The sequence below is a fragment of the Leucoraja erinacea genome, chromosome 11 (genome assembly GCF_028641065.1).
Source record: "Leucoraja erinacea ecotype New England chromosome 11, Leri_hhj_1, whole genome shotgun sequence".
In the NCBI taxonomy this organism is placed as follows: Eukaryota; Metazoa; Chordata; class Chondrichthyes; order Rajiformes; family Rajidae; genus Leucoraja; species Leucoraja erinaceus.
The window spans coordinates 30,408,220-30,480,308 of NC_073387.1; the positions used below are offsets into that span (position 1 = coordinate 30,408,220).

The 72,089-nt window shown below is 42.9% G+C and overlaps 1 protein-coding gene and 1 long non-coding RNA gene across 4 annotated transcripts; one reads left to right on the forward strand and one right to left on the reverse strand.

The window, feature by feature from the left end:
* Positions 1-1,296: 1,296 nt before the first annotated feature.
* Positions 1,297-53,972, reverse strand: LOC129701639 (uncharacterized). Of its 3 annotated transcripts, XR_008724226.1 has the most exons (5): positions 53,034-53,972; positions 15,173-15,407; positions 9,913-10,033; positions 3,242-3,417; positions 1,297-1,852 (listed from the first exon to the last, which is right to left on the reverse strand). It is a non-coding gene; the product is annotated as an uncharacterized LOC129701639 (long non-coding RNA). The 3 variants fall into 3 exon arrangements; XR_008724228.1 differs by lacking the exon at positions 15,173-15,407; XR_008724227.1 differs by lacking the exons at positions 9,913-10,033; positions 15,173-15,407.
* An 8,446-nt stretch (positions 53,973-62,418) lies between these two features.
* On the forward strand, positions 62,419-68,915 carry nkx2.5 (NK2 homeobox 5). The gene is made up of 3 exons (XM_055642961.1): positions 62,419-62,566; positions 65,053-65,420; positions 67,183-68,915. The coding sequence occupies exons 2-3, from the start codon at positions 65,099-65,101 to the stop codon at positions 67,791-67,793; spliced, it is 933 nt and encodes a 310-aa protein (XP_055498936.1). The 5' UTR covers positions 62,419-62,566; positions 65,053-65,098; the 3' UTR covers positions 67,794-68,915.
* The last annotated feature ends 3,174 nt before the right edge of the window (positions 68,916-72,089 follow it).

Below are 72,089 nucleotides of genomic sequence, written 5' to 3' on the forward strand. Positions count from 1 at the left end.
GCAGTGGGTTTGTAGTAGATGTTGGTCAGTAGTCTGTTACCTGCGATGGAGATAGTGAGGTCTAGAAACAGTAGGGATATGTCGGAAATGGTCCAGGTGAATTTGAGTGCCAGATGGAAATTAGTGGTGAAATGGATGAAGTCAGTGAGTTTTGCAGGGGTGCAGGAGGTAGCACCAATGCAGTCGTCAATGTAGCGGAGATAGAGTTCGGAGATAGGTGTTAATTCAGGCGAAGTTGGAGAGGCCAGGACACTAAAATTGAGCAAGGTCTTCTGGGCTGCTAGGCCATTGGTCAATTTAAATGTGCCTTCTGCAGAAATAGGACAAGCTGCAGAATGGTGCCAGTTTGTCTAGAGCTGCAGAAAGAAAATGGAACATCTGCAGATCCTGACAATTAGGTGCAAATTGCATGGAATGGATTGGATGAATGCAAACCAGACATATACGTTGTAAATAATGTTGCAAAGCTTTACTTTGCTAGATGTTGATTGGATTAAGTATTGAGCCTTGTCTGGGTTTCTTGAATATCAAGGCACATGTTGCAATGTTTGCTTCTTTTCAGAAGCTCCGTTTGAATACATTGTATTAGTCACTGTATTATTGGGTTGGGGAAATGCCAATCATGTACTCGGTTAATCGATATCGGTTATTGTACTGTAAAGAGGCCACCCCCATGTGGATCGACCCCTCAAAGTTCAGGGACCTATAAAAGGCCGCTCCCATGAGGTCCTGTGTTGATCTGGGAGAACGCTTGGGACTGCATGACCTTCTGCTTGAACGAGGCTAAAGAGGGCTTTGCCAGGCATATACGAGGTTCGAATCCACGGTGGTTAGGTATAGTAGTGGGAACTTGTCAAATAAAGATTAGTTGCGCAAGTGCTTGACTCACTGATTTTTGACTGAAACTAGATTAGGGGAAGCTTAGAATGAGGGCCACGGTATGCCTTCAAACAAGGTCATTTGCAGGCCCATGGTATGCCTTCGAACAAGGATTGTTCAGCGTACCCTACAAAGAGGCAGGCATAGCTGGGACCCATGTGCGTGCCCATAACTATGCCTTGGATTTGGAGGAAATGGGAGGAAACATAGGAAGAGTTGTTGAGGGTAAGGACCAGCTCCGCTAGGTGCAGGAGAGTATCGGTAGATGGAGATTGATTGGTTCTGCAGTCGATGAAGAAACGGAGGGCTTTAAGACCCTCCTGATGGGGGATGGAGGTGTAGAGTGACTGGACATCCATGGTGAAGATGAGGGAATGGGGGCCTGGAAAATGGAAGTCATGGAGGAGACAAAGAATCTTAAGATCAACTTCGCATTTATTGTGCAAAAATAACGATTTAATTTAACACAACCATTTAACACAATTTAACATAAGCATCAACTACAGTGGAATCAACATTGCAAAAACAACGATTCAATAACAACCAACACAATTCAACATTAACATCCAGTACAGTGTAATCAACACTCCCCACTGACAACGGCCCGATGTTCAGACTCTCTCGTCGGGATGATCGAAACTCTGGCGTCGAGACGGATTGCAACACAACAAGAAAAGTTTCCCCCTATTCCCCGCACCCTCTCCCACATAAAACATACGCAGAAACACCAAAACATACCTTTAACACACACTGAAAACAACAAAAACAGAGAAGAGCCATGACAGGCTGCTTGCAAGACGGCCATTACGGACTCACCCCTGTCCGTCTGTTTGTTTTTCTTATAGCAGTCAGTGTGACACCTGGCGTCTTTTTTCGGCTGTTTTGCCACGCCTCCTGCACATCAAATGTTAAATGTTCTACGTCCACCTTTTCCCCTGATCATGGGATTACAGTTTCAACTGCGGGCCAGATGCTTGCGAAAAAAAATAGTGACATAAAGAGTTGGAAAACAAGGGAAATAGAGATAAATATAAGTAATATATCATCATGAGAATGTATTACATCAACCCTTCCCCCATTGACAAAGACTCTCAAACCTGTGCATTAAATATTCTACTGAACAAGACTTTTTCTAACAAAGCAACCTTTATCTCAGCTCAGGCATTGAGAATTCACTGATATCTGTTAACATGGCAACCACAATTTTCTATCTAAGTGACATAAACACCTTTGCTAGAACTTTGAACAATACAATCATTCAGCTTTACCAAAAATGACAAAAGAGCCATACAGAATGAAACAGGATTTTTGAACACACTTTGATAAGTAACGTTTTTCATAACACACATTTCCACAGCATAACTTCTATATTAATAATATGAAAAATAAATAAATTGTAATTTTATTCTTAACACAACTGTAGATAAAGTTCCTCTACTTCTACAAGTTAACTTTAAAGGCTATGCCTGACTCCAGCAGAGTGGCGCCACCTTGCTGCAATCTTTCTACCACCTTATTGCAGTTTCTCAGAATGGCCATATTACAATAGACATTATTATTTGTCAACATTTAGCACAAATCCCTCTAAATCTTTCCTATCCTTGTCCAAATATTGATTAATTGTTATTATTGTATCTGCCTCAATCACAACCTGCCTGTATCTCCTCTGGTAGCTTGTTTCATAGACCCCGACCTCCCCCCCCCCCCCCCCCCCCCCCCCCACTCCCCTTTGTGTGTGGAAAGGCTGTCCTCTCACAATAAAGCTATAGTTCCTGATTCCTCGGGTCTGGGAAACAGATTCTATGCATTATTTCCCCTCATAATTTTGTACACCTCCATAAAATTATCCACTAGCCTCCTGCACATCAAAGAATAAAGCACTAGCCTGCCAATCCCACCCTAGGTCTGAGTCATGGCAACATCCTCATACATCTTCTCTGCACTTTTTCCAGCAAAATGACATATTTCCAAAGCTGGGTGATCAAATCTGAACACAATACTCCAGGTGCAGCCGCACCATCAACGTGTACAACTGTAATGGCACGTCTTAACTTCTACACTCAGTTGCCTTACTGATGAAAACCAATTTAGCAAAAACCTCTTCACTGCCCAATGATACCATTTTCAGGGAACTGTGTATTTTTACTCCTAGATCCTTCTGTTCTACAACATTCCCCAAGGCCCTACCATGTACTGTGAGAGTCCTGCCCTGATTTGACTTACCAAAATGGCAACACCTCACATTGATCTGAAGTAAACACCAGGAACCACTCCTCAGACCACTTGCCCAGCTGATCAAGATCCCGTTGTAATTCTTCACTGTCTATAATGCCACCCATTTTAGTGTCATCTGCAAACCTACCAAATATGTTATGTACATTCTCATCCAGATCATTGATATAAATGACGAACAGCAATAATCCTTGAGGTGCACCACTAGTCACAGGCCTCTAGTCGTAAACACAATCTTCCACCATTATCTTCTGCTTCGTACCACAGCATTAGCCACCCAGTGTTTTAGTGTGAAGTTTGAATCTTCTTTTGTAACACATGCAAGAAAATAAAAGTGGATTATATGCAACAAGCAAAGTTTATCTATTTATTATCCATCTCAAAACTATTTATTTATCTTCTCACCTTTTGACATCTCCTCCTCTCTCTTCAGGCCCCACCTTGATTATCATCGAAATACGCAGCGTGTCAGGTAGATAAAACGACATAATAATACAATAATAATAATAATAATAATAATAAATTTAATTATTGGGCGCCTTTCAAACATCTCAAGGACACCTTACATAGGTTAACAGGAATATAAACATATAATCAGAATAAAATAAATAATAAAGACATCACAGAAACACAAATTAAAAACAGAATTCAGTCCAAAAACAAAAATCAAAAACACAATGTGAAGAGAGAGCAGCGGCAGCTAAAGCGCGCCAGCGTCCACTCTCCCTTCACGGCAGCCATCTTGGACAAAGACTAACAGGATTACCTTACAGACAAAAAATCATCCCCCCACAATGGACACCACTGTGGGGGAAGGCACAATGTCCAGTCCCCATCCCAAGTTCACCCCAAAGTCAGGCCTATTGAGGCCACCGCAATTGCCTCTACGGAGGCCCGGTGTTCCTGGCCGTTCTCAACGAGTGGTCTTGCCCCGGCGTCTGGAGATTCCTCTCAGCGGCTGGGCCACCTGGAACGGCCGCTATCTAGCTGGAGACCGCGGCTTCCGAAGCCGAGAAGGCCGCGCCGGTTTGGAGCTCCCAGGCTCCTGATGTTGAAATCGGCGCCGCCCGCTCCGCTCCGCAGACCCGCAGCCCGGAGGTGTTGAACACGGCGGTCTCAGCTCACCAGAGCTCCAGCGCGTCGATCCAGCGCGGCGACCCAGGCAAGACATCGCCCGCTCCGCTCCGCGATAGCACTCCAGCGCTGTGCCGCCACCGAGGCCGAGGTGCTGGGCGGTCCCCGCCAGGAAACGGCGCTCCAAGCCCGCTGGTAGGCCACGAGGACGGGTCGATGGGCAGCCTGGAGAAAAAGCTGCCTCACCGATCAGGTAGAGACCTAGAAGTAAAATTGACCCCTACCCCCCCACATTAAAAAGTCCATATCTCCAACGGACAAAAAACAGGGCTCACTACAAACTTTTAAAAAAGCGAATTAAAACAGATGGCTGCTGGCTAGCAGCCGTTCCCCAAGATGGCTCATTATTAATCATTATTAATAACCAATATTATATAGGCAGGACTACACATTGTTCAATTTGTTCTCATAGTTTCTGTCAATGATGAGATAGGAGTTGTTTAATAGTCTATCTGAAGGAAAAGATGTTAGAGAGGGGTGATTTTGCTCATGTTTTGACAGATTTAACACATCATTATTTTATATGGCTAAAGCAAACAATGACAATAACAGGCCAGGTTTAGTGGTGTTGGTTGCTGGTGTGCTGGCTGGCTAAATTAATGTTTCAAACTCCTTCAATAGAATGCAGTGTGGTTGAAAGACTGCACCCCACCACATAAACAGTTTGACAAGTCTTTCATGCCCTTTTTGTTCAGTAAATAGACACATCTTCTGTATTCCATACAAATGAGGTTCAGTGCAGACTAAATTTACAGTGGAGGCAGAAACCCAGAAGCTCAATAATCAGATTTTCGATCTTAGACTGATTTTTGAAAATGTACCTTGCTGACCTAATGCTAGAAAATACACAATTTACGAGGTTCTATGAGAGGATCCTTCTATGTTAGGGTCATCTTTTATATCAGCTCCGGCCAATGAAGCAAGGCATCAGCTTTCTACCATGTATGAGCCTCAAGCAGAGATGTTCTAAAGTGTAGGCCTTACAAGCGGAAATAGAAACAAACATCTTCCTGCCGTGGATGGGGGCGATCCTGGAGGATCTATTTCAGATAGAAAATTGTGGGTGGAAAAGGGGGTAATCAGTGGTGAAGCCAGAACTGAGGATGGAAATGCAGAAGCAGAGAGATTCGCAAGGATGGAGCAGATTAGACTAGACTCAAAGAGGATGTGTATAATGATTGGGAGGGACAAGGGTGTTGAGTCTGAAGGAATGATCATTGGGAATAAAGCTGGGTTAAGGTAAAGATCATAAAGGTGCTGGGAGGGAGAGGGGATCATGAGGAATCCAATGTGCAATAAGGTTGGGGTCTAGGGCAAACACACCGGATGATGCGTAAAGAAGAAGCCTGATATGGGCAGACCTGATGATTCAGATATCTCAGGTAGGGTTAACCAACCCAAAGCAGGCTTCAACTTTCCGCTGGTTGTGATCTTTGATGTTCAAAGCCTGTGGCAATCGAGGGGTTCATGTTCTCATTTAAAATTTGCATGAGACATCATCTGACCATTGTGTGCCATATGGCAGCACAGCGCCATGTGCATGAAGATAATAAGCACGAAAGACCCAAAACAAAAATCTGGATGCATACTGCAGGCACACAATATATTCAATGCGAATGATATAACAATGAAGATCTTGATAACATTCACTCAAGTGCCACAAAAGACTGTTGTACCACACTATCTAAACTCCATGCCGTTATCTCAAAGCTAGCTATTTTCTGCAAAAATGCAGCTACATCAATTGGTCAATAGGTGGAAACACTGAGTTAAAGATAAAGACAGGAAGCAATGCAACAGCACAAAAGCAACATTGTAAAGAAGCAAGAACATTTTAATTGGATTTGATGAAATGTCATCAATCAATTTCAGTCTCCATGGGTGCTACTTGAACTGCTGGGTATTTCAAGCATTGCCATTGTAACTATACAATAAATACTTTTCATTTCCAACTATAGATCAGACCAAGGGAGCATTTAATTAGGCTTAAGGCAAAACCAATTGGTCTGAAAATTATATCAGATACTAGACTAAGTGGGGCCCGTTGGGTCCCAGCATCACACAGGAGGGCTGGTCATCCAACGCCATATTCCACCTCTCCACCAATTCTAATATTGGTGGCCAGTTGGGGGGGGGGGGGGGGGGCTTTCTGGAGCGCTAGTATGGGTGTTGTGGGCTGAAGCGACTGGTTTCCAGAGGGCTAGTATGCAAATTGTGCGCCAAATGGATTCTTGGGCTGGCGTCTCAGTCAATCAAGCCTATTGTGCTGGCAACTCACTCACTCACGGCTGGTGGGCTGGTAGTTGACTCACGGCTAATCCTTGAAATTCTATTTCAAGCAGGGTATAAGGCCACCAAATTCAAGTGCAGTTTCTTACCACTTCTAGCAGGGTGCAAGGCCACCAAATTCAAGTGCAGTTTCATTCCATTTGAAGTAGGGTGCAAAGCCACTAAAGACAGCGAGTCGTGACCTCTCCCTCCTCCATCTTGCAGAGACTGAGCCACACCCACATATCCAGGTTTTATAACCCCTCCCCCACGGAAAAGGTGTGACTTTCATGGAGTGATTGACAGGAGAGAGATTCTCAACATTTTTAAAAAAAACTACTAACACTTTTATTTTTCATTGATGGGAAGAATTCTCTGCACCTGCTCAGCGAGGGGGGCTGAGTAAGATGGCCAAAAATCGCAGCCGTAAGTGGTAGCGTTTTATCTAAAATCGATACACAGTGCAAACAGGAAGTAAGTGCATTTGCAGTCCTACCTTTTAACTTCAAGCCAAAGCACCCACGCCACCATAGGCAGTAAGTAGTGCATTTCAACTTCATGCCACCATTTGCAGTAAGTGGTGCCTTTCAACTTCAAGCCGATGCACCCAAGCCACCATTTGCAGTAAGTAATGCCTTTTAACTTCAAGCCATTGCATCGAAGCCACCATTTGCAGTAAGTAGTGCCTTTCAACTTCAAACCACACCCAAGCCACACTCAAGCCACCATTAGCAGTAAGAGGTGCCTTTCAACTTCGTCAAATCTCCCAAGCCACCATTTGCAGTAAGTAGTGCCTTTCAACTTCAAGCCAAAGCAACCAAGCCACCATTTGCAGTAATAGTGCCTTTCAACTTCATGCTACCATTAGCAGTAAATAGTGCCTTTCAACTTCAAGCCAATGCACCCAAGCCACCATTTGCAGTAAGTAGTGCCTGTCAACCTCATGCCACCATTTGCAGTAAGTAGTGCCTTTCAACTTCAAGCCAAAGCACCCAAGCCACCATTTGCAGTAAGTAATGCCTTTTCTCCTTCAAGCCAAAGCTCCCAAGCCACCATTTGCAGTAAGTAGTGCCTTTCAACTTCATGCCACCATTTGCAGTGCATTTCAACTTAATGCCAAAGCACCCAAGCTACAATTTGCAGTAAGTAGTGCCTTTCAACTTAAAGCCAAAGCACCCAAGCCACCATAGGCAGTAAGTAGTGCATTTCAACTTCATGCCACCATTTTGCAGTAAGTGGTGCCTTTCAACTTCAAGCCGATGCACCCAAGCCACCATTTGCAGTAAGTAGTGCCTTTCAACTTCAAGCCACAATTTGCAGTAAGTAGTGCCTTTCAACTTCAAGCCAAAGCACCCACAACAACATTTGCAGTAAGTAATGCATTTCAACTTCAAGCCATTGCACCCAAACCCAAGCCACCATCTGCAGTAAGTAGTGCCTTTCAACATCAAGCCACACCCAAGCCACATCCAAGCCATCATTTGCAGTAAGTAGTGCCTTTCAACTTCAAGCCAAAGCAACCAAGCCACCATTTGCAGTAAGTAGTGCCTTTCAACTTCATGCCACCATTTGCAGTAAGTGGTGTCATTCAACTTCAAGCCACACCCAAGCAACCATTTGCAGTAAGTAGAGCCTTTCAACTTCGAGCCATTGCACCCAAGCCACCATCTGCAGTAAGTAGTGCCTTTCAACTTCACGCCACCATTTGCAGTAAGTAATGCCTTTCAACTTCAAGCCAAAGCACCCAAGCCACCATTTGCAGTAAGTACTGCCTTTCAACTGCAAGCCAAAGCACCCAAGCCACCATTTGCAGTAAGTAGTGCCTTTCAACTTCATGCCACCATTTGCAGTAAGTAGTGCCTTTCAACTTCATGCCACCATTTGCAGTAAGTAGTGCCTTTCAACTTCAAGCCAATGCACCCATGCCCCCCATTTGCAGTAGGTAATGCCTTTCAACTTCAAGCCACACCCAAGCCATCATTTGCGGTAAGTAGTGCCTTACAACTTCAAGCCAAAGCTCCCAAGCCACCATTTGCAGTAAGTAGTGCCTTTCAACTTCAAGCCCAAGCAACCAAGCCACCATTTGCAGTAAGTAGTGCCATTCAACTTCAAGCCAAAGCAACCAAGCCACCATTTGCAGTAAGTAGTGCCTTTCAACTTCAAGCCAAAGCACCCAAGCCACCATTTGCAGTAAGTAGTGCCTTTCAACTTCATGCCACCATTTGCAGTAAGTAATGCCTTTCAACTTCAAGCCATTGCACCCAAGCCACCATTTGCAGTAAGTACTGCCTTTCAACTGCAAGCCAAAGCACCCAAGCCACCATTTGCAGTAAGTAGTGCCTTTCAACTTCAAGCAACAATTTGCAGTAAGTAGTGCCTTTCAACTTCAAGCCAATCTGCAGTCCGTAGTTCCTATCAACTTCAAGCCAATACACCCACGCCCCCATTTGCAGGTAGTGCCTTTCAACTTCAAGCCACACCCAAGCCATCATTTGCAGTAAGTAGTGCCTTACAACTTCAAGTCAAAGCTCCCAAGCCACCATTTGTAGTAAGTAGTGCCTTTCAACTTCAAGCCAAAGCAACCAAGCCACCATTTGCAGTAAGTAGTGCCATTCAACTTCAAGCCAAAGCAACCAAGCCACCATTTGCAGTAATAGTGCCTTTCAACTTCAAGCCAAAGCTCCCAAGCCACCATTTGCAGTAAGTAGTGCTTTCAACTTCAAGCCAAAGCACCCAAGCCACCATTTGCAGTAAGTAGTGCCTTTCAACTTCATGCCACCATTTGCAGTAAGTAATGCCTTTCAACTTCAAGCCATTGCACCCAAGCCACCATTTGCAGTAAGTACTGCCTTTCAACGTCAAATCAAAGCACCCAAGCCACAATTTGCAGTAAGTAGTGCCTTTCAACTTCAAGCCAATGCACCCCCCCCCCCCATTTGCAGTAAGCAGTGCCTTTCAACTTCAAGCCACACCCAAGCCATCATTTGCAGGAAGTAGTGCCTTTCAACTTCAAGCCAAAGCAACCAAGCCACCATTTGCAGTAAGTAGTGCCATTCAACTTCAAGCAAAAGCAACCAAGCCACTATTTGCAGTAATAGTGCCTTTCAACTTCAAGCCAAAGCTCCCAAGCCACCATTTGCAGTAAGTAGTGCCTTTCTACTTCACGCCACCATTTGCAGTAAGTGGTGTATTTGAACTTCAAGCCACACCCAAGCCAGGGGGGGGGGCTTTCTGGAGCGCTAGTATGAACCATCTTAGAACCAATAGACATTTGCTTTGCAAGCTTTAGAACCAATAGACATTTTTTGCAAGCTTTAGAATCAATAGACATTTTTGCAAGCTTTAGAACCAATAGTCATTTTTTTTTTTGCAAGCTTTAGAACCACTAAGGGCACTTACATTTGAGTAGACATGTGTTCAGTGTTATTCACAGCTCAGAGAAACGTGACCCTCTGCCTTCCTCCATCTTGAAGAGACTGTGTGGCACACCACTTTCTGGCTTTATAGTCCCTCCCCCCTGCTGCAGCAGAGAGAATGGGGAATTTTGTAAAAAACATTAATATTTCTGTCATTTTTAATCAACGGGAAAAATCCTCGGCACACATGCGGCGGAGGGGGTCTCTCAGCAAGGTGGCCAAAAATGACAGCCGTAGGTTGCGATGTTCTCTCGGACATCGCAGCACAGATGGCCAAAACCGGTCAAGAACAGACTTTTAGTACAGATGCACAACCTTTTATCCGACGAACCAAATAACGAAAACCTCCGAATAGCGACATTTTTTCAGTCCTTGAATAAAGGTCCTTGAAAACGTTTATCGAGGGTGGCCCGCAGAGGTGACAGCGGAACCTCCGGTCGGTCCTCGAAGAAAGGGGAACTAAATCCCCATTCATAAAAGAGAAGGTGAGGGTATATTGCGCGGGAGGGTTAATAATTGACAATATGCTGCTGCCTGCCCGCTGAGTTATAAAGTTCCCATGGTAGACTCACGATACACAGTGTATCGTGAGTCTTGCGTGGGAACTTTTTTAACTCAGCGTGCAGGCAGCAGTAGATTGTCGCTCCCTTCAGTTTCACCCCACCTACACCCACCCCTCTGCTTCCCGGCCATGTGTGTGACCCCTTCCCTCCCCTCTCCAGCTCCCCGCGCATTGCACCGGCGCGGGGGTTTTGCACTGTCTTCACGCCGGAGCCAGTGCCAGTCACCGGAGACGTCAGGACCAACGGGACACCGACCCCCAGGCCCACTGCAAGCACAGAGAACCCAGAGACCCACAGCCAGCAGCAGCCCAGCCCCGTTCCAATTCCAGAGGAACACGCTCTCCGCTGTCCCCGTAGGGGCAGCAGGTGATGGCTCGGGCTGTGACGTCTCCGGCCACCCCCCTGTACAGGAGCTGAGACTGGGAACTGTGGGGTTGTTTGCAGTTGCAGAGGGAGGGGGCAAGGGCGGTACAGTTCCCAGTCTCAGCTCCAGTCCAGAGGGGTCACCGGAGACGTCAGGACCAACGGGACACTGACTGCAAGCACGGAGATCCCGGAGACTCACAGCCAGCAGCAACTCTAGCCCAGCCCCGCTCCAACTCCAGAGGAACCCGGGTTGCGGATGAGGGGGTGCAGCTCGGGCTGTGGGTGAACTGCCACTTGTCGCTGTAGCGGCGCATCGGGGAGCGGGTTCCTGTTGGTCCTGACGTCTCCGGCCACCCCCCTGGACAGGAGCTGAGAGACGTCAGGACCACCAGAAGCCGCTCCCCGATGCGCCGCTACAGCGACAAGTGGCAGTTCGCCCACAGCCCGAGCTGCGCCCCCACATCGGGACACCGACCCCCAGGCCCACTGCAAGCACGGAGATCCCAGAGACTCACAGCCAGCAACAACTCTAGCCCAGCCCCGCTCCAACTCCAGAGGAACCCGGGTTGCGGATGAGGGGGCGCAGCTCGGGCTGTGGGTGAACTGCCACTTGTCGCCGTAGCGGCCCATCGGGGAGCGGATTCCTCTGGAGTTGGAGGGGGAGTGGGGTATTGTGCTGTTTGATGGCCCCCTGCTATCCCAGGGACAGGGAGACAGGACGTTCACCGAGGGCGGCCCGCAGAGGTGACAGCGGAACCTCCGGTCGGTCCTCGAAGAAAGGGGAACTAAATCCCCATTCATAAAAGAGAAGCCGAGGGTACATTGCGCGGGAGAGTAGGAATCCAAAGACAAAGTTGAATTAGCGTTCACCGAGGGCGGCCGGCAGAGGTGACAGCGGAACCTCCGGTCGGTCCTCGAAAAAAGGGGAACTAAATCCCCTTCATAAAAGAGAAGTGGAGGGTATATTGCCCGGGAGGGTATATCGCCTACCTGGAAGAAACCGGACATTTTTTCCAGGATGCCGTCTGCACACCAAAGCTCACCAGTTTATGTTTAAAGTTTTACTTAACGTTTATCTCATCTTTATTATTTATTCGGGGGATTCAAGAATCCCCGAGCTAGGCCGCCTATGTATCGTGAGTCTACCGTGGGAACTCTTTAACTCAGGGAGGCAGCAGCAGATTGTCGCTCCCTTCAGTTTCCCAGCGACAGTCACCTGCCACGGGAGAGAGATCATGCACTGTTGTAGGTCTCCTTTGCACGTCGGTGTTTCTGTCTTTCTCCACTCATTGTTGGCCCCATCTGTCACCACCCCCATCTACACCCCTCTGCTTCCCGGCCATGTGTGTGACCCCTTCCCTCCCCTCTCCAGCTCCCCGCTCATTGCACCGGCGCGGGGGCTTTGTACTGTCTTCACGTCGGCGATGGCAGCAGATCGGTGCGAGTCACCGGAGACGTCAGGACCAATTGGACGTCGAGCACCAGGCCCACCGCAAGCACGGAGAACCCAGAGACCCACAGCCAACAGCAGCCCAGCCCAGCCCCGCTCCAACTACTTAGGAACCTGGGTTGCGGATGACGGGGCGCAGCTCGGGGCGTCGTAGGGGCCCATCGGGGAGCGGGTTCCTGTTGGTCCTGACGTCTCCGGCCACCTGCTATCCTCCGGGAACTGTACCGCCCTTGCAGGAGAGTGGGGTTGTTTGCAGTTGCAGAGGGAGGGGGCTAGGGCGGTACAGTTCCCAGTCTCAGCTCCTGTCCATGGGGGTGGCCGGTGACGTCAGGACCAACAGGAACCCCCAGGCCCACTGCAAGGACGGAGATCCCAGAGACCCACAGCCAGCAGCAACTCCAGCCCAGCCCCGCTCCAACTCCAGAGGAACACGTAGGGGCAGAACCTGATGGTGTGCAAGGTAAGTCTTGGGGTGGCGGATGAGGAGGCGCAGCTCGGGCTGTGGGTAAACTGCCACTTGTCGCCGTAGCGGCCCATCGGGGAGCGGATTCCTCTGGAGTTGGAGGGGGAGGGGGGTATTGTGCTGTTTGATCGCCCCCTGCTATCCCAGGGACAGGGAGACACAGCGGCTTTTTAGACTGGTGGGCAATCACTTCCAAAGTTCTGCCCACACAGTCAGTACACCTCTCCTACACTGCATTTCATACAAACATTTATTCTGCAAGAAAAAACTACATTGAAGACTCAAACTCGCGACGAGTAACTGCCGGGATCAAGGCGCAAACTCGCGACCTTAGATCGCCTAAGGGCATGTAGCCCCGCTAGGGTGACATGAGTGCGGGAGGTGATTCAACGCTGCGGGCACATTTACAAATTGAGGAATTCATTCAACACACTGCATTTCATACAAACATTTATTCTGCAAAAAAAAACCTACATTGAAGACTCAAACTCGCGACCGAGTAACTGCCGGGATCAAGGCGCAAACTCGCGACCTTGCGGATATGAGCCGAGCACTCTACCACTGAGCCAGCCATTAAAATCTACGCTAAAAAATTTCCATTCCGAAGACCGACAAATTCTGAATTACGAAAAGTGTCTGGTCCCAAGGCTGTCGGATAAAAGGTTGTGCACCTGTAATATATAGATATAAACCAGAATTATGTTTATAGTGCATATCGGTTTTAAACAAAGCAGTTCTACTTCATTATATGTAGGAAGGAACTGCAGATGACGGTTTACACTGAAGATAGACACAAAATAGAGCAGTAGCTTTACTCAACAGCCAAAAGTCTGTAGCCTCTTTTTACTCTAGTACTTATTTTCACATGTTTAAATTTATTATCTGCTGTATATCGTGTTTTTACCATGTGTGAGCAAAGCACCAAGTCAAACTCCTTGTATGTATACATACTTGGCCAATAAATTTATTCTGATTCTGATTCTGATTCTGAAAGTGTTGGAGTATCTCAGTGGAACAGGCAGCATCTCTGGATAGAAGGAATAGGTGACGTTTTGGGTCGAGACCCTTCTTCAGACTTCATTATAGCCATTAAAATAATTACGGACATAAAATGCTCAAACCGTGAATATTAACTCAACAAAACTGGACTCTCTAGCGGTCAGCTCCAGTTACACAAAATTACGTTTTAGCTGAGCTGACTTTGTGTGAATCCAAAAGTATCTTTGTCTTGCGGATTTGCCAGGAAAGCCTATAAATGTGTGGTTTGGGGAATAATTCAGCTGCAGAACACAATGTTTAGGAAAGAACTGCAGATGCTGGTTTAAATCGAAGGTAGACACAAAATGCTGGAGTAATTCAGCGGGACAGACAGTATCTCTGGAGAGAAGTTCCACCTGCAGAACACAATGTTCCCTCCTGTTGTTAGAAGTAAAATAATGGAACCGGTTTGGTAATGAGATTTAAGAATGAATGTGGTGTATACACTCGGTGACCTTTTGCATCCTTCCGAATGTGAATATTGAAAATGCGTTGCATTGCATGCTTTAATACATCTGATAACATATTAAAGCTTGCACATATCACACCACTTACAATTTCTATTCCAGTGCAAGAACGTGGCAGGAATGAGCAAACTGCTAGGTCTCAAAAACGGTAATGCAAAAAATGTTAAGATCATCTCTTTTGGTGTTGTTAGTTCATGCTTAGCCAAGACCCCTAGAGACTTCATCAACCATTCCTCAAAACATTACTTTATAATTTTAAACATCCCAAAAGTGAAAGGCTTTCAGAGACTTCTTGGTCTGCTCTGGTTGCCTGCACCATGATCAACTCAGCCCACTGAGTTTCCAGTACATTTTTAAAAATTACAATTGCGCTCACACGGAACAAAACGCATGTTAAATATGAATCACTGGGATTTACTATAACAAGAAAATAAATCAATATTTCTTGCAAATGAACATTGAATAAATATGTTGGACGGTGTACACAATTCTCTACAATTTCTTGCGGTCTTGGGGGTGGAGCTGCTCCCAAACCAGGCTGTGATGCATCCCGATAATTCAGTTAATGCCAGGAATATTCAGAAACAGCTGAGTGCACTGGGAACAACAGGGGTCATGGACCAAAGAACATCCCAGCTGGCGTACTGAAAACATGCATTTAAGAATTAGTTGAGTATCTAATCAATACAGTTTCAATACAATGATCTATCTATCTATCTATCTATCTATCTATCTATCTATCTATCTATCTATCTATCTATCTATCTATCTATCTATCTATCTATCTATCTATCTTCTAAACTATTACTAAAACTCTCATCGTGTCCTCTTCTGGTTTGCATTGTTTGTAAATTTGTGCAAAAACGGTATTCTATATCATTAGGATTGTTTGCCACCTTACTCGCTGTTCTCCTCTTCTCCAAGCGTACCAAGTTTTGTTCCGATTGGTGGAATATTACAAAAGTTATGAAGGTCTAAAAAATTGTGAGATCAGCAGATTGGTCTTCTCTCCTGTCAGTCACCATGAAGGTAACGCCGCTTCCGGCACCTGCTGTCAATCACTGGGATGAGGAGAATAAATCCCCGGAGGTGTGGCTGAGCCCAGAGTCCGTGAGTGAGTGAGTCCAGAAGCTGTGAGTGAGAGAGTCCAGAAGCCATGAGTGAGTGAGCCCAGCCCCCCAGCCACCCAGCCCGAGAGCCGCCCAGCACGAGAGTCCCCCACACAACCTCCTCACCACCACACAACCCCTCTCCCCACACAACCCCTACCCCGCACACAACCCCTCCCCCCCACAAACCCTGCCCTCCCCCACGATCCCTCCCCCTCACAACCATTCCCTTCACAACCCCCGCCCCCCCCACAACCCCTCCCCCCAAAACCCCCTCCCCCAGCAATCCCCCCTACAACCCCTTTCCCCCACAACCCCTCCCCACCCCAACCCCTTCCCACTTACCCTCTCCCCCTACACCATCCTCTCCCCTCTCCTACACTTCCCCGCCCACACACACACACCCTTCCCTCTCACCCCACACCCTCCATGCCACACACCCCTCCATCCATCCCCTCCTCATCCCCCTCCCTTCCCCTCCTCTCCTCCCACACATGAAGTGGAGGGGGAGGGAGTGCTGGGGGATGAGGGGAAATGAGCCGCGCCTACACAGTTAGGGGCTATGGGTGAGTGGTGAAATATTGCGTTGGGGGAATGGGTTGCGTTGGAGGACCAGGCCTCCCGTGTGACAGGGACCCAACGGGTCCCACTTAGTCTAGTGAAGATTAAAGGCTGGAAACACTGCAGCAAATGGGACTAGGGCTATATCTAACTTTCTTGAATCGGCCTCCAATGCTGTGGCAGAGAATTCCACAGATTCACGACTTGCTAGGTGAAAATGTTTTTCCTCATCTCAGTCCTAAATGGCCTACCCCTTATTCTTAAACTCTGACCCCTGGTTCTGAACTCCCCCAACATCGGGAACATTTTTCCTGCATCTAGCCTGTCGAATCCCTTAAGAATTTTATTTGGTTCTACTGTATAAAATCTCCTCTCATCCTTCGAAATTCTGGTGAATATAAGCCCAGTCAATCCATTATTTCATCATCTGTCAGTCCCACCATCCCGAGAATTAACCTGGTGAATCTACACTGCATTCCCTCAATAGCAAATTGATTCACCAGGGTCCTGTACAACTGCAGTAGGACCTCCTTGCTCCTATAATCAAATCCTTTCAACATGCCATTTGCTTTCTTCACTGCCTGCTGCACCTGCATGCTTACTTTATTGTGGATGCATCTTACTTTATTGTGGATGCATCTATAAGGATATAGAGTCATAGAGTGATACAGTGTGGAAACAGGCCCTTCAGCCCAATTTGCCCAGACCTGCCAAGAATGTCCCAGCTACACTAGTCCCACTTGCCTGCACTTGGTCCATATCCCTCCAAACCTGTCCTATCCATGTACCTGTCTAACTGTTTTTTAAACGATGGGATAGTCCCAGCCTCAACTACTTCTTCTGGAGCTTGTTCCATACACCCACCACCCTTTCTGTGAAAAAGTTACCCCTCGGATTCCTATTACATCTTTTCCCCTTCACCTTGAACCTATGTCTTCTGCTCCTCGATTCCCCTACTCTGAGCAAGATACTCTGTGCATCTACCCAATCTATTCCACTCATGATTTTGTACACCTCTATAAGATCACCTCTCATCCTCCTGAGCTCCAAGGAATAGAGATCCAACCCACTCAACCTCTCCATTTAGCTCACACCCTCTAGTCCTGAGTACATCTTCGTAAATCTTTTCTGAACCCTTACAAGCTTGACAATATTATCCAGTGCTGAACACAATATTCTAAATGCGGTCTCATCAACATCTTATACAACTGCAACATGACCTTCCAACTTCTTTATTCAATACTCTGACTGATGAAGGGCAAAGTGGCAAAAGTCTTTTTGACCACCTTATCCACCTGTGGCTTGACCTTCAAGGAACCATGCACTTGTACTCCTAGATCCCTGTGCTCTACAACACTACCCAGAGGCCTACCATTTACTGTGTAGGTCCTGCCCTTGTTCGATGTCCTAAAATGCAACACCTCTCACCTCTCTGTATTAAATTCCATCAACCATTCCTCCGCCCACCTGACCAATCGATCCAGATCCTGCTGCAATCTTTCGCAAGCAGAGATACAGCACGGAAACAGGCCATTCGGCCCATCAAGTCCACGCCAACCAGCGATCCCTGTACACTAACACTATCCTACACTCTAGTGATAATTTGCAACTTTTACCGAAACCAAATAACTTACAAATCTGTATTTGGAGTATTGGAATAAACCGGAGCACCCGGAGAAAACCCACGGCATCGCGGGGAGAATGTGCAAACACCGTACAGACAGCACCCGTAGTCAGGATTGGACCGGGGTCTCTGGTGCTGTAAGGCAGCAACTCTACTGTTTGAATAATATCAATGATATGCGATAGAAATCCAAATCTTTTTCATTACCAGTACAGTGATAGAAATAGACACCCGATAAGACTCAACCCTTGATTTATGTTGTTTCAGGATATTTTTCTTGTTTTTATGCTCCATGTTATAATTTGTAAATTCAAGAAAAGTATAGTCTAAAAATTACATCATAATTACAGAGTAATGCAAATCTGACGCGTTAAAGTACAGACATATGACGTGACATCTCAGCATGCAACTCATCAGCTTCATGCATAGCTGCATTGCTCAGTGACGTTCATTGACCCCTCAGTCAGCAATTGCCTAACATGCCTCTAAAGATCTGTATCAATCTCTGTGTTCTCATCTGCATTTTGAAGCACATTAAATGGTTAACGGGCAGCACCGCACAAAGCCCAAAGCATTATGCATTACAGAAAGGCCTTATATACATAAAATCGTGCAAAGCCTTTTAGCTGTAGGTTGTCAATAACAACAGTCGAGAGGTAGCATGAGGAATGGGAGGGAAGGGCATTGAGTTGTTTTGGCATTTCAGAAATCATGACCATTGGATGAATAATCAAGCTCGCATTTACATTGTGCAAGGGCATATTTCACATGTGCTAAGGCAGACAACTTCTCTATGTCACTTGCAACAAGAGATCATAACTTTCATTCTGCAGGAATGCCCAATAGATGAAATCAGATACTTAAACCAAAATTCTAAAAAATACACACTGGTTCCCCACTTAATATTAACCCACAGTGTGCTGATTCATTGTAGCGCTTCTAGTCGTCCAGTCCCATTCCCCCACACAGAGACATCAGCCCATGCAGTGTCCTGCTGTGCCTGGAAGCTGAGTGTCAGGTACCTACTCTCCACTGCTGCTTCCCCAGCAATGAGTCCATGGCTCAGAGTGGAGAGCTGTTGTTGGGTGGGTAGGGGTGTGTAGTGAAGCTTGTGGCAGCGTCCTGGCTCACACACTGAGTACGGGCATTGTCAGGGACCAGCTGCTTGGATTGACATACCTGCTCTCTCATCACCTGTTGTTGGGTGTGATGGAGCCACCTAATTCCCCATCTCCTTGTTTCTCAATGATAATAAGATCAACAGTGGTTCCTGCTATTGAAGTTACGAGCCTAGCGAAATCTCCGGGCTTAGGAAAGCTGTGCAACCAAAGTGGAGACACCAGTTTCCTATACGTCCAAGAGGAGGTGATGAATCTGGCCATTGGATCCAGGCAGCCTGTCAGCACATAGAGCAGTGGCTGCACTCACCATGGGTGCAGGTGTAGTCAGGGTGCACCCTGAGCATCGGCCGTGGCACAGAGTGACAGTGAGACCCAACCCGGACTGTCCAACACCCCCAGGCCCTCATAGGCAGTCTCTCCTCAGCATGCTGCAGTCAGATTCATTCCTGGGCTCATGCCAGCCTCCTGGCACAGTAGAACACTGCAGCAGTAAGGCCAGGGCTTTACAACGGCTTCCAACACCTAGATTCCTGGCACAGTATCAGGGAAGAGCAAAGAGAGCAGAGAGCATCCTAGCAGAGAAGTTAGGTCATTAATGCATCTCCCTCTTCAGAATGCTAAAATTACCATTCTAGTGCTGATTCCAGGAGCACTATCCTTGCACTCTGCATTGCCAACCATGGTACAGATATAATTGCATTAATTTCCATTTAACCTGATCCATGTTCAGATATGCTAATCCACGCTACGTTTATGTACGTTATTTAAGAATATCCGAAGCCTTGAGAATAACTGCATTTAAATTAACATTTAAAGGTATTATTGTGATTCACAATACTAAAGGTACCTTAAGTTGAAAGGTTTGTTTTACCTAGGTACAAGAGGGTTACTGTGAGGCTTAGTAATAGCGATAACCCATAACAACTATGCATACAAAACAACACCACCATTCTTTAGTGCTCAGCTGTAATCACTTAGCTATGGGGAAGGAGCATCTATCGATCACAATAGCTCCCCCAGCTCCTTCATTTGAGCATGCATGAAAGTTATTTAAAAGCAGTAGCACATATGTTCAAAGGATTGTGTACATGAACAATGGACAAAAGACAATAGACAATAGGTGCAGGAGTAGGCCATTTGGCCCTTTGAGCCAGCACCGTCATACAATGTGATCATGGCTGATCATCCCCAATCAGTACGCCATTCCTGCCTTCTCCCCATATCCCCTAACTCTGCTATTTTTAAGAGCCCTATCTTGAAAGCACCCAGAGAACTTGCCTCCACCGCCCTCTGAGGCAGAGAATTCCACAGATTCACCATTCTCTGTGAGAAAAAGTGTTTCCTCTTCTCCGTTCTAAATGGCTTACTCCTTATTCTTAAACTGTGGTTCTGGACTCCCCCAACATCGGGAACATTTTTCCTGCCTCTAGCGTGTCCAAGCCCTTAACAATCTTATATGTTTCAATGAGATCGCCTCTCATCCTTCAAAACTCCAGAGTGTACAAGCCCAGCCGCTCCATTCTCTCAGGATATGACAGTCCCGCCATCCCGGGAATTCCTTGTAAACCTTTGCTGCACTCCCCCAATAGCAAGAATGTCCTTCCTCAAATTAGGGGACCAAAACTGCACACAATACTCCAGGTGTGGTCTCACTGGGGCTCTGAACAACTGCAGAAGGACCTCTTTACTCCTATATTCGATTCCTCCTGTTATAAAGGCCAACATGCCGTTCGCTTTCTTCACTGCCTGCTGTACCTGCATGCTTACTTTCATAGACTGATGTACAAGGACCCCCAGATCCCGTTGTACTTCCCCTTTTCCCAACATGACGCCATTTAGATGGTAATCTGCCTTCCTGTTTTTGCTACCAAAGTGGATAACCTCACATTTATCCGCATTAAACATCCTATGTGGGACCTTATCAAATGCTTTCTGAAAGTCCAGGTACAATCTAGGTCACAACCACATCAAATAATTGCAAGCATATAAACTTAATCCATAGGGCATTTCCCTGAGGTGAGGAGAGAATTGGAACTGAATGACAATAATTTCAATAACTTAATTGTATAAAATTGCCTCCACTGCAGTAAGATTCAAGGTGCTTCAGATTGTCAGCATATATAAATAAATTGTTCTTACTGAAGCAAAAACATTCCTTTTAACCTACATGGAATATTTATTTGCAGTCAAGCTTTGTACGAAACTGGGCTCTGCTGCCACATTTACTAAGAAAACACTTCAAAAACATTAGGTTCCAACATTAATCATTAAATAAATATTTGGCAAACTGTTCACGTTTATTTGGCAAACACCAAAACATGAGGTACATACTGAAATGTGTTAGTACCTTGTGAAATAGCAGTGGTTTCCCTTGCATGGAATATCACTGTGATTGAAAATGAGTCAAATCTATCTCCTTGCTCTCTCCCCAAGTGTCAAGGACAATTATCTTCAAATACCTATATCAAATATTCCCCAGATTAAAAATATCAATAAATGTTAAAATAAATTGAAAATATTTAATCACACGGCAGGAGGGACAAAGAGCATCTTTTCAGAAGATTAACATGAACATGTATGCAAAGATAAAGGGACATGGAGCATACATGGAATAGTTTATATATTGCATAACATCTAATTTCCAATGTTGTTCAATGTAATTTAATGTTATTTAATTGGGGGTACGGAGGTACAGCTGGTACGGAGGTACAGCAGTCTTGTAACACCAGTGAGCAGGGTTCAATCCTGACCTTGGGTGCTGTCTGTGAGGAGTTTGCACACTCTTTCTGTGACAACATGGTACTGGTTTCCTCCCAGATCCCAAAGATGTGTGGATTGGCAGCTTAATTTGGACTGCCAGTGTGCTAGTGAATGGTACAATCTGGGGGATGTTGATGATAATGTGGGGAAAATAAAATTGAAGTAATTTAAGATTAGCACAAATGAGTGGTTGATGGTCAGCATAGACTTGGTGGGCCAGTTGGCATGGTTCCCTGTTATATTATTTTATAACTCTATGACAGAAAATAAGTAACCACACTGCACTCTGCTTTCTAAAAAAACTGTCTGCAGGGTTGTTCATGGAAGCTAGAAAGAAATCCAGACAGAATTTGTTTTGTAATTTGTAATTGTAGTTTCCTGTTCAGAGTTGTATCAAATAATAATAATAATAATAATAATAATAATAATAACTTTATTTATAGAGCACTTTAAAACAACCACTGTTGCCACAAAGTGCTGTACATGACTAATCATGGACAAACAATTATTACACGACAATAAAAACATTAAAAGAGAGAGTAAATGTCTGATAGTTTGAGTAGGACGTCGACATTAACAGCAGCAAGGATTCCTCTCAGTGAAGCTATCTTTATAAATTGTTCAATACCTTGAAGAAATGCTGGTGTCATGAAGAATCATTCTACTGCATAATGGAGTTACAATTTGAACTATTTTCAACCGACAGATCACAGAACAGATCATTAGCGTAGATAACACCAATCCACTATATATGTGTGCGCACGGTGATTCACAGAAAGCAGACAAGGATGCACAGAGCGCCCAAAATTTAGTTTAGTTTAGTTTAGTTTAGAGAAACAGTGCGGAAATCGGCCCTTCGGCCCACCGAGTCCGCACCGACCAGCGATCCCCACACATTAATACTATCCTAGACGCAATAGGGATAATTTTGCAAATTGTCGATCACTTCAATCGGATCTTCCAAAACAACTTCTCTATCCCTGAGAAGGCAATGCAAAATTTCGAACTGGCATGGAAAATTATTTCTTGTAAATTATTGATTGGCCAGAGTGTTTAAAATATTTTCCTTCAAAAGATAGGCAAATTGATCTACCCAGTCATCAGTATTAGGCAATGTATGGGAAATCTGAAATTTGCTTCTCAGGAAAATCCTTACCTGATAATCAAAAACTGCAGAATGTTTAAAATAGAGAATAATACATATACTGTAAATGTTGAATATGGTCAGTTGGTCAAGCAGCATCTATGTTAAAAGAAACAGCGTTAACACTTCAGATCAAATATTCTTCCTCAGAAATACTAAATTGAAATCTAGAAATCTTTCTCACTTGCGATAAAGAATCTTTCACCTGAAACATTAACTCTCTATATCTTTCCACAGAGGCCAGCAAACAAGCATTTTCTCTTTCAATTTCATTTTTCATGTATTTAGACTCAACGGAATCACACAAAAGTAAAAATAAAAATAGGAAATTCTGATAAAACCAAACATCTCAGATTATGTTCAGAAACATTGCAGATTGTTTCGTGTTTCACTTACTGAAGATTCTTCAAACTATTGCAGTTTGATGAATCTTCTCTTTATATATGCTGCTTATTGGTTATTTGTTACATTTTAATTGGTATTTGCCATAATTCCATACTTTATAAGAATGCTGATCGCATTGGAATCTGTTGGTTCTTCAGAAAGCTCTTTCGATTTGATGACTACCCTGGTCTTCTGGAAGCTGATGTTTTCAAAATCAGCACTTACATGTATTTATTTTCTTACTATTGTTATCAAGATGTTTTTAATCCGTCTTGGATAGTCATTCTCTTGAATACAAACTTTGTCATTTGCTGTTTACATTTACATAATGCCAATTTATGGGAAATAGTTTTGTAAAGAAAATATATGACATTTCCATTCAGTGAAAATTTTATTATACATCCAAAAGTATTTCTGCTTTTTTGTCAATTTGCTGCATGCCAAATAAAATGGGCACTTCTAGTGACTAAATCAACAGTCATGCGTATTAATTGCTAACATTTCCATGTAATTGCGGTGTTGATATCATAAGGACAATTCAGTCTTATTTCTTCTTCCTTCTCTCTCTCTCTCTCTCTCTCTCTCTCTCTCTCTCTCTCTCTCTCTCTCTATATATATATATATATATATATATATATATATATATATATATATACACACACTTCCTTATCTATGTATCGCCCGCTCCCCTGACATCAGTCTGAAGAAGGGTCTCGACCAGAAAAGTCACCCATTTCTCTCCAGAGATGCTGCCTGTCCCGCAGAGTTATTCCAGCATTTTGTGTCTATCTTATGAACTACACTGTGCACTTGTGCAAAAAGGGGCCATTCAGCACGAATATCGTCCCACTCCCCTTAGATTATCCTCATCAACAGGATGGCATTAGAACTGTAGAATGCTGTTAGGACAGCAGAAGGACTGCAGACTTCCTGTGGTTCCTGAAAGTCTTAAAATCACAACCCTTTTACAAAGTTTGATGCCAGTGTTACCCTAAGCCAGGACAAATGTGAATTCTATTCCCTGCATATCCAATTGGTGTGTGAGCCCAGGCATCAAATGAAGCAGTTCAATACCTGGTAAGTTAGTAACAATAATGATGCCTTCAGTCTGTGGTAACTCATTGTCCTGGCTGCAGATAAGCATTGCATCAACAAAAAATGAGGGTCTTCTAAAGTCACCACTGATGCACAAACCACCATTACTGTTTGTGTGTAGCTTGCATAGAAAGTAACTGATGCTGCTTTGCTTTGACGAAGCAGATCAATAACATATGGGACTGACGCCCCCACTGTCGAAGCAGTCCTGAAACATTCAGCAGTGTGGATGTTAACATTTGTGGTGATCTGCTGAATAACACATAATGTCACCACCATTGGGTGACAATCCTGCCACTGTGGGTTGTGTGTGGGTGATGGGCAGATGGAACAAGGTGGGGAAGGGAAAGAAGTTGGGTGACAGGGGGCTGAATGGATTGGGAAAAAAAGGTGGGTGAGAGAACGTGAGTGGATCAGAGTGGAGAGAAAGAAGTTAAGACAAATTTGAAAATTCAATATTGATACCAATGAGTTGTAGACTACCCAGGCAGAATATGAGGTAATGTTCTTCTGGTTGGCACTTGACCTCACCCTGGCAGCAGAGAAAGCCGAGGACAGACAGGTTGTTGTGGTATTGAGAAGGAAAGTTAAAATGACATGCAACTGGGAGCTCAGGATGATGTTTTGACAGAGTGGGGATGCACAGCAAAGTAGTCGCTGAGCCTAGGTTTGGTCTCACCGATGTAGAGGAGGCCAGTTGCACACAAGTAAAAACAAATGGTGAACATGAAAATATCACACCATCTGCAATGTAATTAAAGTATACCATTCAACAGCACATCATGATGCCTATTCCCTCTTATAAAATCTACATCCCTGTGCAAATTAATTGAATCATGGGCTGATTTTTTTTTCATTCTCTTCAGGGCCTGTCCCACTTACGTGATTTTTTCGTCGAATTGCGTTTTGACACCTTTAAACATATTACCAAAATAACATTTGCTGCAGTTATGTCCTTTGGCCATCTCTTGTCAGTTAGTGTAATGTTTAACCTGTCAGATGGGTATAGTCGGTTTTAACCATATAATAACCATATAACAATTACAGCACGGAAACAGGCCATCTCGGCCCTACAAGTCCATGCCGAACAATTTTTTTTTCCCCTTAGTCCCACCTGCCTGCACTCGTACCATAACCCTCCATTCCCTTCTCATCCATATGCCTATCCAATTTATTTTTAAATGATACCAATGATACCAATGATACCAATGAACATGCCTCCACCACTTCCACTGGGAGCTCATTCCACACCGCCACCACTCTCTGCGTAAAGAAGTTCCCCCTCATATTACCCCTAAACTTCTGTCCCTTAATTCTGAAGTCATGTCCTCTTGTTTGAATCTTCCCTATTCTCAAAGGGAAAAGCTTGTCCACATCAACTCTGTCTATCCCTCTCATCATTTTAAAGACCTCTATCAGGTTCCCCCTTAACCTTCTGCGCTCCAGAGAATAAAGACCTAACTTATTCAACCTATCTCTGTTTTGACAGCTATTATCATATATCCTTGCAACCTGTATATTTTGTTATGGATAAATTATGTGGGAAGCCAGAGTGTTTCTGTACCAATAGCAATAACGACCCAAGCTATGGCCAAGTCATGGTAATTTTCGGTCCTTCACAGAAAATATGCTTGCATCAATCTGTAGTGTGCATGGGTAAGTATATATATTACCACGGTCCAGGATTTTTTTTTAGTGCTAGCATCAGGAAGTGGCGGCGCTGCCCTAGCAGCTGCGGCTCGCCTGCAGTCCGTTTGTCTTTTCTTTTTTTGTTTTCTTTTTGTCCTTTTGTTTTAGTTGTGTATGTGTGTGGGGGGGGGGAGAAACTTGGCTTAGTCTCTTCCTTCTGGGGATGCGGCTTTTTCTTGTCATATTCCCCGTCTCCGTCTCCGTCTGCGCTGAGGCCTAATCGCGGAGCTGGCAGCCTCCAACTCGGTCCAACCTCGAGGCTCCGGAGGCAGAGCCAGCCAGGACTTACCAACGCGAGGCTGGCTGACATCAGGGCTGTGGCGGCGTTGCGACGGTGGCGACCCGACTTCGGAGGCTCGGACGTGGGCCCAGTGAACGACATCGTCGGGAGCTTGCAGGTCCCAGGTTGGTAACCTGTTTTCCGGAGCTCCCGCAACAACAGCTTCATCCGCTGGACTAGAGGGTGGCAGCTTCGGTAGCTTCGACCTCCCCGGGCCGCGGAGTTTGAACCGGCCCGTTCGTGCAGCTCGGATTCAGCCACGGGACTTACTTAACATCACCCGGCGGGGTCACAACATCGGAAGCCTGGATCGTCTCAATGCAGAGGGAGAACAAGGAGGGAAGAGACAAGGACTTTTAAGAATTTTACCTTCAATCACAGTGAGGAGGGCCTGGTGGACTCACTGTGGTGGATGTTAAATCTGTGCTTATTGTGTGTTTTGGTATTTTATTCTATATTATGACTGCAAGACACGACATTTCGTTCACATTGAAAAGTCTGAATGACAATAAAGGATACTTGATACTTGATACTCGATACTTGATTTATTGACACAGATTGATCATACACTGAATAATCCAACCACATTTTTGTTTGGAAGTGGAAAGAACTACCAGAAATTGCATTAATTGCAATGTGTAAAAGAAGTTGAGATATTGTATTATAATTTTGCTGCATGTCATTGTGGTATATATCATGTCTTGATCGGTGAATATGTTCAGTTTGTGAGTTATTTGAAGCAGAAATAATATGTAAATGTAGACAAAAGTGCTGGAGAAACTCAGCGGATGCGGCAGCATCTATGGAGCGAAGGAAATAGGCAACGTTTTGGGCCAAAACCCTTCTTCAGACTAATGGGTTTCGGCCTGAAACGTTGCCTATTTCCTTCGCTCCATAGATGCTGCTGCACCCGCTGATTTTCTCCAGCACTTATGTCTACCTTCGATTTTCCAGCATCTGCAATTCCTTCTTGAACATAATATGTGAATGCTTCATTGAGCATAATTCCGACTGGTAACTACGCACTTTCTCCGAGCACATTATCGCACACGTCATGCAAACCATCTTAAATGACCGCCTAAACTGTCATTTGGCAACCTAAAAAGCTGTCAAAGTTGCCCGGCTGGCAACAGAGAAAAAAAGTTAGTGAGAGCCCTGTTATGTCTGAGAAGTTTGTATGTTCTCCCCATGACTGCGTGGGTTTTCTCCGGATGCTCCAGTTTCCTCCAACACTCCAAAGATGTACATGTTTGTAGGCTAATTGGCTTGGTAAAGTTGTAAATTGTTCCTAGTGTGTGTAGGATAGTGTTAGTGTGCGGGGATCGCTGGTCGGCACAGACTCAGTGGGCCGAAGGGCCTGTTTCTGCGCTGTATCTCTGAACTTAAAAAGCATGTTCTTTTTTCAAACAAACTCCAATAAATTAATCAAAAATGATTTACCTTCCAAAGTTGGTTTTCTTCCCAATGACAAATCTTACACTAATTGACCAATAGTTTCCTGTTATGAAGTGAATTACGACACAGGGAGTTGTCAGCTCATAGCTTCAACGATTCTCTCTGTAATACTTGCCTGGTCTTCTTCTTGCGTATGGTGTGCACAGCCTAAAGTTGTAGGTCAACTTGTCTATTTGATCTTGTTTGTGCACATCGGGTTGATTGTATTAGTCGAAACAGGGTGGATCACGTGAAGGTTGCAATCTCCCACCCCACTTGCCTAGTAATAATAATTTTCTTTCCCATGCACTTTCCAAATCCGAATTTACAGCTATTTCTGGGATATTATATATATCCTCTACAGTGAACACTGATTCAAATATCTGTTTAATTCATTTGCCATCTCCTTATTTTTCATTATTACTGCTGTGTAAAATTCAGTGGTCAATTGTTATTTACCACGCTATTATTTTATAGAGATGCATTATCTAGTAAAAACATAATTGATTGTTGCTCTAATACAGTCATCCAAACGTACCCGAATGAATCAGTATGAATAAGCCATATAGTGGTGAATTTATGCTCCAGTAATGGTGCAAATGAATGTTAAGTCAACTGTAATAAGTAACCAATTTTTTCCCATTCACTTACCTCTGAATTAATGTGCAGATATTGCTTTTGGGCATACCTAATATTACGTACAATAGTAGTTCTAAATCCAATTCATTTTACATCCAATATCAATTTTGTCTTTTGCCAAAGTGTAGCTTGACAGAAAAACATTAATCGTGACCAAAATGAACACAATTGGCAGGTTTGTATTCAGATACCTGGTGCTATCTTCATGAGAAGTCAAGTATTACTACATAACACACTGGACTGCACCATTAATATTTCACTCAGGATTCCAAATTTGCTCTTTTTTTCCTGCTTTCCAACACCCTCGAATTACAAAACTATGTGTTGATAATGCATTTCTTCAGGGAAAAAAAAGCATAGAAAAACATATTTCTAAAACCTCACGCTCACTACTGAGTGGGAATAGATGTAGCCGCAGAGTTCAATTCACAACTCAGTGTTATGAGAGGTGACCATTGTGTGGAGGCTGTAGCATGTGGGCAGCAAGAGGGAAAACTCAGGAAGGAGTCTAAACTGAAGTATCCTTGGTTCTTTCTGACACCCATTGCTTGTGATTTTTGGAAAGATGGGGACCAAGATTTGTGCCTGCCCAGTATTTGTGGGCAGGTATCAGTCCATGCAGGCATCTAGCCATTTAAATTAATAGAGTACAAATACAAAACTAAAAGTGGGGACCTTACCTAGAATTACGGACAAAATAAAAAATAAAAAGAGCTTTGATTGGCAATTGGACCAAATTTCTATGAAGGGGCAATCATTTAGAACTTCAGTCAAAATGGTGTCTCTCTTCCTGTCAATCCCCAGTCATAGTCCCCAATCCCCAGGCATGTCATAGCCATAGAGTGATACAATGTGGAAACAGGCCCTTGACCCAACCTGCCCACACCAGCCAACATGTCCCAGCTACACCATTCCCACCTGCCTGCGTTTGGTTCATATCCCTCCAAACCTGTCCTATCCATGTACCTGTCTAATGGTTTCTTAACCGTTGGGATAGTCCCTGCCTCAGCCACCTCCTCTGGCAGCTCGTTCCATACACCCACCTATCTTTGTGTGAAAAAGTTACCCTTCAAATTCCTATTAAATCTTTTCCACTTCACCTTAATCCTATGTCCTCTGGTCCTCGGTCCACCGACTCTGGGCAAGAGACTCTATGCATCTCCCCAATCTATTTTCTCAGTCTTCAATATCTACACAAAAAACATCATACAAGAATAAACAACATTGAAAAGCCCGGAGTGGGGGTGGTGGAGTAATGAATTATTCAACTGAACCAATAAATACTTTTCTGGAACTCTTCAGTTCAATCAAATTCACTGGTCATTGCCCTGAAGGTGGTCATGGCCAGGGATGAAACGGGTAATGTGAAGGGCAAAGAATGATGTTTATAATTTTGAACACACTCTAAACGGACAAATAGTGAAAACAATTGCGCAAGAAAAAGATTAATACAAATGTCAAAGTTTTGTGGGTCAGTGTTATGTTGGAAATATATTAATGATTGACTACTATTATTGAATGAACCCATGTCAAAGCAATCAGGGTACAAACTTGGACAAGCTGTGGGATCCATTCATGTACTGTCGTGACAGCTGCCATAGCATAATGACTAGAGCCAGGATGTTCAGGCACTAAAAATCTCTGAAATAGGCAGGCAAAAAGGCAAAATAAATTTACAAAAAAGGCACAAAAAAGGCATTTATCGACAAAAAAGGCACGAAAAAGGCATTTATCGACAAAAAAGGTATAAAAAGGCATTTATTTCCACCACCAAAATTTGGTTAAAATTGATAATTATAAAGGTATACTACATGAAATGACCAAAGTTTCCTGGTTTCACCTAATTACTAACATTTTTTTCAATTATCTGGTGTTGATTCAATTATCTGGTGTCTGTCAGACAGCATATGCTTCAGATATGAAAAACTTCTACATGCAGCTTTTTTCATGTACGGAGCTGCATCAGTCACAAACAGAAGTACATTCTCGTGTTTTATACCTTCTGGCCAAAGTACAGCAAGTGAAGATGTAAACAACTGAGCAATAGTTGAGCTGTTTGACTTCTCCAATACCTCCGATGTCAACAAATACTCCTTTGATGGTTGACCTGCTTCCAGTGTACCGATGACCACATTGGCAACATATCTCCCCACAGCATCGGTTGTCTCGTCTATTGAGATCCATATTTTGTTGCGTGCAACTTCATCTCCAATTTTCTGCACAACAATGTTGAAGTTGCTGTCAACATAATTTTTCCGTCTTGATGACTCGCTTGGTATATGTTCCTCTGTGTATTTCTCTAAAAAACCTCTGAGAGATTTGTTTTCCAATTTCCACAATGGAATTCCAGCTTTGCACATCACTCGAAAACTCAGATTTGCGACTGGAGCCAGCAGTAAATGTTGTGAGGAGACAAGCTTGCATATTTCCTACCTTCAGTTCCTCTGCCGCCGACGTGTTTAGCTGTCTGTACATGCTGAGAGATGAAATATTTCTTCTCATGATTCTCTGCTTTCTCACATGCTTTGCAAAACAGCACACAGTTGTCTGTAGTGAATATATCACTCCCATACACTCTCACCAAATCGTTCAGTTTTTTACAAGGCGTTGACTTGACTTTAGGCATTTTGAAGTTTGCAGGGATAGATACCACAGGAACTTGGATGTAGACCTCTACAGGCAAGCCAAGTACAAGCTGAGAAGAGGAATCAGAGCTGCCAAGGAAAGGTACTCTGAGAAGTTGAGGAGCAAGTTCTCAGCAAATGACTCTTCAGTGTGGAAGGGCTTGCAAGTAATCACAAGCTACAAGAGGAAAAACCCCCGTTCCTTGGACAATCGTCAACTGACCAACGACCTGAACAAGTTCTACTGCAGTTTCGATCAAAGATCTTATAGCGAAGCAAGATAGGCTACTCCTGCTAAATGCAATGGACTGACGTGTAGTACGCTATGGAGGGGATCATGGGCATTTTCCACGCCCATTTTAGCAACCTGAGCCTACCTAACCCAACCCGACTCGCACTGTAATCAATGTTGCGGGGCAACAGTTTGTGTGGGTCAGATTCATAAATCTGTCAGTTCAAACTTCTTGTCAAGAATAAAATTTGATTCTGGTAATTGTCTTTTTTAATGTTTTTTAAATCATTTCTTTTTAAATGGCTCACAAACAGTGTTTGAGTTGATTTTGTAGTAACCGGAACCGACCCGACTCGCAGGGTGATTGACAGGGGGGGACTTTTTGTGCGTGATTATAGGGTTAGATTCATAATTCTGTTAGTTCATAATTCTGTTGATTCTTGTTAAGGAATAAAATGTTTATAAACACACATACATGAAAATTATATAAATGTATATAACACACACAATTATATTTCTTCTAATCCAATAATGAACTTTATTTCAGACTAGACAAGGGACATTAAATAAGAAACATTGTAAATAAGAAACATTGTCTTGGGGCACTCTCTCTGCCCGCTGCCCCGCACTCTCTCTCCCCGCTGCCCCGGGCCCCGCACTCTCTCGCTGCCCCGGGCCCCGCACTCCTTCTCCCCCGCTGCCCCGCTCTCTCTCTCTCCCCGCTGCCCCTCTCTCCCCCGCACTCTCTCTCCCCGCTGCCCCGGGCCCCGCACTCTCTCTCCCCGCTGCCCGGACCCCGCACTCTCTCTCCCCGCACTGCTCCCCCGGGGCCCCCCGCACTCTCTCTCCCCGCTGCCCTCCCCGCTGCCCCCCCGCACTCCTCTCCGCCCCGCCCCGCACTCTCTCTCCCCTGCCCCTGCCCCGCACTCTCTCTCCCCGCTGCCCCGGGCCCCGCACTCTCTCTCCCCGCACTCTCTCTCCCCACTCCTGCCCCCCGGGCCCCGCACTCTCTCTCCCCGCTGCCCCGCACTCCTCTCTCCCCGCTGCCCCGGGCCCCGCACTCTCTCTCCCCGCTACCCCCGGCCCCGCACTCACTCTCTCTCTCTGCTGCCCCGGGCCCCGCACTCCTTCTCCTCGCTGCGGATCCAATCTTTGGCTGGAAGCAAGAAGGCGGGAGCAAGAAAGCGGAACAAGATGGCGGAGTCAGGTTGCTAAAATGTGTTCTATAATCACCCGTGAATCCGCCCATGAGCGTACCTCACTTTTGCGTGAGAGTAATCCATCTTGCTTCGCTATAAGATCTTTGGTTTCGATAAACAGAAACTTAACCCTGGTACCGCCACATGCCCTCCCCAACCAACACTTCACACCTACTCAGAGCCTGACTCCAATTTGAAAAGACTAGATCCTTCCCCACCTACATCTCCCCAATCACCGCTTCACACTTACTTAAAGCATGACTCCAGTCTGCAAAGACTGGACCCTTTCCCATGCACCCCTTTCCAATCACCACTTACAGCTGGGTTTCGCCCCGGTAGTGTAAATTTTCTTGGAAGTTAAGTTAAATGATCAAAAAAAGGCTGATTTAAGCACTCAATCGTGAAAAAGGCACTATCTTCCTGAAATCATCAAAAAAAGCATGAAAAGGCACATGGCATTTATGGCAAAATCCTGGCTCTAATAATGGCCATAATGGCAGAGCTGTCATAACACAGTGCTAGCAGCTTTTTAGTCATAAGACTGCTCAGTAAAATCAAAGCACATGACCATTATAGTAACTCACACAAAACTGAGCGCAGAATTCACAATGTGTGATTAACCTGCACCTATAGGATTCAGTATGGGTAATTCCACAAAATCCATGCTACCAGTTCATTATAATGACTTCAATATGCAGTCAGTGGCAAACAAGCAATTGCTTGCCTTACTGAATCAGCTGGGTCACACAATTTCTAGAGTATCAGCACCACAAGGTAGCGCCGTATATGGCAGCCACGCCAACAACCTGTCTCGTCATTTCTTCTTTTGCTGTTTTGGCCGTGTTTACTTGTATGTTTTTATTGTACCTTTAGTTTTTGTATCATGTGGGTGGTGGGGGGGGGGGAGTTGGGAGAAACACTTTTTATTGTCTTTCCTCGATGGAGATGCTATTTTTTTCATCGTATCTCCATTTGCGCTGCGGCATTAACATCGTGGAGCTGGCGGTCCCTTTGTTAGGGATCGACTGCGGGAGCTCCAACCGCAGGAGCTTCGACCGGCCTGATCGCGGGCGCCTCAATCGCCCCGATGCATGAGCTTCGATCGCCGATTGTGCGAGCTTTGATCGCCCCAACTGCGGAAGTTTTGATTGCCCTGACTGCGGGAGAAAAGGAGGAAAGAAGGTATAAGTTATTTGAGGAAATGTGAGGTCGCCGAAAAAACAAGATGGATGTGATGCCTGCACTGGTGAGGACTCGGAGGGTGTGCCGTGAGTGCAGTGATCTCTGTGTTTGCGGCGACATCGCTCCATGAGGACATCCCAGAGTCTAGTGCAAGTGTGGACGGCTTTCTGACTGTTCGGGCGGACAGGGACTGCAGAGAGAGTGACAGAGAGTCGGTACAACTCTGGTCACTTCACGGTGAAGGAGCGTGTGTGTGGCCCGGACATTGAACTGATGGCTGTGGGTCTCCACTTATGCTGTGTGCCCTGGGGATTCTCACACACCGCTGTGGTGGCTGTTTATATTTATATTTAATTTTTATGTGGTTATGTATCTTGTTGCTTTTTTGTATGACTGTTGGTAAATCAAATTCGTCGTATGTTTACACATTTGGCTAATAAATTAATTACAATTACAACAAGCAAGCCTGAGCAGATTAAAATGAGTCCTCGCTGTTTAAAAGGGATGTGAATTGCAAATCCAACAGATGGTGAGTTTCTTTGGTGAGGAACTTGCCATGTCATGCAACACACAACATAGGAACTGATGTTTCCCAGACACTGCACTGCAATGTTTGGTGGGAAATGGAGTGACTGGAGGAAACCTGGTAACTAGAGTTTAATGTGGAGAAGTGTGAGATCATGCACATTGGTAAGAGGAATGAAAGTCAAGTCAAGTCAAGAGAGTTTATTGTCATGTGTCCCACCATGATAGGACAATGAAATTCTTGCTTGTTGCAGCACAACAGAGTATTGTAAGCATAGATACAGAACAGTTCACTGTGTCTATACAGCATAAACCATATATATACACACATAAGTAAACAGATAAAGTGCAATAGGCTGTTATAGTTCAGAGATTGTTTGATGACGAGTTTAATAGCCTGATGCTGTGCGGAAGAAGCGGTTCCTGAACCTGGATGTACCAGACTTCAGGCTCCTGTACCGTCTACCTGATGGCAGCGGAGAGATGAGTGTGTGGCCAGGATGGTGTGGGTCCTTGATGATGTTGGCAGCCTGATGTGCTGATGTGCTTTCTTTATAATTGCATCAGTGTGCTGGGACCAGGAAAGATCTTCGGAAATATGCATGCCCAGGAATTTGAAGTTCTTGACCCTTTCCACCATCGTCCCGTTGATATAAATGGGATTGTGGGTCCGGAGCGGTGGAGGAGCGCTGCTGCTGCTGACGCTGTTGCTGCTGCTGCTGCTGCTGCTGCTGCTGCTGCCGGAGAGTCGGAGGCTCTCTACAGGTCTGTGGACGACGGCGCCGGGAGCCCATGGCTCCCTCGGGGGAGACCGCTTTTCGGGGCTTCTGCGGCGGCGACTTCTCCCGCCCGAGTTGCGGGGTCCAAGAGCTCCTGGAGCGGGGCCTGACACAACTGCCCCGCGCGGCTGGAATGGCCGCGGACTCTGCGAGCGCACACCGGGGGCTCCAACATCAAGACTCGGTGTGCGACCTCGCACCACCCGGCGTGGCTTTAATGGCCGCGGGACAATCGCCATCGCCAGCCGGGGGCTATGACTTTGACTCTGACATCGGGGGGGGGGGGGGGAGAGTGCAGTGGAGAGATAAGTTTTTTTGGCCTTCCATCACAGTTATGTGATGGATGTTTATGTTAAATGTAATTATGTTGTGTCTGGGGTCTATTTGTGTGTAATGTATGGCTGCAGAAACGGCATTTCGTTTGGACCTCCAGGGGTCCAAATGACAATTAAACTGACTCTTGACTCTTATACTACCCCTTCCAAAGTCCACAATCAGTTCCTTGGTTTTGCTGGTACTGAGAGCCAGGTTATTGTGCTGGCACCATTTGGTCAATCGGTCAATCTGGCTTCTATACTCTGACTCGTCATCATCAGGTTCATCGAACTTGATGATGGAGTTCGCACTATGTCCAGCTACACAGTCATGAGTATAGAGTGAGTACAGCAGGGGGCTGAGCACGCAGCCTTGGGGTGCTCCCATGCTGATTGATATCGAGGATGACACATTTCCACCAATACGGACAGACTGTGGTCTTTGGATGAGGAAGTCGAGGATCCTATTGCAGAGGGATGCGCAGAGACACAGATCTGAGTGTTTGGTGACCAGCTTTGGGGGGACGACGGTGTCAAACGCCGAGCTGTAGTCAATGAATAACAGCCTGACATATGAGTTTCTGTTGTCCAAGTGGTCCAGAACGGAGTGGAGAGCCAGTGAGATCGCATCCACAGTTGATCTGTTGTGGCGGCAAGAGAACTGCAGTGGGTCAAGGTTCTTGTCGAGGTAGGTTGATATGCACCATCATCACCCTCTCAAAGCATTTCATCACAACAGACGTTAGGCAGATTATTATGTAAGTGGAGAAAGAGTGCCAAGGCGTGAGGTTCCGAACCTCTTGGTGTGTTGGTGCAAATCGCAAAATGTTAGCAGGCTGGTCCAATAAGTAGTTATGTAGGCTAACATCATGTTGGCATTTATTGCAAAAGGGTTGGAGTTAAAGAATGGGGTGATTTTGTTGCAGTTGTACAGGGCAGTGGTGAAGCTATGCCAGCAATACTGCACACAGCTTTGGTCCCCTTACCTAAACAAAGATATAGTAGCATTGGAGGCAGTGCAAAGGAGATGTGCCAGTCTAATTCCTGGAATGAGTGCAACGCCCTCTCTAGAAATGTGAACCAGTTTGGCTCTGTATTATTTGGAGTGCAGAAGAATGAGGGGTGGCTTTATTTAAACACATGGCATCCCAAGGGAGATTGATAGCGTAGATATTGAAATGTTTTCATTTCTGAGAGAGTCTTGAACAAGGATAAAGAACATAAAACAATACAGCATGGCAACAGGCTCTTCGGCCCACAATGTCCATGCCTGACGGTGCAAAATTGAATTAATCTCCTCTGCCTGCATCTGATCTATATGCCACCATTCCCTGCATATCCATGTGCCTAACTAAAAGCCTCGTAACTACCACTATCGTATCTGCCTTCCCACTGCTACCCTTGGCTATACATTCCGGGCATCAACCACTCTCTGTGTAAAAGACGGCCAGCACATCTTGGTGAAACTTTACCCCTTAGACCTATGCCCTTTGGCCTTTGAAGTTTTCACCTTGGAAAAAAGGTTCTGACTGTCTACACTAACTATGGCTCATGTAACCTTATATACTTCTATCAGGTCTCCCTCAGCCTCCACTGTTCCAGCGAAAAACAATCCAAACTCTCCTTGCAGTTAATACATTCTAATTCAGGTAAGCGTTCTGGTAAAGCTCTTCTGAATCTTCTCCATAACCGCCACATCCTTTGTGTAATGAGGTGACCAGAAGGAGATATAATGACAACATAAGGGCTGGTTATTTAAAACTAATGTGCATGGAAGTGTCTTCTCTTTGAGGGGTGCTTAATCTCTGGAAGGGTGGTGAAAACTAGATCATTAGATATATTTAAGGTGGAGTTGAAAATGTTTGAAAGACTGAGGAATTAGTGTTATGGGGATAAGATACAGAAGAAAAGATGAGGCCAGCATAGATTGGCTATGATCATATTGATTTGCGGAGCGGGCTTGACAGTCCAGGTGACCCACATCTGCTCCTGTGTGTTTTTGTGTGTCAGAGCTTGGGAAATGTTCTAAATCAGCAGGAACAAGGAGACTCCGAATCCCTTCACTGCTCATGAGCATGTATTTGGTACAATTATACCAATTGTATCCTTGTTCCTGCAGAGGTCAGTGCCCCAAGGACTCCTCAGCATTTACAAACACATTTCCAAATGAAGTGCTCAACACTTACTAACACGAGCAGGGGAAGGCACATGGCATCCTTTACCTGCTGAAGAAGCATCATGCCCACCAATGGACTGGCATTTACCCAATACCTGGGCACATGTGGACTAAACTGCTGATCAACAAGTTTCAGATGTTGTTAGTATGCACCTCTTCATCACCATTTATTTTTCAGATATTTTTCATCAACTTTATTTTTCCAGGCAACCAAGAACTACAACATAGTCAGATGGCGTTTGAATGGTAAGGATAAAGATACACATCAACTGATGAGATTCACAACCCAACAGCTCAGATTCTGACCTGTACTGTGGCAGGGAGCTGAGTCAATGGGAAAGTGCACATCAGACATGGCAGAGGGAATCAAAGTGTTTCAGCTCCTCAAAAGGCAAGGTTGCTCACAGGAAATCCTACAGGGGATTCGGGTGTTTTGGGGATTTATTGCTCCTTGCTACACTATAAACTAGTCTGAAAATAAACTAGTCTGAACCTGAATCTGAATTTGAATGGGTGTGCATGGTGAAATGATTAGTGCATTATCAGAAACTGGGAGTCAATGTGCAGGGGGACAGAGTGGTACCAAGCCAACCTTGTTGCTGGAGAGTGAATGAAAATTAAAGAACTACAGGTACTGAGAATCCAAAACAAAATTCACTGGGTGAGTCAGCATCTGTGGAAGGAGAATCAGTTGGCATTTTGATTCTGGGATCCTTCATCAGAAATGGGAAAGTCAAGTTTGTAGTAGAGAAGGTGCAGAGGGATGTGTAGAACAATGGGATATCACTGAAGGTTAAAGAGGGCAGTCACGTTGAGTTATTTTGGCAGTGTGATGCACAATAAATGTCAAAACTGCAAAATGTGCCTAGCATGCCAAACTGTACAAAAAGAATAAGAAAACCTGAGCCCAAAGAAATGGCCAAATCTGGTACAAACATAAGAACAAAGGAACTTCCAAAGTCAGACAACTCAGTATAGAATATATAAGACTACAACAAGCCCAGACAGAAAATGAGGTTATGTCCTTGGTCTTGCATTGGTCTTGCATCTTAACAATGTTCTGGGACACAGCAGATGGGATGGCAATTAAAGTGAGAGGTAATAGCCAATTCAGGATCACCACCCCACCAACCACCATCTCACCTCCCCTTCAGTTCTACTGGCATATGAATAGCATGATTAAGATGGATACATTTACAATTGAGTCAGATCTGCTAAAAGATGTACTGGGCTGTGTCCAGATTGGAAGTTCATATTTGGTTTCAATTTATACCCAGTTAGATCTCTAGAAGAATCATAGCAGTACAATTACTTGGCTTCATTGACTGAGAGTTAAATTTTGGATGATGTTCTAATTATTATAGCAACCATGTCAAACAGAGTGCATTTTATCTGAATTTGACAATTATAAATTGAAAGCCATTTCCACTGAAGCTGCAGCTATTCAGTGAGAAAGACCCAAAGACACTGGTTAAAGGATGCAGACGAGACTATTGTGCAGCTTCTCAAAACATTGCAATGTATGATCGCATTTGTCAGCCAAGAAGGCTTGCCACAATTTCATTGAAAATACAGCTGCAGTACCGCTTCCAGTGTTGGTTCCTTTACTTAGAGATGAATATGTCATGGATGAGGTGAAATGGAAGTATATTGGAATGACAAGATAGGTACAAGATTCAAGATTCAAGATAGATTTAATTGTCACATGTGCCTGATGGCACAGTGAAATGAATTACCATACAGCCATACAATAAAAATCAACAGGACACAACACACTATAGGGTTTAACATAAAACATCCCCACACAGCAGAATCAATGTTTCCCACTGTGTGGGAAGGCACCAAAGTCAGTCTTCTTCCTCCACTGTTCCCCGTGGTCAGGGCCTCCCCAAGCCCTCCGCAGTTGCCGCTACGGGCGGCCCGATGTTCAGGACCGCTCGCCGGGGTGTTAAAAGTCCGACGTCGGGGCTGCGGGACGTCCTCAGCGGCGTGGACACAGAGTCGGCCCCCTCCTAACGGAGTCGGCGGCTTCCAAAGTCTGCAGGCCGCGCCGGGTGGAGACTGCTGCTGGAGACCCTCTGCAAGGCACCCCAGGACTCCACGATGGCCGTCAGCGCCGCCCGCGTTGGAAGCTCTCCATACCAGAGCTCCTCGATGTTGGAGCAGCGGCCCAACGCTCCGGAGCTCCAACGGCGACCCAGGTAGGTATCGCCCACTCCGCGGTGACTCCAGCGCTGCGCCGCCGCTGTAGCAGCCCTGGTCCGGTTCCCGGTCCCCGGCAGGAAAGGCCGCTCCGATCCAGCTGGTAGGCCGCGAGGTGGGGGGGCGAGGACGCGACTCGGAGAAATAGTCGCGTCCCCGCCAGGAAGAGGCTGAGAAACGGTTTCACCCTTACCCTGCCCCCCTCCCCCACATAAAAAAGTTAAAGTTTCCCCCAATACAAAACTTTGGACTAACTAAAAATAATAAAAAAAAGACAGAAATAACAGACAGGCTGTAGGCAGAGGCTGCTGCCAGTGCAGCGCCCCTAGTGGCCAGGATAACAGGCTGCTTCCTGTAAAGTTTATTTTCACAATTACGTGTAAGGCGAGGTACTGGTACAATGAAAACATTGCCATTACAGCAACATTACAGACATAGACCCAGACAAACACATTAAAAAATATATACATATATTGCAGAAAAAGAAAGAAAATTGTGCAAACAAAACATTAGTGCAAGAACAAGGTTGAAAAGAAAAATAGAGCAATTAGATATTAGTGCAAGAGGTGGGACATAGTGTTCTGTTGTTGATGTAGGGTTAGGGTCCTCGAGGTTCATTCAAGAACTAGATAGATGTAGGAAAGTAGCTATTCTTAAATATGGTGTTGTTGGACTTCATGCTTCTGTACCTCCTGTCCAATGATGGGTGTGAGATGAGGGCATGGCCAGGATGGTGGAGATCCTTAATGATAGATGCCCTTTTGATGCATCAATCCCATGTAGATGCTTGAGATGAAGTGGAGAATTCTGCCCAAGATGAACCAGGCTGAGTCCATAATTCTCTGAGGTATCTTGGATTCCTGTGCATTGGAATTGCCATACAAGGCCACAATGCAACCAGTTAGGATACTTTCTACAGTATGTCTATCACTCTTGGCTTGGTACAAACCTCAAATCCCAGGAATTAACCCGCTACAATTTCACTTTATCATCCACCACCAGTCATACAATCCCACGCACACCTCTTTCCACTTTCCAATAAGACCACTCTCTCTACACCTCCATAGTTCACTCATTCCTACTTACCCAACCTGTCCCATCTGTAGACAATGTTCCTGCAACCGCAGGAGATGTAGTATCTGTCCCTATACCTCCATTCTCTCTTACATCCAGGAACCCCAGCAGCCCTTCCAGGTGAGACAGAGATTGACTTGCACTTCTTTCAATGTGGTCAACTGCATTTGGTGCACCTGATATGGCCTCCTCTACATCTGCGAGATCAAGTGTAAATCTGGTACAGGAAGCGGCCCGGTGAGGGGGCAGGCATCAGTCCACGGACCAATCAGGTCAAAATAGATGGAGGGAGGCCCTGCAGGAACCTGAGGCCTACCTGCATCAAGCACCGCTCTGGTGGACCAAGTATGCGGGCTGACCGGACTTTGAACTTTGAACTTTGGAAATGGTGCCTTAACATGGCAGCGCCTGCATTTGTAAATATATAGCCACCCCCCTCCTACCACTCCCATCTCTTAGTTCCCCATTTCCATTTTATCCCCCTCCCCCTATCCCTTGTACCCATATCTTTTCCAGTCTGAAGAAGGGTCTGGACCCGAAACGTCACCCATTCCTTCTCTCCCGAGATGCTGCCTGTCACGCTGAGTTACTCCAGCATTTTGTGTCTATCTTTGATTTAAAGCAGCATCTGCAGTTCTTTCCTACACTCCTTCCCTTCATCTTTACATTTCACTGCTTTTAATTCCTTATGTGACACCCTTTTGTCTCTTTCTCACCTTTAAATGTTGTTACTATTAATGCCCATCACACTCCTCTCACTTGTATCCACCTATCACTTGGCAGAGTTTGCACAATCCTACCCTCCCCCATCTCTCTTTTCCAGTATTCTCCTTCCTACTCCATCAGTCTGAAGAAGAGTCACAACCCAAAACGCTGCCTATACTTTGCCTCCACAGATGCTGCCTGAGTTCCCCTAGCACCATTTTTTTAAACTTTGATTCATCTCCTCCAAGAATTACAACTCGTGCTTCAAGGTTAAGAGTTCGCCTGTTAGTGATAAGTAAAGCATTTTTTTTCCTTATAATGTCACCACATCCTGGTCCTGCTCTCACTTTTTAACTGTTATTGGCACATGTCATGTTGTTGAAGTTGGATCATTTTGCTTAGAACTGTAATAAATGTGAATAATATACCCAACTGGTACTTAGAGAGTAATGAAACACTGGAGTTGTCCATGCAGCCTTACAGTTCAGCAATAAATGTATGCTGCTACCACGATAAAAATGTTAGAATTGTCACATCTCCCGATTGTTGGGTAATAAAAATGACACTTATAACATTCATATTTATTCTTTGATTAGCAACAAAGAATGATTAATGGAATTCAAAAATACAACATCCACCTTACTGACTTTCTGAAAGTAGAAATCTCTGCAAATTTTCATTGGCAAAAGCTTTCAGGGGAAGCAACTGTATAAATTATAACATTGATAGTGTGCATGAAGAAAGAATCCCTTAAACTTGCAGCTTGTGTTCCATCTATTGGTGCTAGGTGGTAAAATCTAATGGTAACCAGCAACTGCCGATCCGATTTATTATCCTGGAAACAGAATGGGTGCATACGGCTGGTTGAAACATAAACTATTCTCACACCTTTAATACAAATGAACATCTGGGAATATTTAACTTGAATAAAGAGCTTTTGTGATTTCTTGTCCATGGCTCAATTCGCATTAAAGGGTCTTTGGCAATCATTTGCAGTTTGATAGCCTTTTTGCTGAAATTTTATCTTTTAGCTCTGGTGCTAAATGTTAAAAATATTTAACTATATTTTATATATGTATGGGATTACCAAAGGTATGCTGCAACTCCCCTGGAATAAAATTGGAAATAGGGTTCCGTAATATTAATGTGGAGGTGCTTTATTGACCTGTTCAGTGTCACCCTCGAGTATACTCAGGTCATGGCCAATAGCGTAAAATAAGACTTGGCACTGAACAGGTTAATAACGGGAATCAACATTCTATGAACCACTTCTCATAACTGGAAAGTGCAGTATAAGGATTTGAATTTATGATCATGCATTGTTGCAAAGACTCACAAAATTTTCAATTTTTTAAGAGTTTTACAAAAGACTACTTTTACATTGGTTAACATATTTAAATAGTATGTTAATATATAAGCTGAAGCCTAAAGGTGTAATGTGATCTGAAGATTAGATTACATATTGAAGTAAAACATAAAGAATGGAGGATAATTTCAATCAGTTCGACCAACTGATATGGCTGGAATTGTTTTGTACAAAAGTGTTGTGTTTATCATTGAAGCAGAAATACTCTTTCCTCGGTTCAGATTTAAATAATAATGAAGTGTACCATGAATCTGCAAAAGCTAAAAACCATGATCTGTATTTGCACGAGTTTTAAATGCTGAGTTTCAGCAACATCCTTGGAGTATCAGAACGAAAGTGGAACTTGAGTCACTAATAAAGAGTTTGTGTCTCTCTAGTCTTTGTTTTACAGATATAGATGGTTGTGTTACTCCATAATGTGTGACTGAAAAGCAGACAGGTACTTGAGGATGAAACAGAGATCATAATGCATGTTTTTTGAACCAGATATATCCCTGAGGAGACACAATCTACAGCTATAATCATTAATGCAGTCTCCTTTCCCAAGCAGCAGACCAGGATTAGATGAAGTAGTTGGAAATCATTCAAGTGTTTCTAACTATACCCACAATTGCCCTTGGGACAGAGTTATTTCAAAGGCTTTAGATACTCTGGGATGCAAATAATGAAAAATGTACAATCATGTTTCATCCCAGTATGGGCTCAGTTTTAGTTATCTACTCTCTCAAACTGTCAATGGATCAGTGAATACACTACAGAAACCCATTGAACATTGACCAAAATAACTTCCACCAAAGAATGTAGAATGTAATTTTATTTGATTATATAGACTATTCCAACTGTCATTTAAGCAAAGACTCATATTTACTGAATCTACATCAGACACAGTCAGAATGAAAGAAAGTAAACTAAGGATTTTATTTTAGTAAGAAATATCAATTATTCTTTATTTTTGAATATATATATAAATACAAGATTTGAAAGGCTTTTGGATAGGCACATGGATATGCAGAGAGTAGCTGGATATGATTATGTACAAGCAGATGAGTTGATCTCTGCGTTAAGTTTGGCACAGAAAACATAGTGGGCAGAAAGGCCTGTTCTTGGGCTGTACTGTTCTATTGTGACATTTCAACATGAAATGTTATGAGCTGATAATAGTTTTGAGGCAAAGAATGGTCATAAATAACACATGGTTACAGGTGAAACTCAGTCACTAACTACATACACAATAGAAAAAGAATGATCTTCAAATAAGCTATAGATATTACTTGGCTAAAGAATTGACTTTATAAAGTGTTATTTAATTGTGGAACTGCATTAATTCCCAAAGATATGGTACTTTCAAGTTGATAAGTTGATAACCAGGCCCAGAGGAAACGAAAACACCTTGACTGCAATTTATGTATAAGAATGAAATGTTTCAACTGCAAGTTACACCCAGTCCAAGTTCAATTTCTATGATCTTCTCTTTTGGATTTTAAAATAATTGCATCTAAAACCATAAAATGAGTCGATCCCCCATGATGAAAGAATCACCAGTATCAACTTCCTTTAATTGTGCCCAATGAAAGTTCGAACAGGCAATTAAAGTAAACCTTTTTCTTCATTCATTTGACATGTTTAAAAACATTTTACACGTTACGAACATTACATTTACTAGTTCATATGATTTTTAAATCATTTATTTCCCCCTAAATTTATGTTTAACCATTCATGTTTTAGACACAACGAAAATGAGTTTTTTCTGATAAACCCGATCTTGGCTCTGAAATAACACTACATTCGAGGGCCAGTATTAGGTGCAACCATGAACATAATAAACGTTAAAACGAGCGTCTGATTGCGTCGAATCATGCAAGAAATTTATCTCAAGATGTATATAAATAAAGTATTAACAGCAGTCAATCTGGGAAATCAGCACAATTTCAAACACCGTTTGACTCCAACTCGTTCACAATTCGACGCACTCAAACCGCCATAAGTATTTATGAATGATTGTAGATGTTGTATAGAACACGTGAATCTCTGAAAAATATACTCTGGTTTATAGAAATGTTATGAGGATGTTCAAAAATCAAAAGGACTCGTAAACCCACTGGAGGGAAAAGGAGAAGGTAGGGGCGGAGCGGAATCTTTAAGGTGGCACCTTGTTTGGATTTGATTCCTTACATTGCAAGGAGTTTATTTAATTCTCAACATCCGAAGAAAGTCCGCACCGTAGATAAACACAAAATGCTGGGGTAACTCAGCGGGACAGGCAGCATCTCTAGAGAGGAGAGAAGGAACGGGTGACGTTTCGGGTCAAGACCCTTCTTCAGAGTTCTTCAGAGATGCTTCTTGCCCCGCTGAGTTACTCCAGTATCTATCTTCGGTGTCAACCAGCATCTGCGGTTCCTCCCTACCAAGAAGGTCCATGTAACTTGATACCACTGGCAGATATTACAGAACTGGAGTTTGGAATTGCAAACATTTAAAACTTTTTTTCCCTTTGTTTTTCTGCAGAAGCCCTGAAACATTCGCAAGTCAATTGTGTTTTGCATCTGAAAATTATTAGCCGATTAGAGGAAGACCATTTATTTTAGAGGCAAAACATGATTCTTCTACTCATCTGATTTCGGACCAATTCGGTAATATTTATGACAAATAATCGATTAATTTGAACCCTCATATGTACTGATATCATTCAGTACATAGGAGATGATTTGGAAAAGAAAAAAAATAAATACATGACCAAATAATAAATTGCTAGTTGACATTAAATTGTAAAAATTACACTGCAAACCTTCATAGACACACAAAGCTGGAGTAACTCGGCGGGTCAGACAGCATCTCTGGAGAAAAATAATAGAAAGGGCCTCGACCCGAAACATCACCTATTCCTTTTCTCCAGCGATACTGCCTGACCCGCCGAGTTACTTCAGCATGGTGTGTCTATCTTTGGTTTAAACTAGGATCTGCAGTTCCTTCCTGCGCACTGCAAACCTTGATTCTACTTAACAACCTATATTGAGTAGAGATACTCCAAAGTACACCGCAACATCATCACCAAATCACCAAACCAAATCATCAAAGGTTTTAATCACCTGTAAGGGTCCCATCGTCCCGAATAGGTTTCAGCATCTGGCTCCCAGTCCATATGCCGACAATTCGCTATTGACAGCGGAGACTTGAACTATATGAACGTTTAAGTCGTGGCAACTGTGCGACGTTCAAAGGAATCTCTCGCTGCACATGGAGACATCGAATCAAACCATGGAGTATGGTGGAGCTGTGTCAAGTTATCGCTTTCCTGGCACTCGCGAACGCGGGCTTCGTTGCTTAGAGCGCACACGGAGATTTATGTTCTGGTTACATTATGTGGTATCAGTTTACGATTCCTGAATGGTTATGTTCGGCCAGACTTCTAATTCCATGCAATCGCGTATAAAGGTAAGATGCTTTTTTAATTGTTATCGATTCGGTCTGGCTAATGTCGCGTGATACAAATATCGCCTGATGATATCCCTCAATCTTCTTGGTCAGCATAGATGCAATGAAGGCGAAATACACGGTAGGTGTCGATTGGACCATTAATTACAATCTCGCATCACAGATATATTTATAAAAGTCCACCTCTGTAATGTCTGATTTTGAATTCATTCCACGGTTTGTTTCTATATTAACATCACTCTCTCACTTGGAGGGTAGACTTCAGTTAACTCGTGGAATAAACCAAACCCGTGCGGTCAAGGGTAAAATAGTGAGGGATTGGAACCCACAAACACCGTCATCCGAGTAAATTAGAGCGTTCACAACCCGCAATCTGGCATGTTTAGTTTAGTTTAGTTTAGTTTAGAGTACAGCGCGGAAGCAGGCCCTTCGGCCCACCGGGTCCGCGCCGACCAGCAACCGCCGCACATTAACACCATCCTACGCCCACTAGGGATTTATTTTACATTTACTAAGCCAATTAACCTACAAACCTGTACGTTTTTGGAGGGTGGGAGGAAACCGAAGATCTCTGAGAAAACCCACGCAGGTCACGGGGAGAGCGTAAAAACTCCGTACAGACAGCACCCGAAGTCGGCATCGAACTCGGGTCTCTGGCGCTGCATTCGCTATAAAGCAGCAACTCTCCCGCTGCGCAACCGTGACCGCCCATGTGTAGTGAAATGCAATACATGCAAAATGTATAATGACAATCAGTTAAAATGTATTAACTGTTTAAGTGAAGACAATTGGGGGAAACGAGAATCATTCTTCTAACGTTTTTTTTTGTGTTTCAAATATCTTCGGAAAGATGTGGGCCGACCCAGGAATATAGTGCTAAATTGCGGAGGGTTGGTCTGCTAATGTCGCCAACAAACTTTCTAGACTTCTGTGTTTTCAATTTATTGATCCCACACGCATGGTCACTCTGCCTGATGGTGTGATGTGTAGGAAGGAACTGCAGATGCTGGTTTGAACCGAAGATAGGCACAACAAGCTGCAATAACTCAGCGGGTCAGGCAGCATCTCTGGAGAAAAGGAATAGGCGACGTTTCGGGTCGGAAGAACGATCTCGACCCGAAACGTCACCTATTCATTTTCTCCACAATCGCTGTCTGGCCCGCTGAGTTGCGCTAGGTTTTTGTGTCTATCTTTGATGATGTGGTGTTCGTTAATCTTGATACATTTGTGTTCAATTAACATAGAAACGATATTAACACGTTGCCCTCCGGGTATCTACAATATATTGTGAAATGCGTGTCATGATATGTATGGGTAGAACAGTAACTTCTAAATTCAGTATAGCCTAACCAAACGCGGACTCACGGGGCAGGGGGAGAGGGAGTACTAATTGACAACATGTCTGAATCGTGTACCAAACAGCTTCCTCTTCACCAGCTGATAATTGTGACTCAAACAGGATTTGGGATGACAAATCATAGCCTAATGTAAACGAGTACTCCAAAGTCATTGAGTCCAGATTGTTCAACTTCTACAATCTCTCCCCAGGGACATGTTAGAGTAACTGTTCAGTCTCACAGTAGGAAATATTCCAGCTAGTTGTGAACTTATTGACTCATCCATAACCAGTATAAAAAGGGACGTCAATCCTGCCGATATGCCACATTGACATCAGGTTGGACATGCCAAAAATAACAAGCTTTTCAGCTTCTTATGAATTATCCTTGCATTATTTTGACATGAATTTAAAAAAACGCACAACTTTCCCCGTGTGGCAGTATGACAATGAAGTAATGTTCCTGACACACAGCGGAAGTTGTGGCCATGAAATAGCAGTGGATAAAAATCAGCAACTATTGAGTTATCCAGCATGGAAACAAACCCTTCGGTCCAGCTTGCCCAAGCGGACCAATGTACAATATCTGCCTGTGTTTGGTGCATACCACTCTAAACCTTTCCTATCCATGTAATAGCCCAAATGTCTTTTAAATGTTGCTATAGTCTCTGCCGTAACTACCTCTTCCGGCAGCTCATTCCATATACCCACATACCTCTGTGTGAAAAGGTTGCCCCTCAGTCCTAATAAATCTTTCCCATCTCACCTTAAACCTATGTACTCTGGTTCTTGATTCCCCTACTCTGTGTAAAGGACACTGTGCATCTACCCTACCCCCTCATGAGCCCCAATGTTTTTTTCAGGTGTGTGTGTGTGTGTGTGTGCGTGTGTGTGTGTGTGTGTGTGTGTGTGTGTGTGTGTGCGTGTTTGCGCGTGTCTGCGCGTGTGCATATAAGCAGGGCTGTGAGTCACAGTGAGACACAAAGAATTATACAGCTATAGAAAGGATGGTGAGGCTATGGAGAGGATGCAGAAGAGATTTTCCAGAATGCTGCCTGGATTAGACAGCATTAGTATAAGAAGACTTTGGACAAACGTGGATTGTTTTATCTGGAGTTTTAGAGGGTAAGAGGAGATCTGTTAGACGTATATAAAATTATGAGTCATTTTTATAAAGGGTGAACAATTGATCCCTTTTTCCCAGAGTGGAAATATCAAAGACCAGAAGGCATAGCTTTATGATGATTGAAGCAAAGGTTAAAGGAGTGTGCGGGACGGTTTTTTTACACAGGGAATGGTGAGTGCATGGAAGGCACTGCCTGGGGTCTTGGAGACAGAGAAGATAGTAGCATTGAAGATGGTTTGTATAGGAAAGAATGGAAGGATATGGAACATGTATACACAGTGAAAATTTATTTAACTTGGTATATTTTCTGACACGGATATTGTGGGTTGACTGTCCTGTTCTTGGGTTGTTATGTTCTATGTTCTATGTACAGTGTTGTGATGGTACAGAAGGCAGTCATTCGATCAAATAAAGAGAGGAATCCAATCAGTCTCACATGACTGCTCAGTCTCCACATCATGTCAAGTTTATTTCCCTCTAATGTCAGTTCAGTTTATTGTTCAAATTACTTAACAAATCCATGCTGGCTCTTCTTAATTAATTCAAACCTCTTCAACTGCCTGTTATTTTTTTTCCTTGATTATATTTATGGAACGTTATCCATTGCAAATGTTAAATTGACTGGCCTGCAGTTACCAGGATGTCCTAAGCCTTTCTTGAACAATGATGTCACATTTACCATTTTCCCCTCTGCTGGCATCTTCCTTCTACATGGGCAAGACTGCAAGACCATGGCAAGTCCCTCTGCTATCTACATCTCTAATTCTCTTAGCAACATGATACAGAGGCAGTACAGGTCAAGTGACGTCCACTCTAAGAATAGCCAGTGCTCCAACATATCCTGTTTATCAGTTTTAACGCTGTTCATTATCTCTAGTATTTCCATTTCTGTCAATAATTTGTTGTCACCTACACTTCACCAAAAAAATATACAAAGTCCTTCAAGTTTTTAACCCTACCATGTATGTATCCCCTAATAAGGCACAGCCACTTTATTACTGCCTGCATACAATTTACACATCAGTAAAAGATCTTCCACTTCATTTTTTTTTAATGTTGACTACCATTCAACTTTCATGTTCCCCTTTACCTCATTTGCTGTTTTACTTCACCCCTCAGCCTTTTATATGTAGCCTGGTTCTCACTTGCATAATAAATCTAACATAATCTAACTACTTTTGTTTTATTTCATTTTCTCTACTTCCATAGTCACCCAAGGAGTCCAGGGTTTTGTGAGAGCCATCTGGCGGGAATGTATTGTTGAACTATTCAGAAGCCTGGATAATGATAGTACCACTACACTGAAAGTAATGCTGGTGTGTCATATTGCTACCAGCAAGCACAAAGTGACATTATTTACCTATTCAGTTACTAATGCTAGAAAAATATCTCTATGCAAGACTTTCTGTTTCTGTTGTGAATATTATTACTTGATGTTATTGACCACACCAAAAGCTTTATTTTATTCATGAATTATGCGTTATTTATTCATATTTCAGGCAAAAGTGGATGTTTGTAAATAGTATTCCATATATTGCCAGTAAATGCTAATGGTTCTGAATAAAACTGGTCACACTTATTCATTTATCCGCACATGTACAGCCAAACTTACTGGGTGTCCTAGATGTCAGGTTACGTGGAATCCCCATGGAGTCCAGCTGCAAAGTTTCATCTTGCTGAGATTTCCCCACATTTATGGTAACAATAAACATGGTAAGGGCATCACATTCAATGACAGAGGGTCTGTGATCCCACTGATTTCATTAGGGAATGTACGATTGCAGGAGAAAAAGCAAATGGTACATTTATTTTTGTAAAGGTTATTTTGATTTTGTTTAATACTTTTACTTTAGTGACTTTAACTAATTTCAATTTAGGTTTAGTATACTTTTTAATTGTTGCTGTTTAAAATATTGGAATAGATTTTAAACATCCAAAAGAACCTTACAATATGGACAACAGCCAGTGGAGGGCAGGGCTTTACTAGCTGTGTAGGAAAGAACTGCAGATGCTTGTTTAAACCGAAGATAAACACAAAAAGCTGGAGTAACTCAGTGTCGCTGCAGAAAAGGAATGGGTGATGTTTCGGGTTGAGACCCTTCTTCAGACTGGCAGTTAGGTTGTGAAGGCTTTCACAGCTATTTCAGGAGTGGATCTTCTCCGGTGAACTGCTGGGAAACCTCATGCTCAAGCAATGCGCCTGGAGTATTGAACATCTATTAGATGCACCCTCCTCTTCTGTAACAGGTGAGCTTTGGAATGGGGTGACTGTTGTTAACAATTGTCTGCAGTGGTCCCATTATTCCACTGCCTTCCATTATAATTGAATTTAAAAAAATTAAAGTCTTGCAGACAATTTCTGGCACCAGCATGAACTTGTATCTTTAAAGAATAACCCAGAACTGAATGAGACCATTTGGGCTATCATATTAATGTCATGCCTCATTCCCCTGGGTTTTTTTTTTTCCATGAGCCCTGCACATATTCTCATTTCCAGAATGTATCTAATTCATTCACCATTTCAAAACTGTATTCCAGACAATAACAATGCAAGGTGTATTTTTTTCCATTCTGAGCTAAATCTGTATCTTCTGGTACTGACTCAAATGCAGTTTCTCTTTATTTGCTCTGTCAAGGCTTTTAAGGAAGCAAGACTTTTAAGGAAATACTAAATAAGATCTTCCTTAGACATTTCTTCTCTAAGAAAAACAATCATAGCTTCTTTAGTCTCTCCACATAAAAAGATGTCATTCCAATAAATCTCTTCAGCAAATTCTCAAAGGCTTTAACAGGCTTTACAATCGTCCCAAATTGTCTCACATGAATGCCCAAAGAGTCTTGTGGACCAACCGGTATTTTGCAAAGGCTTTGCAAAACTTCCTTGCTTTTGTCTTCTACATAAACCTCTTTTTATAAAGCCAATGATTATGCATGCTGTCTACCTGTCAAGGACGTGTGTGTTTGAGTGTGTGTGTGTGTGTGTGTGTCTGTCTGTCTGTGTGTGTGTGTGTGTGTGTGTGTGTGTGTCTGTGCCTGTGTGTGCCACATATCTCTTTATCACCATCATGCTATATATTTCATATTCCTCAATTTTATTTCATGCTAAAAGAATAAACGTAATTCACCCTTTGCACAAATAAAGGACATCTGCATCTGACTGACATTTACCAGTCTCTTCTTCAATTCTGTCATTCCCACTAGTTTGTGAAATCTGCAGATTTGTGTAATTGTAAATTGAAAACAACAGTCATCCCAAGACTAACCTCTGGAGTTCAGTGTTGCACTTCCTTTTACTTCTGCATTCTATTCTATTGTCAGTTATATAACAATGCAAACTTTCAATCTTTAATTCTCCATTCACACTTTCTTTGCCTTTGAGACCAGGAACCCACTAAATGTATAAAGCCAGCAGTGATTTTCAATCAATGATGCTCAAGATAATTTAAAAAACCCAAAAAACATTATCTTATATTGCCAAATGTTACACCATCTAACTCAGCATTTTGCTGCCGTTTTGTGTCTCTGTATAGAGTGTCGCCGAATAACAGAAACATGCCTAAGGCCCACCAAATCTACATCAACAATAAGGCACCCATTTTAATACTATCCTATTCTAGCCAATTTTGTTCTGGCCAATCTGGTGTGCAAATATAGTACCATTAACATTAGAGGTTATGTTATTTCGAATTAGATTCAACATGCTTAAAGATAAAAGACAAATTTCCTAACCTCTGTAGAATCTTTGTCATAGCTCAGTAGTAGTATTCTATTTCTGAATCTGAAGATCAGTACTCAGTTTACACTCTTGGGACTTGAGCACACGATCCTGAAGAAAGTCTGCACGGTCAAAGGCATCTCTTTTTGGAAGAGACGTTCCCAGTGCTCTGGCAAATATCTATCCCTCAACCACCATCATAGAAACTCTGCAGATTGTCTTGTCATTGTCTTGCCGTCGATTGCAGAGTCCGGTCTTTGGCTGACAGTTCATGGTACAACAGTGTTTCGTTGACTGCTCTTCAGGACACCTTGAGGTCAGGAGACGGACATTCAGACCTAATATCCACTGCATCACCAATGTCCATATACAGTGAATGGAAAGTCATCTCCAAGGGCTCTGAATCAAGAGCTTTCCTGATTACGAAAATGAAATCGGAAAATAACCGATCCGACACAAGCCGTCATAACATCAAACCTGCGATAAACTCACAGCTTAAACAGTTGCTGCTACTGTTTGCCTAGATTTATGCCCAATTTATGATACAGTCATAATAAAAATCTACTATTCTCCACCAAATCAATGGATCGTACAATAACAGGCATCTTATTCTCGAAATATCAATTATTAACATGTTCAGATTTAGGCAGCGTATATATTTTTTGTTTACTCCTGATGCATAGAACTCCTTCGGTAACGCTGTTGAATCGCTCAATTGTTCCTTAATTTGTAGATTTCCGAACACATTTGTATTTTTTTATTGTCGCAAATCACTCAAAAATTATTGAGGTATAAAATATTTGATTTACCCAAGCATGACAGATGTCTAACCCTTTAATTGCGTTACTGTAAAAAAAAACTTGTTTTTGTCCCAAATTATTTTACATTTTACTTCGTTGTCACAAATCTTATCTGAATTCAAATACTTACAAAAGAAGGACGCCCATTACCACTCTCATTGAAATTCGTCTCGAATGAATATAAAACTGCACTCAGCTTTTAGTTCTACATCGGCTGAAGCGGGTGCAGGTGCACAAAGACCGCTGACTTCCAGATGAAGCACACGTGTAACAACGGGATACCTGGCTCCGCATTCCGAGCTGAAGGGGCATTTCTTTAATTTCTTGAAGTGGCGCAACCAGAAGCTACACATCTCTCATCCAAATGTTTCAGTCATCGATGTGCTCGTGTACAAACGACCTAGAGGCAAGTAACTATAATGCCGTTAGTATTTTGAAGTTCTAAATGGTTAAGAATTGTTTATTTTGCACTTCCACTGGCTACAATAGAACCATGGAAATGTCATCAGTTTATGATTTTCACCCCCCTCGTCTCTGCGCAACAATATACATGGTAAATATTTCGATTATTAATTAGAAAATGTATCCTAGCCGCCTCACAAAGGTTAATCGGTAGTATTGTCAGTAATTCGGAAGCGATTATGCAATTATATTAAAACCCGCTGGCAAATTATCTCATTGCGCGAACGGCTTTTATTTCTACGTTATTTTCTGTCGCGTGGAGTTTAGAGATAAATAAAGTTACCTAAAATCAAAATTCCGCATTTTAACTAATTTTCTGAATAATAATAATCGTTGAACATGTTTGCGGATTATTTATCTCCCCGTCACTCGTCTATTATTCATTTTATCCCATGCAAATCTTGGAAATGTCGTATTTAAAATGCACTGAATTAGTTTGAGGGCAATCAATCGTTTTAGTTCGGGCCTAATAATGCTCGTGTAAACGTTTCAATTCTGTAAAATGTGCAATTGCCATTTATTATTTCCTATCGCCCCTCAATTTCGCGGATATAATTTTGATGTACTGGACTAACGCGTTTCTTTCTTCTGGTTAAAATAAAGGGTGCATTAAAACATAGAGTGTTCGTGTGTGCAATGTATTTCAACTCACTAGATTTTAAACAGAAAAGTTTTTGTTTTATTCTTTATCCGAAGAATACTCGTCAGTCTGCAGCGCAACATACCGGGTTTTTTTTGGGGGGGGGGGGGGGGGGGGGGGGGGGGTCTTGTATGTATGACTGCAGAAAAAACAACATTTCACTTGAGCCTCTATGAGGTTCAAGTGACAAATAAATTGTATTGTATTGTATTGTATTGTACCGGTACAAAAGATTCAGAAATTGGCCCTTGTTTCTATAAAACAGTGGATGTGGGGTTAGGCAGCGACAATATTTTTTAAAAAACGAGTACCTTGGCAAGCACGTTTTTTTCTGTAAAGAGGGGACTGAAAATATGCCAAAATACAGCAAACTGCTATTAAAACAAACTAGTGCAGAGAGTTCCATGTGGGAACATCTCACAGTCTAGTCTGTGGACGGTTCAATCGATATTTATCTCTGCTATTTATCTTATAGTCTAATGGAATATTCTAATATCACGTTAAAAAAAAAGAACGACGATAAGTTTGCAAAAGATCCCTTTGAATATATATATAAAAATTTAAGTTGCACACTTTACAGATTTATATAGTAAGATCGTTGAAGATTAAAACGTCCATACCACAAAAATGATTTACACAGATAAATCATCGACCAGTTATTGAGAAATTATGCATACGGTGGTCGTACAGAAGGCAGCCTACAATCTTATATTTGACCCGGTTAATGTATTTAACAGGGACCTCGCGCTTTCAATATTTTAATCAGTTCGCTTTGTTTTCGGACTATTTGGCAGTTTGGAAGAGTGGAGTTTTTAGTTAAGTGATTGGCATGAGGTGAAGAGTGCGGAAGCCAGCAGTCTGGATCCTAATGCGTGTGGCGTCTCTTTCTGTTGCTGTTAGGACAGTGAAATGGATGAGATAAAATACCGAGACAGATTTCAGAGGCCGGTGCTGATAGTCCGCACAGCACAGGAAGTTTAAACAAAAGACTATTAATTTTTTTAAAGAGCTACAAAGAAAAAGTGAAGTACTGATGGGACTACCGGTTGAAACAAATGGGCAATTTATTTAATTAATGGAATTCAAATGTGAAGCGAGCGAAATCTGTTCTTTTTCTAAATCTGAGTTCATACTGCGCTCTTTTAGGTGAAGCTTTTAAATAAAATGACAGTACTTACCATAATGGATTATAATTTACAGAAACACGCTCTAATGCACTTCATAAGCGGCTCTGTTTTACACTATTTCCTATACGGAATGCACTTGTTTCTCAGTATTTCACTCGGAATTGAAGTATTTGCGTTTTGTAGAGATGGGGGGGGGGGGGTGTTAAATATGGGTGACACGCAATCCCATGATAGAGAAAATAAACCACTGTATACACACCACGAACCAGACTTGTTTCCACATAAATAACTGGTAAATGTTGTCTGATTTCGGAAAGGGTATTGACAATAAACACGATCTGCATTAGCTGGCATTTGATAATTAGATTAGCAGCAGCATCACGGAAAAAAATAGACCATTAAGTCCAAGTGTGTATGTTTAGCATATTTATTTCAATTATCTTATCATTAGCATTGATTATAAATTTACCTCTGGTTGACTTCAAAGCTGTAACGTGATACAAAGCAATGAATTGACTTTGTTTGCTTTGCTTTATACCTTAATATAAGTATAGGTGTCATCCAGATCCTAAATCAATTATGAATCTTTCTTTTGATCTGCATGATGCGGGCTGTCGTTTTTTAAGATGTTGCATTAGCCAATTGTAATCACGGGAACATTTCAACCGTTACTATCCATTTCTAGGAAGATTATTGGTTAAAGGCGAGCGCGTGACTGCTTTATTTGCCAACTTTTCAAAGAGAGGATTAGTAGCATTCAGTCCGAACCTGTTTCTGACAGGCTTTGCTAAATACTTCAGTTTTTCTCAAGCGAGAGAAGAAAGGGGGAATCTGTGAAATTAAAATCATCCAAGTTACCGGGTTTTATGCATTTGCAATAGAGTTTCCAAATGATATTTGTATGCATCGCGGTTGTGTTGAGGGCACAAACTAAAAAAGAGACAGGAAATCTCTTGCAGATGTTGCAGAGTATTTAGTATCTTAAATTGTAAATTTGCTTTTCCAACATCAATTAACTAGTCGCAGAGTGTCGTGTTAAATTGCATTTCAAATCTGCCTTCAGAACGATTAAGTATTTTATTTCTCATGAGTCATGTTATAGGCACCCCTTGACACATGTTACCACCTATATATATTACACAAGTCCATCATAAATAAGGGCGTACAATCGTGCGTAAACCCCGTGGAAAATTAGTCCGCACCGTTGCTCATCTCGCTGTTCCCGTTCAACTAATTTCATGGTTTCTGAATTTGTCCGAAATTCGGGGCACATTTCTGGATCTTGCAGTTGCTCCGAAAATCGCGCTTTCTGCACAATGTCAATGCGAAAAGGAATCTTATGTGATTTTTTTCTTAGCACCTCCACCCCCCCCCCCCCCCCCCCAAAAAAAAAAAAATGTACACGCACCAAGGTCGCCAATGTTGATTCCGGTGTTATTTTCACAGATGTAATTACCTAGACAGGGACTACGTGCAGAAAATGATCTAGTTACACGTTAGGTGTGAAAACGACACACGGTTTAATAACAGGTCCAAACATAGCTCTCACATAGCAATATTTTTAATTAGGTCATATTCATTTCGCCAGGAAGCGGCCATGGTGAAACTGACCCGGAAATGGACCAAATCCGTCGTATTTAATAGGAAGAGCATCAATCAGTTTGACAAAAAGCAGCGCAATAACACTTCAACGACTGTTTGCTTTCTCGGTAATTATTGCTCCTAAGGAGCCTGGTTGTTGATACAGTTGTTGAAAGTGCCAACCTACATTTATCACACGGTCAAACATTGGACTCGCATCCACCAGCTTCAATACATTATAAACACAATACAGAAGGCTGGAGCCAAAGGCTAAATGATGGAAACGGTAATAAAAATGGCGTATTTGTTTTGAATTAATGTCAATCTCTGAAGTCATTTTTACTTCCCTCATACTGAAATCTCTGCTGTTTACAATACAGCTTATGGTAAAGATTTGACGCACGAATCTAGACGTTTGATTTTGTTTTTAAGCAAAACGTTGAAACGTTTATTTTTCCTGATCCAAGTTTGCTGTCAAAAGTCTTCCAATCCGAAGAGCTCACCTGTAAAATCCCAATTGATAACTGGAACACCCAAGTATTTCGAATCAAGATTTTACCCCCCAGAAAGTTATAGCAATTAACACATGCAAAATCTTGGTGAAAATTTGAAATTAGAAAATATTCTAACAATCTGAGATAAATACCCTTGGGAGTTATTAATTTGACGGACGGTTATAACAGCGGCTCGTGAATTCTTCAAACTTAAAGCGATCGAGGTTGGAAGAATAATCGCAAGGAATGGAGCAAAGAAGACGTGAATTTAAAATACCGCGCGTAAGAATCGCGTGGGAGAAAGTGAGAGTGGGGATTTTCATCAATTACTTAATAAAAAATGTTAGTTACCAGCGAAAGGAACTAATTTCAAGATCACACCTGCAAATATCGCCATGTGTCATTCATTCATCCAGGTTATATCTGCTGCCTTTAATAGAGGAAACAGGCCGCGTTGGAAAACGAGGTAAAAAAATCTGAGATAAAATCTGTCATTTATATCGTGTCAGCTTGGGCGCTATTTAAATTGACATGTTTTAATGCAGAGGTGCGGGACACCAATAACTGCCTGAAACTGTCAACGCGGACACAGCTATTACAGGAAGCCTGATGCACTCTGTCAGAAGCTATCATGACACCACCATTAATTTTAAACTGAGGAATGTTAATTGAAACGGATGCCAATACTTCACGTGATAAGAGAATCTTATCAGATATTATATCTGTCCACCGAATTTGTTCAGCTTCACTACGCATCGTTCCCCTGTCCTTAAAATTGATTTGAGGTTTTTTTGTGAGCAAACTTGAATTGAATTGAATTGAATTGAATAAATTTTATTAGCCAAGTATGTATACATGCAAGGAATTTGCCTTGGTGCTTTGCTCACAAATAACACCACGATATACAGTAGACAATAAAAAATAAAAAATGTGAAGAATGAAATAAAATGCGAGAGCACAAGGAGGCTGCAGACTTTTGGCTGTTGAGTAGAGCTACTGCTCGTGGAAAAAAATCTGTTTTTTTATGTCTGGATGTGGCGGCTTTGACAGTTCGCCTTCCAGAGGGAAGTGCTTTAAAAAGTTTGCGGCCAGGATGAGAGGGATCAGAGATGATCTTACTCGCTCTCTTCCTGGCCCTTGTGTACAGTTCGTTGGGGGGTGGGGGGGGGGGGGGGGGGGGGCAGCCAACATCCTTCTCAAATGGGGGGGGGGGGGGGGGGGGGGGGGGGGGGGGGGGGGGTGGTGGTTCGGTAGGGGGGGGGGGGGGGGGTGGGGGGGGGGGGTGGGGGGGGGGGGGGGGGGGGGGGGGGGGCGGGGGGGGGGGGGGGGGGGGGGGGGGGGGGGGGGGGGGGGGGGGGGGGGGGGGGGGGGGGGGGGGGGGGGGGGGGGGGGGGGGGGGGGGGGCGTGGGGGGGGGGGGGGGGGGGGGGGGGGGGGGGGGGGGGGGGGTTGCAGCCAACATCCTTCTCGGCTGATCGAACGATGCGCTGCAGCCTCCGGATGTCATGCTTGGTGGCTGAGCCAAACCAGACCATGATGGAGAAGGCGAGGAGATGGCAGTGTAAAACTGGACCATCATTGCCTGTGAACTTTGGGAAAGTTCTTAAAGAACGTGATAATGAGGGAAAGCCTCTTCTTATGGAAACAAAGTCCTATAGTTTCACCCAAAACTGACCATTCGGTCAATTCTGTTGGAGTTTTGTAACAGCAATTGCCTATCCGCTTGGAACCCCCTGAAGTGGCTTCAAACTATTTTCTCTTCACTGTACCTCGCTACACGTGACAATAAACTAAATTCAACTAACTCAAATCAACTAGCGCCCAGTAGAATTAATAATGTCCGTTTGTGTTGACCCTATAAGGTAACAATACATGTAAAGAACATTCCTGGGAGTTACTTAAGCAACAATCTAATCCAATGATCTCGGCGATGTCTGGACAGCGAACTCCATCGGATCCATACGTCAACTGAATTAAGACATTCCATTCAGTGTCCTCACTTTTTGTTTCAAATGCTCGGCCACTGCATAATATATGTGCGTCGTTTGGTAAACCATTACTCGCATCCTTCGTGGTTTCAGCTGTTAAATGGCATTATTACTGAAAACGGTGGTATGAGATGGATCATTTATGAGAGACTTTTTCAACGATAAATTGATATTAAATTACGAGGTTATTACAATGCCTTTATTTACCGTACATCATCCAGGTAATGTTGAGCGTACATACATATTTAATTGACGTTTATACCTTTAAGGCATCTCACAGCTTTAGACATCGTACAAATGGAATGATGAAAACTGTACACATATTTTTAAACGGTGCCATTAAAGTCTTGCTTATCTTCTGTGAATCGTTTTAATGGATGTTATTGCTTCCTGGTGCTGTTGGCTATTTATTAATTAGCTGTTATCCACTGTCATTAAATAGTTCACACTTGTTCACACTTGTTCCCAGCACCACAAGAGAGATAGCCTGCTGTATTTATGCAGGGAGCCTGGGTCTTTTGAGTATTTCTGCAAAATATCCAGACCTATTGTCATTTTTCAGATGGTGACATTGAATGTGATTTTAAACTTACAGTTACGCACGCATTCAAAGCATGCGTACCCAGTTTCGATCCCAATGTACTCACTATTGCGAATAGACAAGCGCCCAGTCCGTCGAGGCCTGTTTTATGTATTAGATGCGAACTATCTGGACCTTTTCTGATCATTGTTTCCATTCGAAATTCCTTTGCTCACGTTCACGAAGGAAGGCTACCTTGAAGGTCATTCGTGTGTCCACTTCCCAGTCAAACTGCTAATTAGCGAATCACTTGATAAAACAGAACTATGATATATTTGAATGCAATATGTTATTGACGGAACCAACTGAGAATACGCGGACATTCTATGAAACATCCGGATGTACAAGGTGAGTCTTTCCCTAACTATTTGTTCTTGAGAATGGCAGAATGCGATGAAAGTTCAATGGCACCACAGGGCAGCTATTTGAATGTTTTGTGTAATTTGTGTGTGGTTAATATTGGAACCAAATTATTAACATCAGACATCTAATGAAGTCATGATTCAGACATGAGCATTATCTTCATGTTTCAGACATGCGCATTGTCTTAAAACAGTAGATCACTATATGCATGCACTGACGGAAATTTCCAAATATTTTGCACATTATGTGTGGATTCCAGAAAAAAAAACTAGCGATATAGGGAACCCTGCCCGCCTATTCCAACAGAGATATGTCCCCCACCTCAGTCGAAGGTGGGGCGCGCAGTATGGAAGCTCATCTGGTGTGCTATCTGGGATTAACTGGAGGGAGGGGGGTACTTAATATCAGGGCACACCAGGCAAATTAATCGGGGGGGGGGGGGGGGGGGGGGGACAGTGACTTACTCACGAGTAAAAAACAAGGTTCTGCACTACGCTTATTAGCCAACCAGATTAAAACCAGCACATGTCAGAGAGAGCAGTCTAGTCATTTAAAACACACATCTTTCGGGTTTCCACAAATGTAGATCCTTACAACATGATTTTTTTTTTAAGCAACATTAAAAATTTGCCACAGTTTCACGATTGTTGGCCTAACTCAGATATTCGCCGTGAGAAAAGGAAACAGAAATACATTGGCGCTGCTGAAGAGCGACCCCGGACCAATTGCAGGAAAAAAAGGATAATCGGTAGAAAAGCAGCCCTCCTACAAAGGTGATGAGTCCCCATTGCAGTTCAGATGGAGAATGTAGTTGCACATCATTTTCTATCAGGAAATGTTATCACTTCCCCGCCTCCGCCCAGCTGATCAAGTACTGGGCATTGAATATGGTTCGAATGGAGACTAGATTCTCAATGTATTGCGCTGGAACGTATTAATTTTTATGCATGCAAATAATAAGACTGACTGTGTGTTATTTCAGGCAAGCCTAGCCCTGTAATTCCCCATAAATAAAATTCGACTGCTGTTCATATAATCATTTACAAGGAGCTGAACGTCTGATGCCTGTATGGTTTATAAGAGACGGTTAGAACTACCGGTAGCAATAACCATCACGGTTCTGGAAATCCGCCAGAGGTATTACGCCAGACACGAACAAAAGGATAATGATATTTTCTCATAGTAATGGTTGAAAAGTAAGACTTCGGCGCCAAAGTGATTAATGGAAAATTGGGGCTTTAAGGCTGCGACAGCTTTGTTTAAAGGAAGGGCAAACAGTGGCTTTATGAATTTAGTTAAAAATGAGGGAGGTATTATTTACAACTATGATCAGAAAATGAATATGGATATTGGATATAATTTGATTGACTAACCATTATTTCAACGTGCATGGTGTCACTAAACAGGCGACATTTCATCTAAAAAGAAGTTTGATATTATTTCCAAAACTAGTTACATTTACATATTCACGATGTCAGAATATTTCAATTGTTGAAAGTGTAAAAGAACAAAATACACCAGACAGTTTCGGTACAGCAACAAAATCATAATATAAGAAGATCATATTGTTTTCTTTTGTTCATTATCTGGTGGGTCCGCTCAACTGGGTAATTCCCTTGCGAGAATCAATCTAAATTATGCACCTAAACCTCCAGTTTAGGTCGCAGATCCACAACCTCTGACCTCGATGTGGGGATATTTTAACTGAGCTAATACTGCCCCTCTAAAATGCTTATCAAAATGAAGGCAATAACGAGGAAGTTCACAAGTTCACACATTATAGTAGAATTAGGTCGTGCGGGCCATCCAGTCTACTCTGCCATTCAATCATGGTTGATCGCTGCTTCTTAATCTCATTTTCCTGCCTTCTCCCCATAACCCTTGATACCCGGTCTAATCAAGAATTTGTCTATCTCCGCCTTAAAAATATCCACCGACTTGTAGGTGTAAGAAGATGCAGAGTTCACATGGAAATAGGATACGCTAGCAATAGACGGAGAGTTAGAACTGCCGCAGAACTGGCACGGTAACTTAATGACCCTCCCTTCTGCTCCCCAATTTGTGAGTAAGTGTTGCGCGAAGAACTCCTAATCTCTTTGTTGATATTACAGTGCTGGTTTTTACACAGCCATTAGCTATCAGCATTAACACTGAATCCATGCTTTGTTTTTGATTAATCTCTTAAAGGGTGAAGTAACGGCAAGTCATACATATAGTGAACCTTTGTAAATAAAATTCTGAAAGGAGATGCAGCAAGAAGATGTCAACCCCGGAGGAGATGTTACAAATGCAGGAACAGCGAACGTCCAGCTAATACACACAAATAGGTAGATAAATATATTTCCCAGTTCCTTAGATTTCCGATCAAAATCAACTGTTTAAACGTGAAGGCAATTCAATGAGCCGCTTAGACGACATTACTCATACAGGTATGATTTTTTTTTAAGTTTCTGACTTTTTGGGACACACAAGCAAATAGTTTTTAATGCTGTGGAAAATAGCACCGATTGCATTGTCGAGTGTCGATAAGAATGAGTGAAGAATTTAATGACATTCTCAGCTCAGTTACAGAATTATGATAAAAATCGAAGGCTGGTATACATGTATATGCAGCAGCCTCGTTGTCCAGGCAAGAAACTACTGCAGGTGGAATAGGACTAAAGATGAAAACAATAATTTTCCAAAGATGGTCTCCAATAGTCTCCCGTTCGTCCGCCCGCACTAACTTCATAATTGGTCGGATTATTTTTGCGCAGTTGTAATGCCAACCTCAGTATAGTGTGGGCATTAGAACAAAATAACTATCAATAGTTTCGGGTCTATGGTACCAGTGTGTGATTACATTTTAACATAGTATTTAGGATACTACATAACGGCACGATCTAACTCATAATGTAAGATGTATTCAATTATCCGTGAAATAAATGGTCAATAATATTTCGCTGGATGAAGGTGACGAATTTATCAATGTGTATAAATATTACTCTTCAAAGTACCGATTTGAAAAGCATCCATCTAAATATCTAAAATGTTCAAAGGGGTTGAAAAGGAACATCTATAGTTGTTGATATATATTAGCATAAGGAGGAGTTTTTGAAAATCGATTATGTTATTTTATATTTGTGATATTTAAACGCAAGGCTGGCTGAATTGAAGTAATTTCGGTTTAAGGTACGCTTCGGTTTCAAATTCCAGGAATTGTTTTATTTCAACGTTAAATACCACTTGCAATTTTAAGAAATTAACGGGGACGAATGAAGACCCAGTTTGTCCTGTGTCATTCCTTCATCATTCCAATGGTAACAATCGTTCTTTTAAAAGGCCAAGTTTGCTCTATTGTTCCGAGTCGCTTCTTTTTCACCCAAAACTCTTGGCCCAAACATTAATCGCCGCACTGTGCTTCCGGTACATCTTTACAATGTCACTACATAAACCAATCCTGGCAAAAGCAAAATGACTATTGTATTCCCTCCAACACCTTGGTATTGCGTTTGTTTTTTGTCTGTTAACACGCCGTCCACTGTTTCCTCTTTGCATTTTAGGAATCGTCACTTATCTAAACTCTTTATCAACGATCAGCGCGTCTGAAGAGATTGCAGGGACCCAACTTCCAACTCCCAGCGTGTCGCCTCTCGTGAAGTGCATTCCTGCTCATGCTTGAGTTAAATGTTTAGACCCTCCACACTCGTGCAATTATTAAGCACCCCTCCACTGCTCTGCATACAATAAAGGGATACTTTATTGAGGAACCGGCCCCAGAGAAAAGTAGTGTATCTGAAGAACTATTTTCCGTTGCAAATAATTAGAATAATATTTTAATTTTCAATATCGATCATTTAAATATGAGTATCATTAATTTCCGACCGCTGAGCTGGTCACACAATGTTGAGGGAAAATGCAAACTCCAAAATCCAGTCACATCGCTGTACATTATTTATATCACAAAGGTGTATACCGCTATTCAAGAATTGCTCATTACAAAATACTACTGTCACACATGGATTTTCGTAATTACGTAATCTCCTTAATCGATAGGCTATATAAAAACACACATTCGCACGGCGCCCAGTGATAATTCTTCCAGCTTTAAAGAGCCTACATTTAAGCAGCCTAAGTATTCCAAAATGTAAAACCAGGGAGAAAGGTTAACGTCCGCTATGTAGAAAAGCAACGGAGATTAAAGTGGGGGAAAGTAACAAGGTAATCGGGACATTACGTAAAATGTGGACGCCAAACTAGTCTGCCGAATAAGTCACTTGTTGCGTGAAATAAGGTCAAGGTGTGAGAGCTCACGCAGCCAAACTCGCATCCAATAGTACACATGCATTGCTCAGACAGGAACAAGCACAAAACCTCCTTCGCAACACAGACAGAGAATCACACTCACCCAATATCACCCCCTTGCCTCCACGCCCCAAATGTATACGTGCTCCTTTGGGGAGACCTCGACAACTCAGTATGTTCTGCAATTCTTATTTTAATTTTATGTTATTTAACGAGATTTTACATGGGTAGCCTATTGTAGACGACAATATTTTATCCAGCATTTTAGTTGTTTTTGGCAAACGTGTAATGAAGTAAAAACTATTTAACTTTCCAAGTATCAGAAAAGTCGGTATGAAAATAGCGCTGATCTTTAGCCATATATGGAGCGTGGGCAGAACGCCTTGCCGGCAGCGAACAGAAATGCGGACCAATAGACGTTTGTGTAACAGACTGGCTTCAGAGATCAGATACCGCCCCGCCCCCTGCCGTCTCCACTCAACTAATGTCAGATAGCACAAGCAGTTAGTTTAGTTAAACAGCAGCGGAGATGAACGGTGCGCCCAACAATAACTAAACAGAACAGTTATTATTAATTGTGTTTTAGTTTATTCCGATGACCGAATATATATCTTGCTCAAACCTTCCCAAGGTATCGCATTTTGAGATCTCCCTGGATGCAATAGTTCGTTCTCAACATGTTTGCCGGCGCAGCGACCTCGACTCCTTTCTCAGTCAGGGATATTTTAAATCTTCAACACCATCCTGACATGGCCTCGCTGGGTGTCTCCTCGGGGCTGGACTCGCCTCCCTCCCCTGCTTCTTGTATGCTGGAGCGGACCAAACAGCAACACTACAGTGAAACCCCGTCCGTTAGCGCGTACGACGAACCACTGTCCAAAATGAATTCTTGCAAAAACAATCCCGACTATTCGAGCACTTCCTACGTTAATGATTATTTGGAAATCAGTAACAGCGAAGCCAAGCCAAGCAACGGACTGACGGGAAAAAGTGATAAGGGTAAGAAAGGAAACTTACCAACATTTCAATGCGTCTTTAATCCATCTACACTATTAACGTGCATTTATTTAATTTTGCATAATGTACCTGGAATTATGTTCCGTTGATCTGGACTAGATCACAGGAACCTCACAAACAAGCCCGACCGAATAAAAAGAAGAAATGATGGGGGGAAAATAAACATATTTTATAAGTAACACTGTTTATGTGGCCGGCTAATAAACCATGGGAAATGCGTTGCTAAAAGGCTGCGCACACTATTTTTGGAGCACTGTGGAATCATATTAGTTTCCACGCACATCCCATTTGTATATTTACTCGTTAGCACATATTCACATCAAAATACACCATTGTTCACTGCGGCGATGTTTTGGGTTCTAAATTACATCAGCATTGTAAAATAATTTGTTGAATTTAGCCGATCTGAAATATAAAAATGGACATTTCCACATTTGCGACGTTTAGTTATTCCAGGCCATTGTATTGCATTTACGTGACTTTCAGTTTTAAATCAGTTTAAAATACTGTTCAACAGACGTTCCTAGACAGATTTTTTTTTCAGTCTGAGGGCCCACTTCCTGAACTCTAGTTCGCCAACAACTCTGCGCCATAATTTTTTATCCGTTTGCCTTGGGCTTCCCATGGCCCAAGACAATTGTACATTTAAAAATAATATCGGACTAAATATTACTTCTTGCGACTCATATGTATGGATTTCCAAAAATAATGTTCTCGTTCATTTTCACTTTAACAAAGTTGAGCATGGATAATAATTTTTTAATTGGATATTCTTTAGTAGCTTATCCACATGCTAATATATTTTTCAGTTATGTGACGGTAGCTCCATTGTACTTTTAAACGAAGAGTTAGTTCACTTTATTTGTTTTCGGGTGGCCAATTAATATTATTTATGTTCGCCAAACACTGTACGTGAAACCACGCCAAACATAATTCCAAAACATGAATGATCCTTACCCCATTCCCGAAACGCATTACCTGTGAATGCCGCCGATCATATTGGATAAGCAATGACTTCGGCGTGTATGGGTACTGATCACCAATTGCAGAAAATCAGGAAAAAAATCAGTCGGCGGAAATTTCCCATTTCCTGCGACTTTCAACACGCTCCTGTTGACCTTAATAAGTGCAAGTCTCTGATCTATTTGTGTTAACAAACCTTCTGATACAGGCGGCCGCAGCGTACTTCCATATTCCATATTACTCCCAGAAAATCATTTGATATTTCAATAAGATAACGTAGAAAACAAAGCGAAGTAAATTCACCAGCAGCTTCCGATGGGGATATTAAAACTTGAGGTTAGACACAAAGCGGGACAGACAGCATCTCTGGAGAGAAGGAATGGGTGACGTTTCGGGTCGAGACCCTTCTTCAGACCCGACCTGAAACGTCCCCCATTCCTTCTCTCCAGAGATGCTGCCTGTACCGCTGAGTTACTCCAGCTTTTTGTGTCTAACTTCGGTTTAAACCAGCATCTGCGGTTCCTTCGTACACATTAAAACTCGAGGTGACAGGTTATCCATGTCTTATTCCTGGCCCATTTCTGGGACGACACTGAAGTTTGAAACATAGAGTTTATTTAATGCAGAATGCCGCTTACACGCCCAACAAACGCCAGGTTATGCACCCAATAACTCGGTCGATGTTGCTCGACGTTGAAAAGTCCTTGGGAGAGATGCTCCTCCGAATGAAAAGCGAAACGTAAAGGCAGGTTATTACTAACGGCGCCTCTTCCCCATTTAGAATGCCGGATGATGGAAGTTAATTTGGAGAAGGACGGACAGAAAGCGGACGGAGCCGAGCGGCCCCGGAGACGGAGGAGAAAACCACGCGTCCTCTTCTCCCAGGCTCAGGTCTACGAACTGGAGAGGCGCTTCAAACAGCAAAAGTATCTCTCTGCGCCCGAGAGGGACCACTTAGCAAACATACTGAAGCTCACCTCCACCCAGGTGAAAATTTGGTTTCAAAACCGCAGATACAAATGTAAAAGGCAACGCCAGGACAAGTCGCTGGAAATGGTAGGCCTCCCGCCTCCGAGGAGAATCGCCGTGCCTGTGCTGGTCAGAGACGGGAAGCCGTGCCTGGGAGAGTCTTCGCCTTATAACTCGCCATATAACATGAACATCAGTCCTTACGCTTATGGCACTTATGCGAACTATACCAACTACAGTGGAGGGGCCACTTCTGCCAACTACAGCTGTAACTACCCAAGTGTACAAGCCGTGCCCCCGTCCACAGCGGCTGGCAGCTTTATGAATATGAATTTCACGGTCAATGATTTGAGCAACGCGATGCAGACTCAAATCCACCAGAATTCTGGAGTTTCTACGTTGCATGGTATCCGAGCCTGGTAATGCTAACTGTGGCTTAGCATAGCACGAATTTCGTGTTCCACTGGCTAGTTGCACTGTTCAATTATTCTTCGGCCGAATGTCGAGGAAGACAGCCGTTTTCCATATCGAAATCGGATAATTGGTAACTTACCAAAGGGTTCAAAGCCTGTTAGCATAGCAAGCAAGCCCTCGGTACCGGACAGGGAGAAGGATGGTTTCATTTTATCTTCTTCAGAAACTTTTATTTTGCCGTATTTCATTTCACTGAATGAATTTGCGTCCCTATTTAATCTCTAGAATATTATTGTATGAAGTACATCACATTGCATATTATCCCGGATTGCACCAAATGCAACATAAGGCATAGGTGATAGCAACATCGCGGATTCTTGTTAACAGACTACGGTTGCATAGAAGCAAACCTGCCAAAAACATTGTAATCTATCGGCTTGTTCATACATCTGGATTTCATGTTTCAAAACAACTTTTTATTGTATTTGTATTTCGTAGTCTAGTGTAAATATGGTTAAGAGTAATTGGTTCATTTAGGGTTAAAGATGTTTTATTATTATTGATGAAACCACTTTGTACAGTCTTCGCAACCCCGAATTCTGAGTTAATTAGCAATATGTCAAGTAGAAAAGATGACTAAAATTATGCACTAATATTGCCATTTTCTATCTTTAGCTTTCCGTTTTACCAACAATGTATAAAATTAACTGTAAGAAAGCTACTACAATGTTGCTTGCAATCTCCAAAAATAATGATCAAATTGTAAATTGAAGTATAAATCACTGCTGTTCCAACAGTAAATAGTGTGCAATCTGGCTGTTCGGTTTGTTCATTATTTTTTCCATAATCTGTTTAATATATTATTACTTTAGTTGTCCTGAACTTAAATTAAAGATAATGCGTTCACGCTTTTGGAACTTTATCGGTGGAAACGCACCAGAATAATTATTCGTTCTTCATCCTGATTCTGATGATGTCGTCGGAAATTCGCTTGGAATTTGTTCAAAAACATTGTTGAAAAGCGGCTGTTTTATAAGAAACAATTCCCATACAATTAATGATGTAAGTTGTGTGCAAATTCGCCGGGACATCAAATTCTAAAAATAACAGGTTATAAATTGGTAACGCTAACTTGGCATTATTTTATCCGTCTTGCTACATTTTCCACTTTCTACAGGTTAAGAAATTCACAGCGACATCCAGCGACTTTTGATATTTGATTTTCTTTCCTCGAGCGTAGACAATTAATTTTCGTTTTGGCTTAAATAAATTGCATATTTAAATATTCCTCAACATGTTCCCTTTATAGCGGATCTTCACCAATGAACTAAAAAATAATGTGAATTGCCCCATTTCACATTATTTTTGATAATAAATCCGGTGAAAAAAAAACACGGATCCCATCACGAAATCCTTGCTTTGGTCTGATGTTGGCGTTTTTTGCAATCTGATTTAGTTAAATTTACGGCGTACTAAGCCAAGCCAATATATATTGGAGAAACAAAATGATTTATTTTACAAAATCAATTCTGTCACACGCGTGATAGTTGTGGGGTCGGGAGCATGAATGGAAGATGTTGATAGCAGGGTCGCGTACCGGAGACAAGGATTGCACATGCAAAAATATGCCACAGACGCCGGGTGGAATATTAAGAAATCTGCTGTCAGTATGAAGAAGAATCCCCATCCGAAACGTCACCTATCCAAGGATGCTGCATGACCCGCTGAGTTACTCCTGTCATTTTTGTTTGTGAACAGGCGTCTGCAGTTCCTTGTTTCTACAAGAAATCGGCAAGTGTTGCCCGAGACCGGTGACTTTTATTGCAGCCAATAGTGTTAGACCCACGTTAACCCACATAACAGAAAAAGCTGGAAACACTCGGGAATCGAGTCAAGAATCGGGATAGAAAGAGAAATAAAGTTAACGTAAAATACACAAAGAAACTCACGGGTCAGGTGAACATGAATAGGAGACGCTTCGGATCGGGGCATTTCTTCAGAAGGTATAGTTGCCGTTCCAGGTTGAAATCACTTCATCCGTGGAAAGATAACCTTTCGTCAGATCTTCGATGCGAAACAGTAAGTTGCGGCTCCTAACACAGGTGCATCCTGATCTGACGCGTGCTTCCAACATTTTTTGTTTTGTTTTTTTCAGTATCTCTATATTTTTATTTCTCCATAATTTTATATTTCCACACAGCTACAGCGAAACAACCTTAATACCCGAAAGTGCCAACAATTGTGCTTTTTAAACAGAAACCGGCTTGTTTGGGATATCCAGGTGCCTGTGCACAGAATTGCATACCTTTTGCGGTTGGAAAACGGGTCCCGTGAACCGATAAGTCTGTACCTGCTCTAGAGCGCACCTCATCTCCGCACACCTTCCATATCCGCAGTCCCTTCTTATCCCTGTCCACCTTTGTTGTTCGCGTGAGTTCCCACCTTCACTGAGAATAGAGGTTTATTTTAAACATATTCATGAATTTATTCATAACGATGATGAATTCCCCACTCTCTCTCAACAGATAGACTTGTGTAGACAATACGAATAACACAGATTCTTAAAAACTGGCGGGCAGATTGATCAGTTGGTAAGGGCGCCCTTTGACAACAGCTGCGGCGGCATTCCGGTGTTCGGTATGGCATCGATGTAACATGAGACTTCCTCCATCAAGGAGATTCGCCATGAATACCACCTGATTGGATTCATACCAGGTGAGACAGAGGTTTGCATGCACCTCTTCCAACCTGGTGTGAGGTGTTCTTGATGTGGCCTCCTCTACATTGGTGAGACCAAGCGTTCACTGAGCGGACGCTTCGATGAGCACCACGCTTTGCCCTTCACAGGTACTGCCTGACCCCGATTTCCTCGACCAGTAAGTCTTTTTGCACTGAATTTGTAAGCTCGTTTTAAAGAAGGGCAGAAAGCAGAGCTGCTGTATCATGGGGGTAGTGATTTTGTGGGTGTAACTTAGAATAACCTAGAGACTTGTACTTTGGCTTCCCATTTAAGATAAATAGGGCACAGAGACGCACACCAACTATCCATATTTCTTTATGTCATAGAAGGTGGACATTTCAGCCCGTCGAGTCTGTGCCGGCTCACACAACAATTCCATGTCCCGATCAATGGCCCCATGTCTTCGTCTTTCTCATTCCCATTATTTGCCAACACAAGGGGCGATTAGTGTGGCCAATTAATTTAACAAAACGCACGCCATTTGAGAACCTACATGTTTAGACAATGCGTTGTTCAGGGCAGTTTTCTAAAGTGAAAAGAAACCCCCCAAAAAAATCCAGATACTGGAAATCTGAAATAAAAGCAGAAAATACTGGAAACATTCATCAGGTGAGCAGCATCAGTGGAAGGAGAAACATTTTACGGGATCTGATGAAGGGTCTTTGTCTTCAGATGTTCATCAAGTCTCCGTGGGTTCCAACGGACCACTGAGTAATTTATAGACCAGCTGCACCCGATCCGGCTCGTTGCAGCATCGAGCTGAAATCCTGGCATATCTTCTCCAAAGAGTTTGGTTACAGTTGGCTGTAGCATCGAGTCTGCTTCCAGATTTATATTCTAAGTTAATCATCAGAGAAAACCATACTCTGACCTGTAGTGTAAATATTCTAGAAAAGATTTTGTGTTCACAAAATGCTGGAGTAACTCAGCGGGACAGGCAGCATTTCTGGAGAAAAGGATACTGCCTGTCCCGCTGAGTTACTCCAACATTTTGTGTCTACCTTCGATTTAAACCAGCATCTGCAGTTCTTTCCTACGCAGAATTAGTGTTCATGTGTGTAGTATTATGGTGCAATAGTAATGTTTTACATTGTACATTTGCTGGGATATACACCATGCTCTTGCCTTGTCAGATGAGTGAAGCAGAAACTAAAGGCTGTCATTTATTCGCATTCTCTCTCCGCCTGCCTTTATTAGCCGGCCAACGTTGTAAATGTTTTTTTAAAGAACAGTTACATCCCTGCACTTGAGCAGGGCGTTTGAGAGGGCAGCCAAATCTTTGCGTCAATGAAAACATTTTTGAGCCAAGTTATGAGGGAGTTTACCTCAGTATATTTATTCTTACAAGATTGTGAGATGGTATCCTCCCATGGGCTGTTGAAACCGTTGTGGCATGTGTTTGAAATAAAATAAAATGCTTATGATTTTGACCACTTTTTAAAATACATTTTTAAATGAATATAAAATAGTTCTGCATCAGTAACACAGTTTGGCTCCCAGGTGGAACAGAATTTGAAGTTTCAGTATGAAATTATTTTATTGATATAGTTATGGGGTGAACAAAT

Bases quoted from the DNA above. Each gene is read 5' to 3' on its own strand.
- nkx2.5 (XM_055642961.1), top strand. From the start codon at position 65,099: ATGTTTGCCGGCGCAGCGACCTCGACTCCTTTCTCAGTCAGGGATATT. The intron at 65,421-67,182 runs GTAAGAAAGGAA...TTCCCCATTTAG, and splicing joins GACGGGAAAAAGTGATAAGG to AATGCCGGATGATGGAAGTT.